The following is a 72,089-nucleotide window of genomic DNA, read 5'->3' as shown; positions in this document are numbered from 1 at the left end:
TAAAACCAAAACTTCTCCGTAAATATTGCTCCCAAGATTGGCCGACATACCCCCTAGACAATAACAACCAATGGCCGGCAGGGGGAACTCTTGATCCTAACATCACTCGCGATCTTTTTAACTACTGCCAGCGCCTGCAAAAATGGAAGGAGATTCCCTATATCGAAGCTTTCCGCCTCCTCCTCTCCCCACCCCCTCCCAAGTTCTCTTAGCTTGCAAGCCGCTGCCCCCCGCAGAAGCCTCCCGTTCACTCCCTTCCCCTTCTTCTCCTACAACAGCCCTTCTCCCTCCCTCCCCCACCATCTCCTCCCCATCTCACCTCCTCCGCCTTTGTCCCCCGCAGATTAAGCCTGAGCCTTTCAGCCCCCCCTTTAACTAGGTCCCAGGGGCCTCCTCCGTCTTTGCCCTCATCACCTGTTTCTCCCCTGTTAGGGACTGCCTCTGTCTTCTCACATGCTTGTAGGGAGAATGGGAAGGCACCTTCCCCCATGTCTGAATGCAGCATGGGAAAGCACAAGCTAGAGAACAACCAGTGCAGTCCTTAGAAGTTATCTGTCCACAAAAACATACCTTGCCAAGACTCCTCACTCTGAAAATAGGGAGACCTTGAAGATGTGTAGAAACACCGCCCCTGCTTCTAGCTATGCCCTTCCCCCACTTGCCGATGTGGCAAGAATAGAGAACAAAGAACATTCTGTTTATGCATTCCATAAGCAATTAACTAGAGCCCTGCTGTAGCTCAGTTAGTAGAGCATGGGACTCTTAACCTCACAGTTATGAGTTCAAGTCCAACTAAAGCAGCAGAGGCAAGCAGCTGGGCTGCAGGCTGGCAACACATGGGTCTGATTCTATCTTTATTTTCTTTGCCCCCCTTCCGCACTTCAGGACCTGCTTGAATAGGCGCAGCTAGACCACGTCACTCCCCCACAGACTGAGCCAGAACCCTTCAGTCCCCCTCAGACTTAGTTCCGAGAGCCTGCCAAAATTATTGCCCCCCTCCTGGAGGTAGCAGGATCCAAAGGCATTTAAGAGATTTAGCCCAACTAGAGAAATGCCTAGGTTCCTTTTCCACGATCCCATGACATACATCAGGGAGTTTCAATGGACCCTCCAGTCTTACAGCCTCACGCATCATGACATTTTCATGCTCCTGGCCAATACTCTCCTCCCTGAAGAGCGTAGACGAGTTTGAGACTTCGCCCAAACGCACACTACCAAAACCCACAGGACTGACCCCACCTATCCCCCTGGCCCCACTGCTGTCCCCAAACAAGACCCACACTGGGATTATAACACCGCCGTAAGTCTCTGCTCTCGAGATATTTTTGCCTCCTGCTTAATAGCAGGTCTGAAAAAGGCAGCTTGTAAAGTAGTCAATTTTCAAAAGCTCCAAGACATAATTCAAAAGAGAGATGAAACGCCCTCCGAGGTCTTAGACTCACTCAAGCCCTATTACAGTATACCAGCCTAGACCCAGAAACACCTGAAGGAAGACATGTCCTTATGACATACTTCCTAACTCAAAGCTACCCCGACATTAAAGCTAAACTCAAAAAGTTAGAACAGGGCCCCACTACCCCACAGACTGAGATCCTAACAGTGGCCTTTAAAGTCTTCCATAACCGGGAGGAGGAGAAAGAATGCTGTAAACAAAAGGCTGATCAGGCCAATTTCCAGATGTTGGCCCAGCTGATAAAACCACAACCTGGGTGCCCCAGGAGCTTGTTTCAAGTGCGGAAAAGAGGGACATTGGTCAAGGGCATGCCCCTCCCCCATATCTCCTACCACCCCATGCCCCAGATGCCACAAAAAGAGCCCCTGGGGGTCTGATTGCCCAACCACCTGAAGGGGAGGCTGGACGAACAACCCCCATCCTAAGCCTGCCGTAGTGGGGCTGGCAGAAGAAGATTGATGGGGCCCGGGGGCTTCTCGCCCGACCATTTCCATCACCAAACAGGAGCCCAGGGTTACTTTAACAGTAGACGGTCGCCCCATCTCCTTCCTCCTAGATACAAGAGCGACCTTCTCAGTCTTGCGAGAATACCGGGGCCCTACCATGCCAGCCATTACTCCTATAGTCAGGGTAGGAGGTAAACAGATTTTCCCATTAAACCCACCCCTTTTATGCACAATCCAAGACAATCCCATACCTTTCTCCCACTCCTTCCTAGTTATGCACCAGTGTCCCATCCCTTTACTAGGACGGGACATCCTTTCTCTCCTCCACGTTTCCATAACTGTATCCACTCCCACAGCCCCCAGTACTCCCTTTCTGATAGCCCTCATAGCCGACAAACCCCCTCTACCCAATGAAAGCTCTGGTTCAGCCCTCATACACCCTGTAAATCCCAAAGTTTGGGAAATTACAAGCCCCTCCGTAGCCCTATATCCCCCTGCCTCTATCAAATTATGTGACCCCTCTCAGTATATCTGTCAGGCCCAATACCCCCTAACCACTTCAGCCCTCATAGGCCTCCAACCCATCATTCAAGATCTCTTAAACAAAAATTACCTCAGACCCACTCACTCCCCATTTAATACCCCCATATTAGCTGTTAAAAAAACCAACGGATCTTTCCGCCTTGTCCAAGACCTTTGCCTCATCAACATAGCCGTTGTCCCTATCCATCCCTTAGTTCCAAATCCATACAGCCTTTTATCGCAGATCCCTGCCTCGGCTTCCCACTTCTCAGTCCCAGATCTCAAAGACCCATTTTTCTATCCCTCTAGACCCCTGCTCCCAAGATTTTTTCATCTTCACCTGGACGGACCCATACACAAGACATTCTGAACAACTCACTTAGACAGTTTTGCCACAAAGCTTCTGAGATAGTCCCCATATTTTTAGACAGGTCCTAGCTCAGGACCTCAAACAGTTTCATCATGATCACTCCAAGTCCACCTTATTACAATGCATGGACAATCTTCTACTCTGCAGTCCCTCATGGGAACAGTCTCAACTTGACACTGCCTCCCTACTTAACCTTCTAGCTTCCTGAAGTTACCGAGTATCCCCCGTCAAAGCTCAAATCTCTTCCCCTTCTGTCACTTACCTCAGATTCCTTCTATCTCAACAAAGAAAGTCCATTACCTTAGACAGAAAATACCTCCTCTCTGACATGCCCATTCCCAAAACCAAGACAGAAATCCTTTCCTTTCTAAGCCTAGCTAGATATTTTAGAGCATAGATCCCTAACTTCTCCCTGCTCCCTGTTGGCAAGACCCCTATACGACCTCAGCAAGAGCCCCCCTAAAAAACCATTATCCTCCTCACCCCGACACTCCTTCATTAAGCTCCATCAAGCCCTTGTAGAAGCCCCAGCTCTCCATCTTCCTGATTTGTCGAAGCTCTTCTCATTATACATTCATGAGAGGTCCAGTCAAGCTCTAGGAGTCCTAAGCCAATATTATGGCCCATCCTTTGCCCTAGTAGCTTATCTCTCCAAGCAATTAGACCCCACAGTTCAGGGATGGGCCCCCTGCCTACGAGCATTAGCCGCTAGACAGCTCTTGCAGAAAGAAGCTCATAAACTGACATTCAGGGCGCCCCTTACCATTCTGTCCCCACATCACCTAAAAGATCTCTTAACCTACAAAAGTTTACAGACTCTCCCTCCCTCCAGACTCCTCACCTTACTGTCCTCTTTCCTCCAAAATCCCATTCACCCCCTTTGCCATCCATATCCGAATCATGACTTTTTCCTCCTTTACTGCTCTCTCGCTTTTTTCCTCATTCCTATTGTCTTCCCCACCACCCCAGCCTCCTTTGTATGGCGATTCAAAGTCAGACAGACTTACACACAGCATCAAACAAAAGTTACTGCCCTCATTGCCACACCAGACTGCCCTCTGAAAAGCTGCTCTGAGCCTTTATACCTCCACTTTCCTCCCTCCCCGAAGTGTTCACTAGCAGCTACCCTTATTCTCCCTACCTCTGCTTCCTCTATGACCAAAAACAAGCCTATTGCAGGCAATGGCCAGACACCTACAGGAGATGTCCCTACTGGTCTTGCGCCATTCACTACATGAGTAACTTCCAGTACCCACAGTATTACTCCTCCAACCGTTTCATGAAATATCCCAACGGCTCATTCTCCTTATCAATCCCAGATCCCTGGGACTCTCGATGAGCTGCCAGAGTCACAGCCTCAGTTTACTATGGGGGGGTCCTCAACCCCCCACGGTACCCTTCATATTTCTCAAAAGTATGTTCCCTCTCATTCCCAGATCTCTCAAGTTGCATCAGATAGCAGACATTCCGAAAAAGTCATTATCCAAACTCTTGATGGCGCCTCTTCATCTTCTTATCCCCACCCCTCTTCCCATTTCTCCTACTCTTCATTACAGCTCATTCAGGACACCACCATCTTTCTCAACCACACCCTTAACACAGCCAATTGTTTCTTGTGCACATCACTACAGCGCCCACTGCTGGCCGCCGTGCCCCTTAATATTTCCAACTACTCCTTCCATGCAGAAAGACAACCCCTCTGCCCCCTGGCAGACATACCCCTATGGGAACCAGAATACGCAGATAATCTCACCATCCACCACTGTGTAGGCCCAACTCCACCCCCCTCCAGCGCACTTCACTGCCTAAGACTCCGGCTCTAAGACTTTTACACAACCGGGACACTTCTTTTAGTGTAATGGCAGTCTTTTCAACTCAGTGCCTCTCAACTCCGATACACCCTGCATTCTCGTCACCCTAATCCCACAGCTTACACTTTAAAGCATGGCAGAATTTCTTGAGCTCCAACCTCCCTTGCCCTCACGCACAAAAAGAGCTGCTTTCCTTCCCATCATGGTCAGTAGCTCTTTGATCACCTTAGCCATTGGGGCAGGGTTTTTGGGAGAAGCCTTGGGTCACTCTCTATAGGCAGTTAGAGATCTCAACGCCAAACTTGAGGGAGCCCTGACATCCACTGCCTATTCCCTAGCCTATCTCCAAAGACAGGTCACTTCGCTAGCTAAGGTCACCCTTCAAAACCGGCGGGCCCTAGATCTGCTTACAGCCAAGAAGGGCGGCACCTGCGTCTTCCTCTGAGAAGAGTGCTGCTATTCCGGCATTGTAGAAACTAACATTACCAAACTCACCGACCTTGCCTCCAGCCTCCACTCTGCTTCCAATTCCAACCCATTCTCTTCAATACTAACAAACCCCCTCCTCACCTGGCTCTGGCCCATTTGCAGGCCCCATAATAATCATTCTTCTCGCCTGTCTCTTCTTACCTTGTATAATAAAGTTCATCAAATCCCAAGTCAGAAAAATCTCTAATCAAGCTTTCAACCAGCTTTTACTCAGGAACTACCAGCTTCTGGCCACAGAAGATCCCTCACCCTCACGTGACCTCCTCACCACATGCTGAGATGGACCCCTCTCTCCACTGGAAACTGTTCCTGGAAACAATGGCCGCAGACGCCTGGCTCCTGACACCCATATCCTCTTAGCACCATTGGAATCAACAGGTCCTCGACCTATGGTTACAGGGAACCTTTATTGATTTCCAAACCTGAAGAAGTCCACATCTACTCATCCTTACTGTGGGGAGTCCTATCAACCCTTTCCTCCCAATCCTCAAGCCCTCACTCCCTTCTCCGCCCTTGTTCAGCAAGAAGCAGCCAGAGAGAAAGCAACGTCCACAACCCCATAGAGGAGAAAGGGGGGAATGAAGGGCCCCCACCAGTAAGATGACAAACTTTCGGCTTCTCTTCGGGGTCCTCAGTTCCCGCCAGCGCCACCTGAAGCCCAATCACCTCTCGCCCCCCTCCCAATCCCAGCACCTAGCCAACAGCCAACAGCCCCATAGAAGTGACACCTCAATCAATTCATGCCCCTTCCTATATAACCCAGCACCTTTCCCTAATAAAGCGGAACTCTCCGGTGAATTGCTGCTATGTGTCGCTCCTTTCCTTTCAAACCTAAGGAAAGCAAAAGGAAAGGAAGTAAAGATTAAAAAACAGAAAACAGTAATACTAAATACAAAAATACATCTAGAGCTGTTTAGAAAAAAATAAAATAGAGGTAGTGAATGGGGAAAAAATGGGAAGATGACTGAAAGGAAAGGAGCGACACATAGCAGCAATTCACCGGAGAGTTCCGCTTTATTAGGGAAAGGTGCTGGGTTATATAGGAAAGGGCATGAGTTGATTGAGGTGTCACTTCTATGGGGCTGGTGGCTGTTGGCTAGGTGCTGGGATTGGGAGGGGGGCGAGAGGTGATTGGGCTTCAGGTGGCGCTGGCGGGAACTGAGGACCCCGAAGAGAAGCCGTAAGTTTGCCATCTTACTGGTGGGGACCCTTCAACGACAAACAATGTTAGGAAGTCAGGAGAAAGTAACCACAAATGTAAAGGATATTATAAAAAATTATAGAAGGCTACTTTGTCTGAAACTATGTATATAAATTTGAGAACTTGAATTACTATATATTTTTTAGGAAATTGTAAATTACCAGAACTGTTTTGAGAGAGAGAGAGAGAGAGAATCTACTTAGACAACTTACTATATAAGAGATTACTTCCATTAGGTAGGAAGATATGAGCAGGGTGGAAAGAGAAAGGCTAGGAAAGTCCACTAAAAACACCCAAAATTAATCAATTAAAGTTCAAAAAGCCAGCAGCAACTTGGCCTGGAATGTTTGAATATTCCCCAGATAAAGGAGGGTACCTCAGCATAGCCCATGTCTTAATTGTGTTAATCATGCAGGCCCAGCTTATTTTCTTACCTTTACCTATATGCTGTTTTTTTTCTCCTTCCAGCCCTAATTAAGTAGTTTGTAACCTAGGCAACTAATTTAGCATGCAGGCCCAGCTGTAAACAAATGTAGTGAAAGGCAGGAAGGATTCCATCTTAAAGATTGTATTTTAATACCCAGGAAGTTAAAAATGTAAGATTCTTAACTTACCTTTTAGCAAACAGACAATAACTCAGCCCACCTTGGGGTCAGGGCAGGCAGCCTGTCTGATATGCTCCCAGACCAAGATGCCCGTATCCCAAGGAGAAATCAGTCAGAAGTTCCTTGTGTTAAGTTAATTCTAAGTATTCAGGGACCACTTAACAAGTCTGCACCCCAGCCTTTAGACACATTCCTAAAGAATCCTTAAAAGGGGGAACCCCCAGCCTTTCAGGGTGCTCCTCTCTAGGAGGTCACCCGCACTTTCTAAGTGCATAACCTGTTATCTTTAAACTCTCTCTTTTCAACCTTTCAGGGGGTGCTCCTCTCTCTGAGGTCACCCACATTTTTTAAGTAGGTAACCTTTTAATCTTAGACTTTCTCTCTCTAACCTTTCAGGGCACCTCTGCTTGCTGTGGTTGCCTGGGGCGCTTCTTCTCTCTTTAAGTAACTTTAAATAAAACTTTTACTCTGCTTCACTGCTGTGTCTCTGCCCTTCAATTATTTGTCACGGTAGGGACAAAGACAGAGGAAAATACACAGTGCTCCCCCCAACACTTCCAAGCCAAAATTGCACTGGACAAAGTTAAACAATCAAGACTTTATTTAAGGCTTATATTAAAGCAATAGAAGAAGCCAGAATTTAGTCTGAATTCAACTCCACTTAAACAAAGGGAGGAAGGAGGTGAGCTAGTGGAAAAGTACCAGAGGATGTTAGTTGGGAACTGGACCAGGGGGATGTGTCTTGCACACAGATACTCCTTAACTTGCGAACGTTTCCTCTGTGATCAGACCCTCCGTGTTCAGTCATTAGTGCCCTTTGAAGTTAGGCTCTGCCCTCCCAAAGAGTCAAAGAGAAAGAGGCACTGTCTTCCCCAAGGATTGTATTTCAAAGGGATGGCTCCCAGGTCCTTGAGAAAGACACTCTGGGGTTGTAAAACTGGCAAGAGACTTTTAAAAAAAAAGATTTACATCTCAAAGGGGCAGAGGTAGAATTTGTAAAGTTTTCTCAATGAAATGCTGTAAGAAAAGAGAGGTCAGGTCCTAGAGTTGGGAAGAAGCCTATCTAAAGCTTAGTCAAGCATGTTAAGGCCTCTTGCTTATCTTCAATCCAGCATTTTACACAACACCTTTTTAGGAGGAGTCAGATGGGTGTTAGGAAAGAGTATAAAACCTAAATGTGATTTATTCCCACTAGGCTGTTTAAACATTTTAACAGTAAGGTATTAACAAAGGGCCACGTGGTGGAAGCTGCTGGGGCTGAGAGTGGGGGTGGGGGAATTGATAAGGGCCTGGCATACCTGTTTGAGTTTTTTAAACCTACCAATAAGATTAAGACAAATGTAAAATAAAGACATAACTGGCTTAGGTCACTTCCAGGGAAGAATGTGAACCTTGTAGTACTAAGCCAATGAGGAACCAGGGGAGGGACTTGTGCCCTAGGAAATAAATTACTGGTGCCAAACTCCCCAGGTGTGCCTGCTCACCAGACACCTGATCTTGCAAGACTATTACTAAAGCCTTGCTCTGCTGTTCTCTTTGTCTCCACGTCCACTTATTGAATTTGGACCAGTGTGTTTCTCACATGGGGAACATAGGTTCCCTGACTTCTCAGCTGAACTAAATGAAACTGTAAATAGAGCTGGGACTTTCTAATTTTAATTTACTGTTTGAACACATTCAAGAGGCTTTTGCATCTTCTGAGTTGCACCTAGTACATAATTGGTGTTCAGTAATATGTGACTTAATTCTAAATCTAAAGTTAAAGTGATCTTTTAGACTGTTTCTCTTATGTGAATAGGAGAAACAGCTTCGATTGGAGATCAGGAAATCCGTTTTAATTTTAACCCTTTCAGTACTCCACTTTATGACTACATATTGGCAGTGGCATACTTAGTAAATCTGACCCCAGATGCAAATAATTTTTAACACCAAGAGAGAAAATAATATTCAGTTATAATCACAAAGTAAAGCAAATAATAACTTCAGTCCTGCTCAGTGAAATAAGCCAGGTGGAGAAAAACAAATGCCAAATGATTTCCCTTTTTTGTGGAGTATAACAATGAAGCAAAACTGAAGGAACAAAATGGCAGCAGACTGAGAGACTCCAAGAATGAACTAGTGATTACCAAAGGGGAGGGCTGTGGGAGGGCGAGTGCGGAGGGAGGGAGAAGGGGATTGAGGGGTATTATGTTTAGTACACATGGTGTGGGGGATCATGGGGAGAACAGTGTATCACAGAGAAGGGACATAGTGAATCTCTGGCAACTTGCTGCACTGATGGACAGTGACTGCACTGGGGTATGGGTGGGGACTTGATAATATGGGTAAGTACAGTAATCACATTGTTTTTTCATGTGAAACCTTCATAAGACTGTATATCAATCATACCTTAATAAAAATAAATAAAAATAAACATGGTGAGCTAACAAACAAAATAAATAAATAAATACTAAAGAGGAATGGACTTTGATACAAACAAATCTTGCTGAAGAAGAAGCCAGATATAAAACAGTAGCTCCAGTATGATTCCATTTATAAATTAGCTCAATACACAAGGACCAAAGGCTGATTCTCAGCCAGGCCCTTCAGGATGCAAGGCAAGGAAGGCCCAGTCCTCATCCCTGAGGAGTTTACAATCCTGCAGGGAACCAGATGCATAAGCAGACACCACTCATACACAAGGTTGGTACAAGTCACCACCCACACACAGGGCACTATGGGAGCCCAGAGGAAGGGAACTAGCCCTGGCTGAGGAGAGGAAAGTCAAGCCAACTGAAAATGGGTATTAAATAGGAGTCTGGGTTAGGAAGGGAAGTGAAGGAGGAAGAGACCATCACTCCAGGCAGAATGTTTGATCCACCGGGCAGGGGCATCTCTGTCTTGTTTACTGCTATATCCCCTCCCCCAGAAAGCACCTGACACCACAGTAGATGCTCATTATGGATTTATTGACAATATAGGCAAAGGCAGGGGTCTGTAAACTATGGCCTGCAGGCCACATCCAGCTGGCCACCTGTTTTTGTAAAGTCTTACTGATCTACAAAAAACATAAATAAATAAAAATAAAATAACTCCAGTCCTTTGGTTAGTCTGATATAATAATTTATGTGAATAGTTGTCAAGTAATTATCAACTAATAGGTAAACTTTAATAAAACTTAGATGTGTGCAAAAGAACCAAAACTAAATTATTTTTTTAAAAGAGAGAGAGAATACTATCAAAGAACCATTCCCCCAATTTCTCTTTATCCTGCTCCCTGCCACACTATATAAACAAGTAAAAACAAAGTACCACACCTTCAGGAAACCAGCTATCATGTGAATTAAAATAAAATATACCAAAGGATGAAAATAGGAAGGATTCAAATTTTTTGAAGAAATATTATAAAAGTAAACTGTGAAAATGGCATGAAAAAAATTAATAAACAATTTCTTTATGTATTGGTGCAAAACTTACATGAAAAATTAGCAAGTAGAATCATCTACTGGCATATTAACAGAATAATGTAATGTGCCATGACCAAGTGGGATCCCTCTAAGAATGCAAAGTCATGAAGATGATTGAGATAAAATATACCATATTAATAGATCAAAAGAGAAAGGACAGATATAATCTCCATATGTTGTAAAAGCATTTGTTAAGATTCAACATCCATGCTTAATTTATAAAAACCAAAAGTTCCTAACAAAAGAGGTGAGTTAAATACTTCCTTCACACAATAACATAAGTACCCCAACCCAATAACCAGCAAAACAGGATAAGCCTTGAAACAATCCCATTAAAGAAACAAAAAGACAAGCATATCCATCATTACTGTTCTTGTTAACAATACAAAAAACAGTCAATACAAAACAAAAACTTTAAAAAATACATGCTCAACTATACTCCTGATAAGAGAAATACAGATTACAATAAAATTAAAAAATTTAACTATCAGACTGGCAATGATGAAAAAGTTAAATATACTGTTGACAAGGTCATTGCACATCATCACTGAGACAGAGACCATAGGCTTAGACAGAATAGGGTGAGGGCCTCTGGAAAAAGCAAGGCAGGAGGATATTTGCAGTCAGAACAATGTAACTACATGCAAGGAAACCCCTACCAAAACTCTGTGTTAAAGATTAAGCTCTAGGGTGATTCTTCAGTGAGATCAGTTAATATTCCCCAGATAAAGAAGAGTGGCAAATGTTTTTATTATGCTAATCATTTGTAATCATGTGTAAGATTCATCTTAGCACGCTAAAGGCCCAGGCCTATGTGCTGTCTTTCCTCCTTCAGATCTGATGAAGTGATTTGCAAACTGGGCAACTAATTTAGCATGCAGACCCAGCTGTAAACAACATAGTAAAAGGCAGGAAGGATTCTACCTTAAAGAGAAGATTGCATTCTAACACTCAGGAAGTTTAAGAAGTAAGATTCTTAACTTACTCTTTAGCAAACAGACAATACTTCAGCCCACCTTGGAAGCTGAGCAGGTGGCCTTTTGATATGCTTCCAGACCAAGATTCTGGTATTCCAGAGAGAAATCAAGGCAGGAAATTCCTTATGTTGTTAATTCTAAATATTCAGGGACCACTTAACAAGTACACAATCCTAAGCTTTTTTTCACATTCCCAAATATCCTCAACTGCCTATGAAACCCCTAGACAATGCACCACCAGGGGCTCTCTTGTCCCCTCCTGACTTGAACCAGGACAGCCTCTCACTGTATCTCTCAATAAGTCTCCCTGGCTCTCCTACCTTGACTGTTTGCTAAATTCATTCTTCGATTCAGCAAACAAGAACCCTGGCATCATCATTAGGAATATAAGTGCATATAGTCTCTCATTACTGGTAATACCCACAAAATTTGAAAATGTTCTTACACTTTCACCTAGCAATTCTTCTAGGAGTCTGAGAGATTTACTTGTACTTGAGAGAAATGGTATGTGTATGAAGACATTCTCTGCAGCATTGTTCAGAGTTTTATGTCCATTAAGAGAGAACTGATAATATAAATTATAGTATACCCATAAAATGTAACACTATGCAGGCATCAAAAAGAAAAACAACGGCTCTAAATGATATAACTATATGAAATGATTTCCAATATATAAGTAACAAGAGCAAGATACAGAATAGTGTAGTAACACATACTTAAAATCAAAGAATGCATGTATATTCTAGCAAAGCATACATTTTACCTGTACATTTCCACAAGAAACCTATACAAGGATACCTCTTGGGAAGGGGACTGGGCTAGGAAAGGTACGTGAAGGAGGCTGCCTACCACTTGAAGGCATCTGAATTTCGTACAATATGCATTTCTAAAGACTAATAGAGGGAAATATGAAAAAAAGGGAGGAAAGCATGAAACACTGAATGGTTGTGAAATCTTTGTATAAATATTTATTAGGCTTCTAAATGGACAAAAGAAAGAGGGAACATTCCTGGTTTTTATTACATCTAAATTTTAAACATCTTATTTCAAACACAACCAAAATAAAAACAAAGAACAAAGAGTAAGGAAGACTGGGTTACAACTGTTAACTCTATGAAGAATCTATGTAAGAACTGAGGGGCAGAAATTAAACTTAGTAAGAATGAAAGGGATTACTGAAAATCATTTTTTAAAACAACCTATGTTAAGCAAGATAACATGTCATCAGTGTTTTCCATGAAATACAGTTATAAAAGTATCCCTGAAGATGATAATAGGCAAAACGAAAAAAAAATAATGGCAGCATTGTCGGCTCCCCCCTGCCTCCGACCTACAGATTGGGAGGGAACGCAAGGGAATGCTGAAGATCTGATAGGCCAGTCAGGGGACTCAAGGTGTCACAGCACAAGAGTAATGCCAAAAAGGCTCTCCTCATATTTATTGAGCAAATGAACCCAAACATCCAAAGAATTCTGAGTAGGGGGATCAGCACATGATCAACACACAATCATCATCTGACTTGAGTCCAGCCCTAAAGCATGCATCAAGGAAAAACAATCAGGTCATATGTATTCATACATTTGATTTCTATATTGCTTGATTTATCTATTAATCCCATAAATCCCACATTTCCCTATTTTCTTTTAAATAGTAGGTAGATGTAATAAAGAATATAGCAAGTAGACAGTTTCTAAAAGAAAGTTTTTAACACAGATTACTTCTCCAAATTCTGCAGTATGAAATAAAAGTCTGCTTGAATTTACGTGATGTGAAATAAAGACAGAAGATGGATTTAGTGCAAATACAAGGTAATTGCAGGTGATCAGGTCTATACTTATAGATGAAGTTTTGATCTGATTTGGGCAAGGGCAACAACACAGCCATGGGTGCAGAAGCTTTGTCTCAAAACTGGGGGGTGATGTTCTCAGCCTCACCTCTGTTGGCCCCCAATTTATCACCTGGTGGCCCCTCTGCAACTGTGCCAGTCTTTGGTTGTTCCTCCCTTGAGGAATACTACCCATCTCTGGCTAACCAGCCATCTTCCAGGGATACACAGGGAGATGTGAAGTTGGTAAGCGAGAGAGAAGTAGTATTCTTTGAAATGGTTAGCTTTCTGCCTTTTTAAAGATTTATGCTTCATGGATCCTATGTTCAGCACTTGTCTTGAGGTACCTTCATTAGCTAGAAAGGCTTGGAAGAACCACAATTCTATGTATGAAATACAAATTCTAGAAAAAGGGTTGTGTTCAGGAAGGGAGAAGAAAAGGCATAGAGGTAGCAAATGGAAGAGAAATGTGAGAAGATTGATTGCTTCTATAACATAGCTTCTTGTATAATAGCATAAGCCTCTATAGGTTTTAGCAGACTATTAATTAAACACACATATTAACAAAACAGGAATACAGATAACATAACAAAAGCAGACCTACAATTAAGGACCATATCCAGTGAAACCAGTTAAGGACCCCAGGCATTTGAGAAAACTTATTAACAATATTGTGAATATTGTCTGGTTGATTTTGAATGGTTTCAGAAAAGTCAGACAGATTAAAACAGCACATTCAAAGGCAGAGGATTAAAGATGGAGGTATGAGAAGTGAGACAGAGGCTTCCTCATAAAACCGTATATAATACGAAAATATAATTAATACAACTAATCCTGAAAAAGCAACAGGAAAGAGGGCTGTGCCAAATAGCATACACCTGGAGAAAAGAATAAACCTCATGGAACAGGGTAATGTACCAAAGCCTTAGCCCGGCGGGACCCAAGTCCTTCCCCCACCCCAGCTCACCAGCAGGAGGAAGAGAAATGGAGCAGGGAGGGAGTGGAGGCCTAGGGCTGCTGAATAACTCCGGAGGTCTGCTCTGGGAGCACAAACATATATTTCATGGTGCTTGCATGGTACTCTCATGATTAGGGGGTTGGAAAGCTAAGACAGGCAGAATTCCTGGAGACACTGAGATTCCAGTCGCATGTGGAAAGCAGGGATCCATATCTGGATGCTCTGGGACAAAAGAAAGGTAGGCAGTCTGAGAGACTTCCTAACAAGGAAGCTCTTAACAAGAGGGCTGCTAAAGGAGCAAGGATTGCATAGAGCTTACTGATCAGGAGAAAGGACAGGTAGACAAAATTGTCTGGGTGCACTATGCCCAGCAGTTTGGGAACCTTCTTGATCTTCAGGTGCTTCAGCTCCCTGGCTGGCTACACAGCTCCAAGGACCCTCAACGTGATACACAGCAGACTGTGCCTTTCTTCCGGCCAGCCCCACCTAGCTCACAAACTGGCAAACCCTACCCTGGGGTTAGGCCAGCCAGAGGGAAGCCCCATCTACAGCAACTAAAAAAGTAAAACATAGAGGCTTTTACCTGTGTGCTCAGCCCACAAGTTCTGGTAGTGGAGGCAGGCATAGCAGCTAAAAAGCAGGAAACAGCTCTTTCCTTCCCCCAGGCACCTATACCATTCCCCTGTGACCCCCAACATTGCTACAGGGGCTGAGCAGCTCCAGAGAGTAGAGCTTCTGGGCAGAGGGCACCATATACAAATGTGAAATGCCAAAGAAATGTGGTCCAAACTAAAATTATGAATACAACACCTAAGAAAGATTCAAATGAGATTGACCTCATGAATCTTCCTGAAAGGGATTTCAAAATGAAAATCATTAACATGCTCATGGAGGTACAGAAAAATATTCAAGGACTCAGGAATAAATTCCAGTAAGAGATCCAATAATTGAAGAGCACAATGCAGGGTACTAAAAGCAGATTAGATATGATGGAGGAGAGGATGAATGAAACAGAAATTCAAGAAGAGGAATACAAAGAAGCTGAGGCACAGAGAGAAAAAAGATCTCTAAGAATGAAAGAATATTCAGAGAACTGTGTGACCAATCCAAATGGAAAAATATTTGCATTATAGGGATAACAGAAGAAGAAGAGTGAGAGAAAAAGGGATAGAAACTGTCGTTGAGGAAGAAATTGCTGAAAACTTCCCCAATCTGGGGAAGGAGATAGTCTCTCAGACTATGAGGTGCACAGATCTGCTAAAACAAGGGACAGACCCAAAGAAGACAACACCAAGACATATAGTAATTAAAATGACAAAGGTCAAGGATAAGGACAGACTATTAAAAGCAGCCAGAGAGAGAAATAAGATCACATACAAAGAAAAGCCCATCAGGCTATCATCAGACTTCTCAGCAGAAATCTTACAGGCCAGAAGGGAGCAGCATGATGTATTTAATGCAATGAAATAGAAGAGCCTTCAACCAAAAATACTTTATCTGGCAAGATTATCATTTAACTTTGAAGGAGGGATTAAACAATTTCCAGATAAGCAAAAGCTGAGAGAATTTACCTCCCACAAACCATCTCCACAGTGTATTTTGGAGGGACTGCTATAGATGGAAGTGTTCCTAAAGTTTAGTAGCTGTCATCAGAGGTAATAAACCCACAGAAAAGAAAGGAGAACAGCTAATTACTAAGCAAATGCAAAATTAAACTAACTTTCCCCAAAGTCAATCAAAGGATAGACAAAGAGTACAGAATATGATACTAATATATAAAGAATGGAGGCAGAAGAAAAAGGAGGAGAAAAAAGAACCTTTAGATTGTGTTTGTAATAGCATATTCAGTGAGTCAAGTTAGGCTCTTAGACAGTAAGGAAGTTACCCTTGAACCTTTGGTTACCATGAATCTAAAGCCTGCAATGGCAATAAGTACATACCTATCGATAATCACCCTAAATGTAGATGGTCTGAATGCACCAATCAAAAGAAATAGACTCACTGAATGGATAAAAAAGCAAGACCCATCTATATGCTGCCTACAAGAGACTCGGTTCAAATCCAAAGACATACACAGACTGAAAGTGAAGGGATGGAAAAAGATATTTCATGCAAGTAATAGGGAGAAAAAAGCAGGAGTTGCAGTACTTGTTCCAGACAAAATAGACTTCAAAACAAAGAAAGACACAATAGACAAAGAAGGACATTACATAATGATAAAGTGATCAATCCAACAAGAAGATATAAAACCATTATAAATATCTATGCACCAAACACAGGAGCACCTACATATGTGAAACTAATACTAACACAGTTAAAAGGGGAAACAGAATGCAATGCATTCATTCTAGGAGACCTCAACACTCTACTCCTCTGAAGGACAGATCAACCAGACAGAAAATAAGTAAGGAGAAAGAGGCACTGAACAACACTTAGAACAGATTGACCTGACATCTACAGAACTCTACAACCAAAAGCAGCAGAATGTACATTCTTCTCAAGTGCACATTGAACATTTTCAAGAATAGATCATATACTAGACCAGGAAAAGAGGCTCGGCAAATTCAGTCAGTACAAGGAGGCACATAATAAATATTAGACCATAAATAAATAAAATCGTGAATAAAACAATGGAAAGAATCAATGAAAGCAAGAGCTGGTTCCTCGAGAAAATAAACAAAATTGATAAACCCCTAGCCAGAGTTATCATGAAAAAAAGAGAGTCTACTCAGATAAACAGAATTAGAAATAAGAAAGGAAAAAATCACTACAGACCCGACAGAAATACAAAGAATTATTAGAGATTGCTATGAAAAATTACGTGCTAACAAACTGGATAGCCTAGAAGAAATGGACAACTTTCTAGAAAAATACAACCTTCCAAGGCTGACCCAGAAAGAAACAGAAAATCTGAACAGACCAATTACCAGCAACAAAATAGAATTGGCAATAAAAAACCTACCTAAGAACAAAATCCCTGGAACAGACGGCTTCACTGCTGAATTTTGTTGTTGTTGTTGTTGTTGTTGTTATTATTATTATTGTTATTTGTTATCATTAATCTACAATTATATGAATAACATTATGTTTACTAGGCTCTGCCCTTCACCAAGTCCCCACACACACACCCCATTACAGTCACTGTCCATCAGCATAGTAAGATGCTGTAGAATCACTACTTGTCTTCACTGTGTTGCACAGCCCTCCACATGCTGCCTTACATGCTAATTATACATGCTAATTGTAATATGCCCTTTCTTTTACACTCTCTTATACCTCCCTTCCCATCCATCCTCCCTAGTCTCTTTCCCTTTGGTAACTGTTAGTCCATTCTTGGGTTCTGTGATTCTGCTGTTATTTGTTCCTTCAGTTTTTCTTTATTTTTATACTCCACATATGAGTGAAATTATTTGATACTTTTCTTTCTATGCCTGGCTCATTTCACTGAGCATAATACCCTCTAGATCCATCCATGTTGTTGCAAATGGTAGGATTTGTTTTCTTCTTATGGCTGAATAATATTCCATTGGGTATATGTACCACATCTTCTTTATCCCTTCATCTACTGATGGGCATTTAGGTTGCTTCCATTTCTTGGCTATTGTAAATAGTGCTGCGATAAACATAGGGGTGCATATGTCTTTTTCAAACTGGGCTGCTGCATTCTTATGGTAAATTCCTAGGAGTGGAATTCCTGGGTCAAATGGTATTTCTATTTTGAGTTTTTTGAGGAGCCACCATACTGATTTCCATAATGGTTGAACTAATTTACATTCCCACCAGCAGGGTAGGAGGGTTCCTCTTTCTCCACAATGTCGCCAACATGTGTTGCTGTTTGTCTTTTGGATGGTGGCAGTCCTTACTGCTGTGGGGTGATATCTCATTGTGGTTTTAATTTGCATTAGTCTGATGACTAGGGATGTGGAGCATCTTTTCACGTGTCTGTTGGCCAACTGAATTTCTTCTTTGGAGAACTGTCTGTTCAGCTCCTTTGCCCATTTTTTTTTTTGAGAGGGTATCTCTCATATTTATTGATCAAATGGTTGTTAACAACAATAAAATTCTGTATAGGGGACTCAATGCACAATCATTAATCAACCCCAAGCCTAATTCTCAACAGTCTCCAATCTTCTGAAGCATAATGAACAAGTTCTTACATGGTGAACAGTGCAAGGGCAGTCATATCACAGAAACTTTTGGTTTTGATCACACATCATGAACTATAAACAATCAAGTCAGATATGATTTTTCATTTGATTTTTATACTTGATTTATATGTGAATCCCACATTTCTCCTGTATTTTTTTTATAAAATTCTGAAGTGGTAGGTAGATGCAAGATAAAGGTAGAGAACACAATTTAGTGCTGTAAGAGGGCAAATGTAGATGATCAGGTGTGTGCCTATAGACTAAGTATTAATCCAAGCTAGACAAGGGCAACAAAACATCCATGGATGCAGAAGATTTCTCTTAAAACAGGGGAGGTGAGGTTCTAAGCCTCACCTCTGTTGATCCACAATTTCTCACCTGATGGTCCCCCTGTGACTGTGCCTGTCTTAGGTTGTGCCTCCCTTGAGGAATCTTACCCCTCTCTGGCTAACCAGCCATCTTCTGGGGCCATACAGGAAAATGTAAAGTTGGTAAGTGAGAGAGAACAATATTCTTTGAAAAGGTTAGCTTTTTACTTCTTTGCAGATTTATGCCCTGTGGCTTCTATGCCCAGCATTTGTCTTGGGGTATCTTTACCACTTGGAAGAATTATGATACTTGGTAATTTTTTATATGAGGAACAAATTCTATTAAAGGGTGGTAATTAGGAAGGAAGAAGTAAAGCTATAGAAGTAGCAGGTGGAAGAAAACATGGGAAGATTGATTATTTCTTTGACATGACTTCTTGTAGAGTAACATAAGCATGTATAGGTTTTAACAAACTACTAATTAAATTGCATACACACATTAACAGAATAGGAATACAGATACATAACAAAAGCAGACCTACAATTACCAGCCATATCCAGTGAAACCAAGAAAACCAGTTAGGTACTCTAGGCATTTGTGAAAACTTATCAATAATATGATTGATATTGTCTAACTGAATTTGAATAGTTTGAGAAAAATCAGACAAATTAAAACAACACATTCCTGGGAACTGTTCACATCCCATATGTTCTTTTAACAATAGATAGTCTACAGTCACACGATTTTGGAGCACTGCAACTTGCACTTCTCCTAATTCTTGGTTGAGTTCCAACAATATAGATCCAGTCAAATTTGTTGTTTTCCTGTATGCACAGGCCAGCTTAGTTATCTCCTTCATTCCAATGGCAAGTCCAGGAACCAGTGGGATGAATGCAGCTACAACTGCAACTGTGCCAGGATCTTTGTTGAAGTTTTTTGATGAGCATCTTCTGGAATGACTCTTACAGAGGATGTTGATATTGGAAGTTCTTCATATCGTATCTTAATTCGTTTTCTGGGTAGCCAAATTAGGCTTTGATCCGCTGTATAAACACAAACAAACCGTTTGCCCACACTTTGATATGGCCTTTATACCATTGTGAAGAACCTATTGGAGACCACCACACAGGAACTGCTTTTTTTTTAAGAGAAAGAAATATTATCAGAAAAATGTACTTCCATAGCTGATCATCTGACACCCTTTAAAATATCAAATTAAGGATACGTAAAGCATGCATTAATCGTCGATTTCCAGTTAATTTTATCCTATCAGGGAGTAATTCCCCTTTTTTGTTATCATTAATCTACAATTACATGAAGAATATTATGTTTACTAGGCTCTTCCCTACACCAAGTCTCCCCCACAAACCCCATTACAGTCACTGTCCATCAGTACAGCAAAATGTTGTACAATCACTACTTGTCTTCTCTGTATTGCACAGCCCTCCCCTTTCCCCCACCCCCCACATTCTAAATGCTAATCATAATACCCCGTTTCTTCTTCCCCTCCCTTATCCCTCCCTACCCTCCCATTCTCCCCAGTCTCTTTCCCTTTGGTAACTGTTAGTCCTTTCTTGGGTTCTGTGATTCTGCTGCTGTTTTGTTCCTTCAGTTTTTCCTTTGTTCTTATACTCCACAGATGAGTGAAATCATTTGGTATTTGTCTTTCTCCACTTGGCTTATTTCACTGAGCATAATACCCTCTAGCTCTATCCATGTTATTGCAAATGGTCAGATTTGTTTTCTTCTTATGGCTGAATAATATTCCATTGTGTATATGTACCACATCTTCTTTATCCATTAATCTACTGATGGACACTTAGGTTGCTTCCATTTCTTGGCTATTGTAAAAAATGATGCAATAAACATAGGGGTGCATCTGTTTTTTTCAAACGGGATTGCTGCATTCTTAGGGTAAATTCCTAGAGGTGGAATTCCTGGCTCAAATGGTAAGTCTATTTTGAGCATTTTGAGGAACCTCCATACTGCTTTCCACAATGGTTGAACTAATTTACATTCCCACCAGCAGTGTAGGAGGGTTCCCCTTTCTCCACAACCTCACCAACATTTGTTGTTGTTTGTCTTTTGGATGGTAGCCGTCCTTACTGGTGTGAGGTGATATCTCATTGTGGTTTTAATTTGCATTTCTCTGATAACTAGTGATGTGGAGCATTTTTTCAGGTGTCTGTTGGCCATCTGAATTTCTTTTTTGGAGAACTGTCTGTTCAGTTCCTCTGCCCATTTTTTAATTGGATTATTTGCTTTTTGTTTATTGAGGTGCGTGAGCTCTTTATATATTTTGGTTGTCATGCCTTTATCAGATCTGTCATTTACAAATATATTCTCCCATACTGTAGGGTATCTTTTTATTCTATTGATGGTGTCTTTTACTGTACAGAAGCTTTTCAGCTTGATATAGTCCCACTTGTTCATTTTTGCTTTTCTTTCCTTGCCCAGGGAGATATATTCATGAAGAAGTCACTCATGCTATGTCCAAGAGATTTTTGCCTATGTTTTTTTCTAGGAGTTTTATGGTTTCATGACTTACATTCAGGTCTTTGACCCATTTCGAATTTACTTTTGTGTATGGAGTTAGAAAGTGGTCCAGTTTCATTCTCTTACATATAGCTGTCCAGTTTTGCCAGAACCATCTGTTGAAGAGACTGTCATTTCACCATTGTATGTCCATGGCTCCTTTATCGTATATTAATTAACCATATATGTTTGGGTTAATGTCTGGAGTCTCCATTCTGTCCACTGGTCTGTGGCTCTGTTCTTGTGCCAGTACCAAATTGTCTTGATTACTGTGGCTTTGTAGTAGAGCTTGAACTTGGGAGCGAGATTCCCCCACCCCCACCCCACTTTATTCTTCCTTCTCAGGATTGTGTTGGCTATTCAGGGTCTTTGGTGTTTCCATATGAATTTTTGAACTATTTGATCCAGTTCATTGAAGAATGCTGTTGGTAATTTGATAGGGATTGCATCAAATCTGTATATTGCTCTGTGAGCATGGTTATGACCTTTATTTTGAATTCTTTTTCAGGGCAGATTGGTTAGGTCTATCTCCCCAGATTTTTTCTCAGGGGAGAATGTCTGTGTGATTCTGGTCTGGATCAAATTTTTTTGCCTTTTCATGGCAATAGAGATAGTTGCGGGAAGCTGGTGCATGTGTTGGCTGGGAGAACATCCTTTCTTGCTAGTTGTGGCCTTCCTCTCCTGGGAGAACAGCGACCCCTAGCAGCTTGTGATGGGCAGCTGCATGGAGACGGGGTTTCTAATTCTTGCCCAGCCGCTGTGAAATAAGCTCTGCCCTGCTGCCTCAGGCTGCTGCTCCACTATGGCAGATGGCGTTGGAGGGGAAATGGGCAGGATGCTGTGAGGGTCATCCGAGTTGCGCTGCTGCCCAGGAGGTAAGAGTGCCCAGAGTTCCTGAGGATGCTCAGCTGCAGGGCTAAGTGTTCCGGGACGTTTCCATCCAGCTGTGGCATCCCCCATTTAAGTCTTTCAAAAAGCACTTGCTTTTCTTTGTCCCAGGGGCACCAGCTGCAGGGACCCACTCGCAGGTTTTACTGTCCCGTTTCCCTAGTATCTAGCACCCCACACGCTGTGTGTCTGCGCTCCAAGTGCGGATTGCTGGCGCTGGGGGTTTAGCAGTCCTGGGATCCCTCTCCCTCCCCATTCTGACTCCTCTCTTCCTGCCAGGAGCTGGCGTGTGGGGCCTCGGGTCCCGCCAGGCCGCAGCTTGTATCTTACCACCTGCGTGAGGTGCTGGGTTCTCGCAGGTGTGGATGTAGCCTGGCTGTTGTCCTGTATCTTCTGGTCTTTCTTTTAGGGATAATTGTATTTGTTGAATTTTCAAAAATATATATGGTCTTAGGAGGAGATTTCTGCTGCTCTACTCATGCCACCATCTTGGCTCCGCCCCCTCTTCACTGCTGAATTTTATCAAACATTTAATGAAGACCTACTACCCATTCTCCTTACAGTTTTCCAAAGAGTAGAAGAAGGAATACTTCCAAATTCATTCTATGAGGCCAGCATCACTCCAATACTAAAACCAGGCAGAGACAGAACAAAAAAAGAAAATTAGAGACCAATATCCCTGATGAATATAGATGCAAAAATACTCAAGAAAATATTAGCAAACCAAATTCAAAAATACATCAAAAACATCATCCATCATGATCAAGTGGGATTCATCCCAGAGTTGCAAGGATCGTACAACATTCAAAAATCCATCAACATCATCCACCACATCAACAAAAAGAAGGACAAAAACCACATGATCATCTCCATAGATGCTGAAAAAGCATTTGACAAAATTCAACATCCATTCATGAAAAACACTCTCAACAAAATGGGTATAGAGGGCAAGTACCTCAACATAATAAAGGCCATATATGATAAACCCACAGCCAACATCATACTTAACAGTGAGAAGCTGAAAGCTTTTCCTCTAAGATCGGAAACAAGACAGGGATGCCCACTCTTTCCACTTCTATTCAACATAGTTCTGGAGGTCCTAGCCACGGTAATCAGACAGCACAAAGAAATAAAAGGCATCCAGACTGGCAAGGAAGAAGTTAAACTGTCCCTGTTTGCAGATGACATGATACTGTATATAAAAAACCCTAAAGGATCTACTCCAAAACTACTACATCTCATATCTGAATTCAGCAAAGTGGCAGGATACAAAATTAATATGCAGACATCTGTGGAATGCCTATATACTAAGAATGAACTAGCAGAAAGAGAAATCGGGAAAACAATTCCATTCACAGTTGCATCAAAAAGAATAAAATACCTGGAAACAAATTTAACTAAGAAAGTGAAAGAACTATACTCTGGAATCTACAAGACACTCATGAGAGAAATTAAAGAAGATACCAATAAATGGAAACACATCCCGTGTTCATGGATAGGAAGAATTAATATTGTCAAAATGGCATACTGCCTAAAGCAATCTATAGATTCAATGCAATTCCTATCAAAATGTCAAAAGCATTCTTCAACGAACTAGAGCAAATCATTCTAAAATTCATATGGAACTACAAAAGACCCCAAATAGCCAAAGCAATCCTGAGAAGGAAGAATAAAGCTGGGGGGATTACGCTCCCTGACTTCAAGCTCTACTACAAAGCCACAGTAATAAAGACAATTTGGTACTGCACAAGAACAGACCCATAAACCAATGGAACAAACCAGAGAACCCTGATATAAATCCAACCATATATAGTCAATTAATAATCATAAAGGAGCCATGGACATACAATGGGGAAATGACAGCCTCTTCAACAACTGGTGTTGTCAAAACTGGACAGCTACATGCAAGAGAATGAAACTGGATTATTGTTTAAGCCCCTACACCAAAGTAAACAGTAATAAAGACAATTTGGTACTGCACAAGAACAGACCCATAGACCAATGGAACAAACTAGAGAACCCTGACATAAACCCAACCATATATAGTGAATTAATATATCATAAAGGAGCCATGGACATACAATGGGGAAATGACAGCCTCTTCAACAACTGGTGTTGTCAAAACTGGACAGCTACATGCAAGAGAATGAAACTGGATTATTGTTTAAGCCCCTACACAAAAGTAAACTCAAAATAGATCAAAGACCTGAATGTATGTCATGAAACCGTAAGACTCTTAGAAGACAACATAGGCATAAATCTCCTGAATATAAGCATGAGCAACTTCTTCCTGAACACATCTCCTCGAGCAAGGGAAACAAAAGCAAAAATGAACTCATGGGACTACATCAAACTAAAAAGTTTCTGTATGGCAAAGGACATCATCAACAGAACAAAAAGGCATCCTACAGTATGGGAGAGTATATTTGTAAATGACATATCCAACAAGGTGTTGACATTTCAAAATATATAAAGAACTTACGTGCCTCAACACCCAAAAAGCAAATAACCCACTTAAAAAATGGGCATAGGATATGAAGAGACAATTCTCCAAAGAAGAAATTCAGATGGCCAACAGACACATCAAAATGTGCTCCACATCACTAATCATCAGGGAAATGCAAAATAAAACCACAATGAGATATCACCTCACACCAGTATGGATGGCCAACATCGAAAAGACTAAGAACAACAAATTCTGGCAAGGATGCTGAGAAAGGGGAACCCTCCTATAATGCTGGTGGGAATGTAAATTAGTTCAACCATTGTGGAAAGCAATATGGAGGTTCCTCAAAAAAACTCAAAATAGAAATAACATTGGACCCAGGAATCCCACTTCTAGGAATTTACCCTAAGCATGCAGCAGCCCAGTTTGAAAAAGACAGATGCACCCCTATGTTTATCGTAGCACTATTTACAATAATGGAAGCAACCTAAGTGTCCATCAGTAGATGGATAGATAAAGAAGATGTGGTACATATACACAATGGAATATTATTCAGCCATAAGAAGAAAACAAATCCTACCATTTGCAACACCATGGATGGAGCTAGAGGGTATTATGCTCAGTAAAATAAGCCAGGCAGAGAAAAACAAATACCAAATGATTTCACTCATACGTGGAGTATAGGAACAAAGAAAAAACTGAGGGAACAAAACAACAGCAGAATCACAGAACCCAAGAATGGACTAACAGTTACCAAAGGGAAAGGGACTGGGGAGGATGGGTGGGAGTGGAGGGATAAGGAGGGGGAAAAAGAAAGGGGGCATTACGATTAGCATGTATAATGTAGTGGGGTGGAGACGGGGAGGGCTATGCAACCCAGAGAAGACAAACAGTGATTCTACAGAATCTTACTACGCTGATGGACAGTGACTGTGATGGGCTATGTCGTGCGGGGGTTGGGGGGGGGGACGGACTTGGTGAGGGGAGTCTACTAAACATAATGTTCCACATGGAATTGTATATTAATGATACAAAAAAAAAAAAAGCTGTGAAACGTAAAATACGCGTTTGTAAATTTAAAATCTTGAAGATAATTCCAAAAGACCAGCTACGGACCACAGCCCCGGAACAGTCACGCTGAGCGAGCGTAAACGCTCGCTCAGCGTCGGGAAGCCGCTAGGCCGAGGGCGGAGGCCGGGGGCGGGGCCGGAAGAGGCGGGACCCGCCCGCCGCCTTCTGGGGCTCGTAGTTCGGAGCCCAGGGCGCGGGGCCGGGTCGTCCAAGAAATCCTGCACCCCGGTGCGGGTGCCGCATGGGTAGGTGAGACGGCGGGCGGCCGCAGCGGCAGCCGAGGGGGCGCCGAAGTTCGGAGGCAGGTGGTGTGAGGGCCGCGGGCGGCCCTGGGTCTCCGAGCCGGGAACCTGTCGGGCGCCCGTGGGAGGACGCGCGTTCGCGGAGGTGCGGTCCCGACCTCACGTGGGCCCCGGGCAGGGCCGCGGTCGCCTGAGGCGGGGCGTCCCTCCTGGGGATTTCGTAGCTGGGCACCCCCACCACCACCTCCCGGCCACTGCAGCTCCAGTGACTGGCCTTATCTCCAAGGTTTTCGGTGGTCGCGAGGCGACCGAGTAAGGCTTCCTATACCGCAGCACAGCCCTCGTCAAAAGGCTGCTCCTGAGCTGCCGCTCCCAGTAACAAGTCAGGCCGGGAAGGTGCCTAAGGCGGTTCAGATCCTGAGAGGCGATGCTTCCCGGCCGAGAGCAGCCGCCACTCCACCCAGAATCTCAAGGCAGAAATCGAAAGGCCTGGAAAAACGTCATGTCTTAGAGCTGCGGGGGGCGATGGGATTCACTTTCCTGTGTGCTGGGGCTGGGGCGTTGGCCTGGTTGATGCAAGCCCTCTGGGAAGCGGTGGGGGGTTGCACAGGGGAGACAGGGCACCCCGGAGGGGGCGCGTGAAGGGCTGACAGACGGATTCGGGACTAGAGCCGAGGAACTTTTCCTGCAGTGTTGATGGATCGGCTAGTCTGTGTGGTGCAAGGTGGACTTGATTTTCATGGCTTTTTCTCTTTCCCAACTGTCCAGGACTCTCTCCTTCCTGAGGGAAGTAACCAAGGTAAATTGGGGTATAGACTCTCCAAAAATGCTCTCTCTGAAAATGGGCATAACTTTTCTTGAGACAAAAGAAGGACATCAACCTACTTGTCTGTCCTCAGGTCCCATCTTCTGTGTTTTCACTTTATAATCAGACGTCAATGAGAGACGTAGAGTATTCTATAAATGTGTGTAGGAACAGTAATACACTAAGGGCATACATACAGCCATCAAATGATGCTGCCAGAGTCAGCGAGCATCAGCTGACTTTAAACTCTCCCTGAGTTTTCACTGAACCACCCTGCCTGGGTGAACTTGGCCCACTCCCCAAAGCACTGGGTTATTCTCTTACTGAAAGACTCCACACAGAATCTTTGCCTGGTCCTCTCTCAGAGCGTGCCTTTTCCTGCCAGACTTTTCTGAAGTCATCCAGAGCTCCCTGTATTCCCTTCGTCTTTCCTCCCTGTCCCTGAGGAAGATGATTTCTGATAAAGTCAGGGATTGCCAATATAGTACAATTTGAGATTCTGGCATATGTTAATGACTTTTTGAATTTAAAGAAAGAACTTCATTCCACCAGTACTTACGGAGTCTGCTGAAAGGCAAGAGTCCCAGTTTAATTCCTCCCGACCTTGAGTAAGGCACTTCACCATTACTTCACCATTATGAACCTTGTTTATCTCATCTGTAAAATTAGGGTGTTTAGTTTGGTGATCTCCAGATGCTCTTACTTATTTCATTATTCATTTAAGTTCAGTGTGAATTTATAAATATTTATTATTTAGATTCCAAGTCAGTTGTGCTAGGTGCTGGGAATTTAAAAATTAGTTAAACATAACCCCAGTCCTTTGGAATCTTACAGTCAATTTGAGAGACAAATTTAATAGCTACAGTAGAGGTATGTGAAAAATACTGTGAGATTTGGGAAGAGGCATTTAACTTATCCTCATGCTTCAGAAGGGAGGTTATTGAGTGTACTGAAACTGAAAGGAGTTCCAGAATGGATGGGAGAGTGTAAGGGCAGAAGCACAGTATAAAGGGCCATTCTAAACTAGAGCATGATGATTGATTAAGTTATCCAGTGTGACAACAGCTTCTGCATTATTGTTCCCTACCCCACAGTAAAGTGCTGGACCCAGCAGGGATGGGCTCTGGAAAGGAAATGGAAAGTCACATGATGAATATAGTTTCGAGGAGTTTGACACTTGCCAGGTGGGAATGGGAAGCTACTGGTCCCATGACCTTACCTGTGGTTGGCCTTGACAATACTAAGTCCACTTTCACACAGGAAGTGTGAGTTCTGCCTTGGGGTGACTCATTAGCACCACTGATATCCAGGGAAACTATTTATTATTCAGATTCTTTCATTCCCAACTTTGTCTTGCTTTAGCAGGACCACTCTTTTCCCCTCTCCTTCCCCTGTCACACTGATTCCTTTCATTTGCTCTACTGTCATGCCATTTCTCATCCTAGAATTTTCAACCTTCTACAAAGTTAGTGTATCATCAACATATCCTTTCCATTCTCAGCATGGAATTCTCCCTACCACTTTATCTGTGGGATCTTAACAAATTAACTTTTAATCTATGGACTGAAAGATGACAGAACTTGTATTTTCAAGACTTGGTAAGGAGTTACAAAGAGTGATTATTGGTCTAAGTAAGAAATGAGGACCTTACCTAAGATAGTGGCAGGAAATAAGGAAGAAGTAACACATTGGAGGGAGATTTAGGAGACAGAATTGACGAGATCTGAAGTGGTGAATATTGCTGAAGGGGAGGAGTATTAGACAATCCAGATGACTGAGGGGAAGCTAGATAAAATATAAAGGGAAAAAAGGTAACTGATGGACTTGAATCTCAGAAGGGAGAAAATGATTCACTCTAGAATGCATAAGGAGAGGTTAGTCTTGGACAGAAAGAAACCTTTTTTTCTCTGAGGTGGAGAAGTAAAAGTCTGGTTGAGAAAAGTGGCTAATCTGACTGCTTGATGTTCACCAGGCCCTGTTTTATAACATGTGGGTTTATGGCATTCCAAGGCAACCACATCCACCTTTACTCCTTTGTCCCACCTCTTTGCAGGCACTTACAGGCTTCTCTAGCCCAGTGTCATCCATCTTCCTCAGACTCAGTGGAGACCCATGACCTTGAGAAGACAATTTGGGAGGAAACTGCTGGTTTCCCTCATTGGTGACTGGCAAGGTAGTCATGTCACTCCTGCAGGTAACCCAGTTGTCCTCAGTCTCCTGAAAAGAGAGGAGGTAGTTTCCCTTCAGTCTCAGGCCAGTGTTGGAGCTTCTGAAGGCTGCTGGGTACTTCCCTGGCCCAGAGCTGAGCTGCTGTTTTGGCTTCACTTGGCTCTCAGCTGTTTGGCATGTATTTTGTCACTCTGCTTTTCAGGGTGTGGTCTTAGGCTGGTGCCAGCCCACAAACTGCTTACCATCAGTCTGCAAAGACATAAGGACAGAAAACTGAGAGTGTTTCAAAATTTTATGTCTGTTGAATCTAATAATTTTTAAGTTGTTATTAACATTTTAGACCTCTAGGTTTTTATTTTCTAGTAATTTTTCTTTATTGTATTTTACAAAAGCATCCATCTGTGACATATTAGAAACTTTAAAAGAAACTGGTCCTTCGCCAAAGGTAGTTTGAGAAGTATTGCTCCACTGACAGACCCTGGAGGGAATTAACTCACTGTGAAGTTAAATAAGTACTTGGCCTCCTCCTTAGTGCCAGGCTTTGCTTGAGGCCTTGGGGATGCAGCTGTGACCAGATCAGACAGCTCTCTGTTCTTAGGGAACTTAGATCTTAGTGGGGACAGACAGACAGTAAATAAGAAAGCAAATTACTAAGAAAATGAAATAAGGCATAAGTAGTGTGAAGAAATTAAAACAGGGAGAAGCGATATTTTCTCAGGCTATTGTGGATTAGACAGTCAAGGAAATGCCTCTCTGAGGAGTGGCACTGTGGCTGAGGCCTGAATGATAAGGAACCAGGGGTGTGGAGGTGCGGAAAAAGAACATTCTGGGCAGAGGGACAGGCAGTGCAAAGGCGCTGTGTTGGGATGAGTTTGATGTGGTCATGGGCCTGCAAGGTCAATGGGGCTTAGTGTGACGTAGGGAGGAGTGATGCAGGCTGAGGTTAGAAAGGTGCCAGGACCCCAATCTATAAAGCCCTGAGGGCCAGGACGAAGACTCCATTGAAGAGCCATTACAGGATTTCATGCCTGACATCGTGTCTTAAAAGATCACCCTGGCAGCAACATGAAGAACTCACCGTGTGGAGGAGCAAGTGTAGAAACAGAGACAAATTAGGTTGGTGCAGGTGAGAGCTAATGACAGCTAGGACTCATAATGATAACGGAGCAAGATGGGGAGAAGTGGGTAGAGTCAAATACCTTTTAGAGGTAGAGTTGATAGGACTTGGTGATGGGTAAAATATGAGGAACAGAGAAGATAAAGTGACTTCTAGGATGTTGGCTTGAACCAACTGAGTGAGTCGTGTGACTATTTACTAAAATGGGGACAGTTAGGGAAGAGCAGGTATTGACAGAGATTGTTGGAGCAGGAGTCCTGGTGCAGCCTGTTAAGTTTTCAGTGCCTTTTAGATTTCCAGGTGTAGTTAGGTGGAAAGTTAGAGCCTAGAGTTGAGGGGAAGTGGTTAGGGATGGAGGTAAATAGTTGGGAATACCTAAGGAGAGTTTTATATGCTATTTTATGTTTTTCCAGCAATGCTCAACTACATAGTTTAGAAGAAAGGACATGTGATTGATATGACTAGGGGAAAAATTAAGATCAGAAGTGTACTTTGGCTGAGAGGGAAAAACAAGGAAGAAGTAAAGAATGGTGAACTTGATAAAGCAGGAGCAATGGAAAAGGAAGAGAAGAAAAAACAGGAAGGTGTTTTTAAGGCATGGGTGTTAAGATACTCATATTTCAAAAGTAGAGTAGTCAAATACTGAAATGGCCTTGATTATGGTCATCAAGTTTGAAGAAATGAGAGAGATCGTTTGCATTAAAGAGATTAAGAAATGTAAGGTTGGAGTGTTAGATAAGCTGTTCTCCTGAGTATTGAGTTTGTCAGGAAAATGGGGGCATGGGTGTCTGGCCAATGGGTTTCAGCTCCAGGCAAGTTCACCTTGGATTCAATGAGACCAAAAACTGACAAAGGAAGGACTGAAAAATGATGTTCTTGGGGTGAATGAGTTTATACCCAACTTTATTCCCATGGTCGCAGGTCAATCACTAGAATCCCATCCACTCAGAGCGAGTCTGCATGCAGCAAGCCACTCTCTGCCTCTAGGCCTCTCTGCCCTCGCAGCGGTCTCAGTTTCCCTGGTGCTGCCACCACTCCAGTCTCTGCTCTCCTGCAGCCATTAAGCCATGCTACTGTGTCACCCAGAGCACTGGGCAGAGCTCTTTATACAGAGTCAATAACGTATTGCCCACACATGTGTAGTGAGCAAGCCAACCAGGGCCAGGTGAGAATCCTGGCCATAGGAATCTTCACTTTATCCACAATGGGGTATAAAGGTCAATTCAGCAATGACCATGAGATGACAGTGACGGGAAGATACAGCAGCTGGAAGCTTGAGTGTGGGTGAGTTTTGGGCAGAAGGGGAAAGAGGTGGTTGGAAGTAGAGTAGATGAGAAAAGAAAGCCTTTCCAACAAAACTGGACTGAGACTACCACTCATATCAAGGAAAGTCCCCCCACACACACATTTCCTATGTACCTTTCTATTCCCTCTCACGATTTCCAGTGCCATCAGCCTCATTTTCTTTCCAGGGCATTTGTGCAGATGTTTGTCGGTTCAGAAGGAATTGTGCTTAGTGTTTTAGGAACAATAACATTCAAAGGCGTCTCCATGGACATAACCAAGGAGGAGACAGATGCCTGGGCCCTCCTCTGAAGAACTGCACAGAGCTGTGGTGGGAGACCACTTGGTCTCAGTGGGTAAAAGCCTATTGCAGTCCCTGTTTCTTCAGTTTTAAATCGTGATGGGCCCCAGGAGTTGTTGCTCAGGCATCAAAGTTTCCTGATTTCTTTTTGGCACTAAAGGATAGTTCTGATTATTTTCGGCAGTGAAAGAACTTGACTTGGTAAGAATTGGAGACTGGTAGCTTTACTGAGTTGTCTCAGACACCATACTTGGCCCATCCTGCACAGTCACCCAATCCCTGTGTGTTTCCCCGGTGTGATCTGTCAGAGCAAGTCAATGTATATGAGCGACTCATCAAGAAATGGAGAAGGAAGCCCGAAGGAGTTAGCTGGGTGCTGTGGCAGGTTACAAGGCCAGGCTAATCCACATGAGAGGAGTCCATTTTTTTCATGTTCCAGGAATTTTCCTTAAAGTTCTCTGGTCTGGAGAAAGCTGAGGCCTCACCAATACTTTCACATTTTGATTCACCTTCATCTTCACTTCCTCCCCGTTTTGCCCTTTCAGAAGATTGTGGTCCCCACTCACACTGACCTTGTATCTTTACTCTCTTCCCACATCCCCCGCATTATTCTTGTATCATCTTTGGTTGGACTTACCTTTACTAAGTCCCCCTGTCCTGCAGTATCTAGTTTCCATTGCTGCATTTCAGGGATTTAACTATCTTCCCTTCTGAATGTAAGACAATACTTGTGGCAAGACAAAATCTCATACCCTATAGATATGGGATATAACTGATACAGTTTTTCTCCAAAACATTTTGACTGCTTGAAACCAAAGAACCTTAAACATTGTTGATATAATAATGAGTATCAATAACTCAGAAAATTATTAACAAGAATAAGCCATTATAGAATCATTTAAAATAGTGAAGAAATTACCAAATCTATCATAGGGGATTGATTATATACATTATAATAGATCATACAAGAGAAAAATATATGGCCATTTAAAAATATGCCAAAAAGGGTTTTTAATTAGATGGGAAGACCCAAGTGTGCCTGCTAGGTTGGCTATGTGAAATTGCCATTTTGTAGTAAAAACACACTGTACAAAAATGACTGAAAATAAGAATCCTGTAATGGTGGCTTTCAGGTTTTTTTCCTGCCTAGTTCTACATGGTACTCTCTACTCAGCAACTGGTTCTCAAACCATTATTTTCAACTAAACCTAGGGAGTGAGGCCCCAGAGGGAAGTGACCTCTGCAGGTGGTGAGTCATGCATTTCCAGTTTATGTAGACCTATGCCTGTGCTCTATCTTTGTACCAGAATTGTTCACTTGGAGGTTACTGTTGGGCTTTTGTCCTTTCAGGGATTTTCCTTTTTCAATTTTTCTTCTAGAATATTTACCATTACCAATTTTTTTATACTTTTGATACTGTTCACCTTAATCTTAAAACATTTTTACCTGTTGGTAAGTAGTTTTCCTGTTCCCTTTGGCTTCTCTCCTTTTCTCTGCATATCCACTAGCTTCTCTGTCTTTCCTCTAACTTTGGAAATCCCAAAAGGTTCTTTGCTTTTTGATCACTGTGTATCAATACTTCTCAGCCATTTTTGTCATTATCACTACCCCTCTCCCACCCTACACCACCCCCCACGAAAGAACCAGTTCTCACCCCCTTGGGTGCAGTAGTGCCCTGTTGAGAAAGCACACAGCATATGTACACTTGTCTTCCTCACTCAAGAGCTGTTACTTGTTTAAATGGCCTCCAATTATACTTTGTTTGGATAACTCTAATATTAGTTTCAATTTCCTATCCTCATGTAAAACTTTGTTCCCATGTATTTTCTTAGCTATAGACTATCTCCTCTTGACTAGCCATTGTCACTTCAGATTCAGTGAATTGAGAATTTTGTGAATTCTTTTCCTTTTTAATTTCCCTTCTCACATTCCCATTATCGTCAACATTAACATTCTTCCAGTTCCCTAGTCATAATGTATATGACTATATTACTTTGTTTAAAAGCTAAAAAGTAATGGACTTTATTAGAAATAGGCCATTATTAAGTTTCTCCCTCCCTGGCCTTAGTATCTGAAATTCCCTTAACAATTCCTTTTTTTTTTAATTCAAATATAGTTGATATACAATATTATATTGGTTATTGGTCTCAGGTGTACAAGATAGTGATTCTACATTTATATACATTACACAATGCTCACCAACATAGGTGACCTGTCACCATAAAAGTTAGCACAATATTATTAACCATATTGCCTGGGCTATACTTTTCATCCCTGTGACTTATTTTGTAAAGAAGTTTGTACTTCTTTATCCCCTTCACCTATTCTTTTTTGACTTTATAATCTCTTAAATTTATTTACACTCAAGTCCCACAGATACCACCTAAAATGGGTCCAGTTTATACCTGAATTATGGTAACCGTTAGCCAAATTGTTGACTTCATTCTTCAAGCTCAAGTTAGATGTTGCAAGTAGGCTTGTGTCCCCTAACATATCATTTATCATGTCACTCTTTGGATCAAATCCTGGAATGACCTTTAGTCGTTAGCGTAGTGCCTCTAGACTCCCCACATGGCTTTCAAGGCCCTTCTCACCCTGCTCTTGCCCTTAGAGCAGTGTTCCCCACTGCCCCAGGTTCACCCTTCTTTCCAGTTAAGCCTGTTTCCTGAGGTTCGCCATTCTTCCTTGCTCTGGAACCTTTGATTATCATGCTCTGGTTCATGATTTTGTCTTTTAAGATTTTATTTGAAGTCTGTTACCTGTGTGAAATCCCTTCCACTTGACCCACTTCTTCTCAGAACTTTCAGTTTATATCTCATACTCAGACTTGATTACATATTCTTTTGTTTGCTTTTATTTTGACCATTGGATCTGCTATTTGATTTGTTTTCCTCATTTACACCCAGGTTTTTGGAGGAAAAGCGATGTATCTAATACATTGTATATACATAATCAAGATTTAAAAATTGACTGCTTTGGAGTTTAGCAGAGAAGTATTTCTTATAGTCTTGTAAATTATTTTAAATGGTAAGTCCTGTGAAGGGGAGAGCAGTGTGCTCAGAACGAAGGCTTGGATGGGACAAGGGTGGTGTATGTATTGTTGAAAGTTTCAGGGAAAGCCGCTGAAGTGACATTTAAACTGAGATATGAAGTATTAATAGGCTTGTTTAATAGATTAAACAGGTGACTGGTTAGAGGAAGAATATTCCAGGCAGAGAGCATAGTGCAAGGGAAAGCCTGAAGACTTGGAAGGAGTATGGCTGGACTACAGACAACGGGGAAAAGGAGAGTGGAAGAACTAGTGGCCAGGGCCTGGCTCACTGGCATTGAAGGCATTTCTAAAAAGTGTGGACTCATGCTAAGTTCAGTGGGAAGCGGTGGACTAGGGGAGTGGTAAGACCTGATTTACCCAGTGTCACTGGGACTGCCTTGTAGAGTGGTTTGCAGTGGGGAAAAGTGAAGTAGAATATATATGTCCAGTTTTAAGCTTTGGTATAGGCTTTCATTTTTAATTGATATAAAATCTTATATAATTGTCCAACATTTTTTATGCAACATAAAAAGTCTCAATGATTCAAAGAACACAGAAGTATATGAAATGAAATCTCTAACAATAATATGAAATGAAAAAACTAATAGTTTTGAATATCCTGTTTTTTTCTATGTACCCCATACATATGTGTGTATATTACAAATATATGTGCTAAAATTTTATGAGATTATACTGTAGGTATTTCTCAACTGGCTGTTTTATACAGTAAGTCTTAGAGATTTTGTTATGTCATATTAACTCCCCGTAAAAGGAACCCTTTTCTCTTTATGTCAGCATTTTCTTCTAATATTATACACCCATTCATCGTATTTCATATACTGAAAAAACTAATATCACAAGGTTAATACTTAAAACATCATTAATTCATTTCCTCCCCCAGTGGTTTTCAAAGACCTGTCATTTCTGCAGCCATCTCCAAGTCTTGTACAGCAAGAATGTCCAAGCACTTTCTTTTGACCGTTTAACAACTTTGGCCCACTCCATGATTTAACTGCTCTAAATTGGACTTTTTTTTTTTATCATTTTTCCTTTTTCTCTTTGCCATTACTGTTAGCTTTTAAACAAAGTAATACAGTCACCTAGATAAAGCAGGTTGTATCAAAAGTCATAATAAAAACCAAACTCCCTGCTCTGCTGACCCTCCATGCCACAGTGTGGCTTCTCAGAATCACAGCTGTTCTCAATGTGTTTGCCTTCATATTTCCAAATAATACAGTTATGCAGCATTTTTTTTTAAAGAATAGATGCATTTACATGGTTTGAAATAGAACACAAAAATGTATGTAATGTTACTTGTCAGTTATACCTAAATTAAGCTGGGGGGAAAAATGTACAATGCAGATTTGGGACATGCTGGGGAAAGATGGGAAATAAATTATACATGAGTAGCAAAGAAAAGTGAGATTCACAAATGTACTAAATGGCTTATTATTTATTAAAGTTATACTGCAAAAATAAAAACAAAAAGGTGCATAGCAAAAACTTTCTTTCAAATCCATAATTCCCAGGTTCTGATCATGTGCTGTCACAAACCATAGGGAGTAAATCTCATCCAAATGTCACTTTGCTACAGTGCCTGGAAATGTGAATAATAAAACCCCCAAGCTGGAATACTGAGTGCATGCATTTGTGATTTTGCTGTCAGAATGTCCTTCTTGGGGGGTGATACCAATTTATATTCACAAGCAGTGTGTTGTCTTCAGGCTTTGGGTTTTTGCCAGTGTAACAGGTGGAAAATGGTACCTCAGTACAATTTTAATTTGAATCAGTTATGATATACTGCTCTTTTAAACTTGAATCTGTTTTGATTTACTGCTATTTTTCAATTCATCAGTAGTTGGTGTTTTCTGTTGACTTCTTTATATTATAGACAAGGAATTAGCTCTTTTATATTACTTCTCCCAACACGCTCATCCTCCCAAGAATTTATGTCAAAGAGTCACATCAGTGATTAATGCTTACATTGCTTTGACTTCATAATTCTTGTCCCCTGCAGGGTCAGAGTCCAGTAGTATACTATGATTACAGTTCCTACCTCCCCCCTCCCCCTTTCCTAAAACTAATACTTGCTTGTTAAAATATATTTTATTTGGGGAGATTTTCACTCTGTACTGTTTTGTAGGATTTGAGTTAATTACTGTTTTCTCTTATGCATCAACAGTTGATTCAACTTAATTGTCTATTGTGTTGACTTCTTTGTTCACTGCTATTTCTGGCAACTTTTTTTAAGGTACGTTAAAAAATTTTTGCTACAGTACATACCTAAATAATTGTTTGAGGAATTGTTTAAATCCTTTCTTGTCTGAAAAGTGTCTGTTTATTCCTCCCACTGAAATAGCTGACTGGCTGGGTATAGAATAGAATGCTAGTTTCATGATCACTTTTCCTCGAAAATTAGAAGATACTGTTCAACTCTCTTCAGGTATCTAGTATGGCTGATTGTCAATGTAACTCTCACTTATTTGCATATAACCTGGCATTTCTGTCCTGACGTATTTTGCATTTTTGCAGATTTTTTTTTCCTTGAAGTCCTGGGGTTTCACATACAACCTTCAATGGGCCCCAAATCTTGAATTCAGGAAATGTTTTTTTCCTGTTATATCTGGTCATTTCTCTCTTTATATTATCTTCACTATATTCATGGAACTCCTGCAAGTTGGGATTTTCTTTGTGTCTTTCTAGCTGTCTGTCCTGTTAACTCTGCATTCTAGGAGAACCCCTCAATCTTCCATCTCAGCTGTGTCCCTTTTGCTATTCCACCCATCCAAATTGCAGGCCTCGGAATCAGACTGCCTGACATTAGCTATGACACATTACTTAATCTTTTCAACCTTGATTTCCTGGTGTGTAGAATGGGTGTCCTAACAGTTCCTCTCACAAGACTGTGCAGCTGGAGCGTGAGTGCTTCAAATGTGCAGATTAGGTCTTAATTTATAAGACTGTCATCTTTTCAATCCTCATATTAATTTAGAATTCTAATTATTTTTCATAGGCATTTATATTAGTAGGTTGTCTTGTTCTAAATGTGTTATCCTATCATATTTCTCTAGGATTTTAATTATGTGCCTTTTAAAAATCTTCATTGTTCTTGAGTTTGTGCCACTCTTTACTAATGTTTTCTTATTTTTTTGTCTGATTATATTTTTTTATAGTCTCATTTTTTTCTCCAAAGGTCTCATGTTCACAGTAGGATACTGGAGTGTGTCTCCTTGGCTGATGCTTGGCCCTCTGATGCATGCATGTTCTACTTATAGGAAGTGCCTCTGTTCAGTTGGCTTGGGATGTATTTCATATGGATCCAGATAGTGGGTGATGTAGAACCATTTTTAAAGGTTGCTTTTTCCAGCCAGTAAGTTATCTGGGACATGCCCTGCTTCTCAATCTCCAGCTCTCCATTCTCAGAAATCCCACTCTGTGGGTTATCTTGTGGCTTTGTCCAGGGAATATGTGGAATCGACTTTCTTGTTATACCTTTATCAGCCTGTCATTGTGCAGGTTCAGCATTACCTCAACTTCTGCTTCTCTCTTCAGCCCAAATAATACTATTAGGAGTCTTTCTTTAAAAGGCAGGCCACTTGTTTTGTTCTTGAGGCTTCAGGTGGGCCACTGTCCTTTGCCACCTGTACTTAATTTTCTGGTGAAATAAAAATGGTGGCTGGGAGCATGGTGCTGCCAATGGCAATTAGTCCAGCCATTAGAGATGCCTCACGTGAAATAATTCATGTGTGTCTAGGAAATACCACTCTTATGTTATAATTGTTGGTTCTGAGTTTGGAATTTGAATTTATAGGAACTTCTTAAGAGGTTCTTTCTGTCCTACGGAAGTGTTTTGTACATGATCTGGGCTGTGGATTTGGGTTTCTTCTTTCTCCACCAGGCCTCATCCATCTGCTCTTTATCATGTAGGAGTTCCTCAGCATTTTTATTCTGGTGCTGGCAACCTTTGTTTTTTCCCAAGACTATTGTGGACTTTTTGTCATTTTAGTGTAACTAAGATATTTACTGTAATTGTTTTGACTAACATACATGCAACTAAGTCTAAAATCCATGTTCCTAGCACAGTTATCTCTCAGGAGTTCCAGACTTGTATGTCTTACTGCTTACTGACCAGGGCAGGTATATTACACCAGCACCACAAATTAAACAAGTCAGATTTTGAGTTTGTTACCTGTCCCTTGTGCCACTTCCAGCCTTGCAGCCTTATCTATAGCACCCCGATACCTGGTCACTCAAGCAAGGAACTTGGGGACTGTGCTTGGTGTATCCTATCCCTTCTGAGTTTGGTCAGTCATCACCTGATTTAGAATGAATCTCTCCCTCTCTCCGGTAACCATCCATACCTATGCTTTTCTTCAGCAGCTTTTTTCTCTACCTAAGTCTTACTTTTTTCTGGTGTTGTTTATAATCACAAAGTCAGTCATTTCTCTCCCAGCTGAAATCCATTCATTGTAAACCCCTGAGGGTTTTAGCCTGGAATCCTTAGTAGTGCATACCAGCCTCCTGCCTTCCTCTCCAGGGCACACTCTTTCCCGCTATCATGTTTTATATGCTTCACAAGAAGCTGTGTATAGTTTTCGTAAATATGTCATATTTTCTCTGCATTTCACTTTTTTTTCCCTTACGTTTGCTCCCAGAAATGTTCACCGAGGTTTGGTTTGAATGCCCCTACTCTGTGCCCCCATGACTAGTTGTGCATGCATCTGTTGCAACACTTACCTGTTGCTGTCATTGTTGATATGTTTGTCTTTCCAGTAGACTCTAGATTCATAAGCAAAAAGAGTTCTATTTTCTTCCTTGTATCCCCAGGACCTATTAAAAGTAGATTACTAATTAAATGCAAATTTAACTAAAATACAGTGATATGGAATGAAATGTTACTTGTGCAAGGATATGAGATTCATAGTCTTCTGCAGGGGTTAGGGGGGGATATTTTTATCATCTATGCTTAAAAGCAGAAATTTTAAGAGATTTCTGTCTTGTTTACCCAAGCTTTCTCTCTTGCTCACGTTAAACCAAAGAATATGACTTTAAGGACAAGACTGAACTTTTTCCTGGTTACTAAAGTTTCAGGCCGTAGCCACTCCAGTTCTTAAATCTTGCTGTCTACTCTTTAGTCTTTGTTTGTTCTTATCACTGAATTCTGTTTGTTTCTTAGGAGACTTGAGTGAAAATTCTATGGAGAATTTTCAAGAGAAAAGACTTAGGGATCTATTACATGAAGAGGTTTCCTGCTGGCTAATTTTGGAAGACATGGCCAGTACAGTAACTGAGGGTCAGGATTGTATTGTAGATCTTCAAGGGGAAGTGTGCAGGAAGCCTGAACTAAATCTCTCCCCTTATCAACAGTGGAGAGAAGCATCTTCTCATATTCCCAGAAACAAGACCAGTGTGGTGAGTCTTCCAAGTGATGATTTCAAAAACATCAAAAGTGAAGAATATTTGTCTTTGAAAGTCCCAAGCCAAATGGCCACACAGGACTCTTCAGTGACATTCTGTAAAAATAAGCCACAGGATCCTCAGGAAAGCAAAAATCTGTTACTATCTGAAGAAAGCACTACGAAAAAAGTGATAGGGGGAAAAAGTCCAACCATGAACCATTGTTTAGAGAACCTTCAAATTGAACTTGTGACTGATGAGACAGAACTGGCCTCTCCATTGTCCAGTGGTGAGGCATTTAGCCAGAATGGTCAGTCAAAACAGTCCTTGGATCCCTTTGACTGTAATCACAGAGACATTTCTGGTTGGAAATCACGGGTAGTCAGTCGTCATCTGAGAGCTTGTGCAGAGGAGAAACCCTGTAACTGTTACAACTGTGGGAGAATACATAACACCAACTCAGGTGGTCACCCACCTGAGAAAATGCACACAGAGAAACTTTACAGAGGTAGTCGGTGTGGTAAGGACTTCAGTGCAAGGTCAGAACTGCTTCATCAAAAGGACTACACTGAGGAGAAGCCCTACAGATGTGAGCAGTGTGGGAAGGGCTTCACGAGGAGCTCCAGTCTCCTCATCCACCAGGCAGTCCACATGGATGAGAAGCCTTATAAGTGTGACAAGTGTGGGAAGGGCTTCACAAGGAGTTCAAGTCTGCTCATTCATCATGCAGTCCATACAGGCGAGAAACCTTATAAATGTGACAAGTGTGGGAAGGGCTTCAGCCAGAGCTCCAAACTGCACATCCACCAGCGAGTGCACACGGGTGAGAAGCCCTACGAGTGTGGGGAGTGTGGCATGAGTTTCAGCCAGCGCTCCAACCTGCACATCCACCAGCGAGTGCACACAGGGGAGAGGCCCTACAAATGTGGGGAGTGTGGGAAGGGCTTCAGCCAGAGCTCCAACCTGCACATCCACCGATGCATACACACAGGGGAGAAGCCTTACCAGTGCTATGAGTGCGGGAAGGGCTTCAGCCAGAGCTCAGATCTCCGCATCCATCTCCGAGTCCACACTGGAGAGAAGCCATACCACTGTGGCAGATGTGGGAAGGGCTTCAGCCAGAGCTCCAAACTCCTCATCCACCAGCGAGTGCACACAGGAGAGAAGCCCTATGAGTGCAGCAAGTGTGGGAAGGGCTTCAGCCAGAGCTCCAACCTCCACATCCACCAGCGGGTGCACAGGAAAGAACCCCATTAGTCACATGCTCATACCCTAAAGAGTCACTATTCTTAACATCACTCTTAACTTTATAGTCCCAGGAGAGAGATAGTAAGAGTCATTAAGATATGTTCCCTCACTGAAATCATTCATTCATCTAAAGTATTTGAGTACCAGGCACTTTGTTATGCTCTACCGTGGACTGATTGTTCTAGGTCCTCAGGTGGATAGAGTGAAAACATGTACTTTGCAGTTCAGCCAGTGTTATTAGAACTACATGTTCTACCCAGCATTTTTAAATGCTAGAACTTTATATCCATCCAAGCAGAACATCTTTCCCATTATTTACATTCTTTGAGAAATTGGAGCTCTGCTTTCTCCAGATCATATGCCTTGTATTTTTCCTATTTCCTTCCAACCCTGAGTAGCCCTCTCTAAGCTACAATTTACAGTATGTTAGTTTTAGGTCTGGGGTGTGGTGTGGAAATCTGTGTTTATTGGAGAAATGTACAACAGTGTATGACCACACAAGGAGAAGAGCTGCTCATGTAGTACACCCATCTGTCAGTTTACAGAATGTTGAGCCCCCTCCACCTGTTTCCCCCAAGGCAGCTGCTCAGGAACATAAGTAGTTCTTTTTCTTGGATGTAGCTAGTCTATGGGGTGGTTCTAGATCTCACCACCTCAGATGACCCACCAAACTAAAGCCATGTAGGATATATACACTGTGTCAAAGTATGGCAGATGAAGTCAAAATATATTTTTAATGCATTTCATTCTTCTCAACACTTCCCTGTCATTTTCTTAATTTTGACACCACCTGTGTTTTCTACTAAGCAAAACAAAGGAGTTAGGAAGGTTTCTGATATTTTTCTCTTCAGATTTATCTCATTTTAATATTTTATGTATCCCAAAAGTCATTTGATTTTACAGCATCCCCAGCCCCTCTAGACTTTGCTATACACATCTAATTTATTTTTATATTTGGTTAAAAGTACTTCATATAAAAATAGCTCCATAAAAAATTTTTAAACCATATTTGGAGAGTATGCTTAGAGTGATCAAGCTTAAAATATGCGCTGTATCACATAATTCTCTAGGGGCACAAGCCTAGGGCATCTTAAAGAGGCATTCATTCCCTAGAAGTTAAGACAAGAAGCTTAAGCAGTAGAGAGTAGAAAAGTAAATGCAAATACATAACCAATTTGGAAGTTACTACACAATGAGTGTGAATTACAGCTTGATTTTCTGAACAATAGTTAATAGTTCCTCAGCAGTGCTCTGGGTGCTACCCTGTATTCCATATCCCAGTTTATCACCAATGGCTGGGATGCATGTATGAAAATGGTAGGGGAAACGTGGGTACTTTATTAGCTTAAGGTGAGGTTGCAACTCACCCTGAACAAATGTAACCCGAAGCAGTTAACTGGACATAAATAGCAAGGAAGGCATACATCAACTTGGCGGAAACAGCTAATCTCTAATAAGAAATGGAGGAAGGTGACTTCCTTCAAGAGATATCTGACTCCAAACTGCGCAGTCTGTGTGGGATGATTAGGGTGGTGACAGCATCCACTCTGTAGCATTGCATAATATCCTTCACTCATCCGGGTACTGTAGGCAACATCCTATTTCGGCAATCTCTAGAATGACAAATATCCCCTAGTTCCTCCTACTCTTAAGATTTTGCCTGAACATCTTTTTTTGTCACATGTCTTCCAGTTGACTGATGGACATAATCTGAGATTTAGAGCCAAGTAAGACTACAAGACTCATGTGCAGTGAGACCAGAGGGTACTTATTAAGTCCAAGTCTCAAATGGGAATAAAATAGCCTGATTTTCTGAATTTCCTTTTGCACATATGTTATCAATGTTTTTTATTATGTTTAGCTTTTACAGTTCTCTTTTAAGTGTTACATTCTTTAACAGTTGAAAGTAATCAGTCTTTGGGAATCATTTCCCTGATATGGGAATGGAGTTTGGTGAAAATAATAAATTAGAAAAAGAGGGACTAATGCACAAAAATGTAGAAAGAAAAATAGGGAGTATGTCAGATTTCATGATCTCAAGAAGCCTAGACTGTGAAAATGAAAAAAAAATTGACATATTTCAGGGTTGTGGAAAAATCGTTTCTTTTCAGAGTTCAAGTGTTACCCTAGACTTGATACTTTACCATTTAACTTGAACAAAGACCTTTGAATATTCTCAGTGATCATCAATTATAATAGGTTGATAATTTGATCACTAATTTAGCAAAGAATCCAAGTTACAGATTTATTGAGTACTTGAGATAAGCTTTTACAGTTTTTAAAATTATTACCTTCTCAACGAATACTATTTGCTTTCTGTGTGGATTGTTTAATGCCTTAAGGACAAAACACTGATAAATATGTGATAACTACTTTTTATCACAGTTCCAAATTATAATCTTTTTAATTCCTCCTTCCCCATTCCCCAACATGATAGCCAGAGTTAGGGATAGAAACAAATATGGAAGTTCACTTTCACAGTTCCCATGGCCTTTCTCATTGTACTTTCGTTGATGAGAAAGGTCATAACAGCATGGAGTGCAAGGCTGAACCCTAGATAATGAAAGGGAGCATGGGGCAACTGATCAGCAGGGGCTACAGAAATGTCGGGTTTGGACAGTTAAGCAAAATGGCAAGCAAAGAAAGGAGTAAAAATGCTTTTGTTGAGCAAAGAAAACAGGCAAAGACCATCAGCAAACAGGAGATCTCCATAAAAATTTGAAAGATGTTAGAAGGATAGCTATTGTATCAGAGCAGAAACAACCATTTATACTGCTTGTGTATGAGGATAAGGACAAGAAAGAACCATTTTGGCTCCAGGCTCCGAAATGATTAATACTGTGAAGGATGGGAGTGGGACATGAAAGGAAAGCAGTGAAATTAACGTCCAGTTGTAAATGGAACATTACCTTCATCCCATATGCACATACCCTCCTACCCAATCTCTGTGCACTATCAACCGGGGATTTACCCTCCGGTGAGAAACAGTTACTTAGTGGAACTTGAATGGCTCCAAGGGAGAGACTTCCGTGTTCTGACATCTGGGTTCCTGACAGTAAAGCAGTTATCTTCTACTCTAATACACTTAAAACAGCTAGAAAATCAGTAAAGATATATGACAATCAACTAACTTGACATTAATAGAACACCCAATGCAGCATAATACACACTCTTTAAAAGTGCACATACCATGGGCTATACATTTTAAATACTAAAAGAATGGAAATCATTAAAGATAGGTTCTATCATCAGAACTGAATTATATTAAAAATGACTGAGATCTGTAGAGTTCACAGATATTTGGAAATTAGACCACACTCCAAAATGAGCCATGGCTTAATGAGGAAGTAACAAGGAAAATTTGGGAATACTTTGAACTGAATAAATATATCAGAATTTGTGGTTTGCAGCTAAAGCAGTATGAAACTTTAACAACTTCATGTCAATAAATTCAACAACTTAGATGAAATGTAAAAAGTCCTTGAAAAACAAACTACCAAAGCTCACACAAGAAAAAATAGAATATTTGAATAGCTCTTTTAAATTAGTTGTATTTGTGGCTGACAACTTTCCTGCAAAAAAAATAAATAAGACACAGACCCAGATGGCACAAGTGAATTCTATCAAAATTTTAAGGAAGACGAAACAATTCTACACAAACCCTTCTAGGAAGGGTTACTTACCAACTCATTATATGATCAACATTACCCATATACCAAAGCCAGAGAAAGACATAAGAAAAGAAAATCATAAACTGGTATCCTAAAAATCAGTTTTAAAAAGAGCAAACTAAAACCGCTATCTGTACAGCTGGTAATACATTATGCTCAAGTTGAGTTATCCTAGAAATGCAGTGCTGCCTTAGCATTCAAAATCACTGTATTCCATTTTAACATACTAAACAAGAAAAACCATATCTTTTAAAAATGTAGAAGCAGCATTTGAAAAAATTAAGCAGATATGATTAAAAATTATCAGTTGATTAGGGATTAAAGGGGTCATTAATATATTGGGCACCTGTGGAAGAACCTACATCTGACATCATACTTAATGGTCAAATAAGGAGTATTTCCTCCTAAGATTGGAAATAAAGCAAAGATATCTACTCACTACTTGTAGTCAACATTGTCCCAGATGTTCTAGCCAGTCAACAAGGCATAAGAGGGGGATTGGGGAAGGGGGGACACCATGAGTCCCAGCATCCACCAAGCATCAACCTGCACTGGGTTTGAGGTGACCGGGCTGGGGCTGGGGACCAGAACAGAGTGGACAGCTAAAGGCCATGGCTAAGCCGGCTCTAAAGAGAACAGATAGACCCAGACACATGAAGGAAGGATACCCCATGACAGTGAAGACAGACGAGTTAAGTAGCTGCAAGCTAGGGAACACCAAGGTTGGACAGCCACTACCAAAAGCTAAGAGAGGCACAGAACAGATTCCTAGAACCATCAGAAACAGCATGGCCCTGCTGGCATCTTGATTTCAGACGTCTGGCTCCAGAACTAGAAGAATAAATTTCTACTGTTTTAAGCTACCCAGTTTGTGGTACTTTGTTACAACAGCCCTAGGAAACTAATACACAGATCATCAAAAGTGGTTTTAGGACACTTGGTTTTTCATTTGAAAAAAAAATTAAGGTAGATCACTATACCATAAAAAATTACATTCTTAATAGATTAAAAATCGAAACATGAAAAGCAAAACTTTACCCTTTTGGGGGAAAAAAGTAGGATATCTTTGTAACTTCAGTGTAGAAAAGAATTAGAAAGCCCTAAGAAAATATTGATACATTTGCATCAGAATTAAAAAGATTCTGTACAATATATGAGGGTACAAATCAAAGTAAAAGATAAGCCACAGACATCTTACTACAGTGATGGACAGTGACTGCAATGGGGTGGGGAGGGGGGCTTGATAATAAAGGTGAATGTAATAACCACATTGTTTTTCTTGTGAAACCTTCATAAGAGTGTATATCAATGATACCTTAATAAAAAAAGTAAGCCACAGACTGTAACCTAAATGTAGTTAATATATAAATATATAAATGATATGAGGAAATCCTACAAATGAAAGGACAAGTCACCCAATAAAAAATACAACGAATATGAACACGCAATTCACAGAATTGAAAATAAATGGTCATGGATAAAAGATTGGATTAAAAATTATGACACTGAGACAGTGGGACACTATTCAAAATTAAAATAAATCAGTTCTATATATATCAAGGGCATATCAAAATATTAAAAATGCAGGTTGCAACATAATTTGTGCATAAAAGACAAAGCAATACTATATGGATACATACACAAATTTAAACATGAACTGAAAAGTTGCCACATTAATGTTTGCCTCTAGAAAAGGGGAAAACATAAGAACAGGATTGAGGAGGGGAACAAGGGAACTTGGGTGTCAGCTCTCATATTCTGTTCATTTCATTGAAAGGATATCTGAAGAAAAAAATTTGCTAAATCAGTAGTGAATGCTAAGGTACTTGTTATAATGTTCTCTGTCATTTCCTGGATCTTTTATACTTCTGAAAAAGTAATAAACAGCAAAAAAAAAAGGAATACAGAATTTGAAAGAAGACAAAAACTTTGCTGTAATATTGTCTATGTAGAAAAATATAAGGAATCTACAGTTTTTGTAACTAATAAGTGATTTTGGAAAAGTCAGGAAATGAGCAATGTATTAGCAACAATTAAAAGTTGAAATTAAATATTTGCAGTAGCATCAAAAATGAAATATTTTTAGGGATAAATTATCAAAATATACATAGCCTATACACCTAAAATGACAAAACAATGCTGAGAAAAGTCCTAAATAAACAGAAATACACCATATTTATGCATTATAAAACTCAAAAACTTAAAAAGTCAAAACAATTATTAAGAAGTCAAGAAATTTTTCCTAAGCTAATGTAAAGCTACAGTAATCAAGATAGTATGGTATTGGAGTTAGGGCAGACGTACAGATAATTGGTACAATAAGGCCCACCCACATTTTCAGTTGCTTTCCAACAGACATAAAGATAATTCAATGGAGAAAGAATCGTGTCTTCAACACATGATGCTGGAACAATTAAATATCAGTATGGAAAAAATGAACAATGTAAATAAACGTAACCACAAAATACAAAGCACCTAGAAGAAAATCTTCTGTTAGAACATGAAAAACAAACTATAAAAGAAAAAATTGGTAAGCTGGACTTAATTTTTTTAATTCTGCTCTTTGAAACTTCATATGAAGAAAATAACAGTTTTATGAACTGGGAGAATATACTTGCACAACATATATCTGATACAGGAAGACTTGTAGCCAAAATAGATAAAGAACTCTTACAACTCAATAAAAAGACAATCTGATTCAAAAGTAGAAGATTTGAATGGGCATTTTATTAAGATAAGCAAATGGCTAGTGAGCACATGAAAGGATGCTCAATATCACTCATCACTAGAGAAGTGCACATTGAAACCACAATGAGATACCACTACATACCTAGAACAGCTAAATTTAAAAGACATAACAGTACCAAGTATTGGCAAGGACATGGAGCAAGTTGCTGGCAAAAATGCAAAATAGCCATTTGGAAAACAATTGAGCTCTTCTTAAGTGAGATACCTATCACACAGCCTCGCAATCCACTCCTAGGAGTTTACCAAAAAGTAGTCAAAATACATGTTCAACCAAAGCCTTTATGTGAATGTCCATAGCAGGCATAATATCCATAATGGAAACAACCTATGTGTCCATCAGCAGGTGAATGAGTAAACAATTATGGAATATCCATACAATAGAATAATTTTTCAGCAATAAAAAGAAACAAAGTCCTGATACAACATCAGGGATGAATAACAAAACATGCTCAGTGAAAGAAGTCCGTCTCTTTTCCTCCTTGCCTGCTTGAAGATCCACTGCCATCATGAATGACACAGTAACTATCCAGATCAAGAAATTCATGACCAATCGACTACTTCAGTGGAAACAATGATTATTGATGTCCTTCACCCTGGGAAGGCAACAGTACCTAAGAAAGAAATTCGGGGAAAAGTAGCCAAAATGTACAAGACCACACCAGACATCATATTTGGATTTGGATTCAGAACCCATTTTGGTGGTGGCAACAAGACAGTTGGCTTTGGCATGACTTACCATTGTTTGGATTATGCAAAGAAAAATGATCCCAAACACTAGACTGGCAAGACATGGACCGTATGAGAAGAAAAAGACCTCAAGGAAACAACAAAAGGAACACCAGAACAGTGAAGTAAGTCAGGGGGGCTGCAAAGGTCCAATGTTGGTGCTGGCAAAAAGGAGTGAAGATCCTGCCTGACTTTATCTGTGGTTATTGTGAGGATTTTTATGAGAGGATTAATAAACTAAGAACTTTTATATGGGGGGAAAAAAAAGAAACCAAAATGCTACATAATATATAGGAAATCTAGAAAAGGCCGATCTATGAGAGGAAGCAGTTCAGTTATTGTTAAGGGATGGGAGAGAGGTGATTGACCTCAAAGTGGCATGAGGGATGGAAATGTTCTCTTCGTTGTGGTGGCAGTTACATGACTGCATTCACTTTAAGTATTTACATAAAATAGACAACTGTAAATAAACTGTACATTGTATATAAATATAAATCAATAAAACTGATTGAAACACACATATATGGATACACACACCAGTGCACACCATTCTCTTATTGTGACAATACAACATGAGATCTACTCTTAAATTTTCAGTGTGCAATACAGTATTGCTAACGATGGGCACGTTACACAAGAGCTCTAAAGCTATTCATCTTGTGTGTGTCTGTGTGTGTGTGTAGCTTAATCTTTAGAAAAACATGTTGTCTACACTCTTTTCCTTTGAACAAACTATTTCCTGGGCCAGGTTTGGGTCTGCTCCTTCACACCCTGTGGTTTTGCATGTATGAGAAAGGGACAGGACAGATACTGAAGCTTTATATATGTTGAACCGCAGCTCCTCATTTCCTCCCCCACAGCCTCTGGCAACCACCATTCTACTTTTTGTTTCCATGAGTTTGACTATTATATTAGGTACTAGAGCACAACATTTTGGAATATTCAACACTGCTTTATTGTTTCATCGGATCTCTCAATTGGCAGTATTGGCTTTACTGTGGGAAATTAGGGTTATATATTCTTTGCTCTCATACAATGCTAACCATGGGTTTCTCTGAGCTCAAGGAATCATTCTCCCCACACAGTTGCAGGGAGTTTTCCTGGGCCACCAACTTATCCCTATTTTCCTCCAAACACTGTGACTCATTTACATCCGTTTTCTTCCCAAAGTTCTGAGGCTGAATGAGTCTCAGGACTTTGCAAAAGTTAAAAATCTCCATTTATGAAAGTCCTTTGGTGCTTCCTCCTCTTGAACATCTACCACTAGGTTCTCACTTTGGGGAATCTGATGAGATACTTGTCCTTTTCCTCAATAAACTCCTTTTCCTAGTTTTCTTAATTTTCTTCTAGTCTTATTACTATGGAAATTTTGAACAACAGAAACTAGATAGAATGAATTAAGGTTGCTCCATGAACTAATTACAGTTTCAAATGTTATCAGCTCATTTTCCTATGCAGTTTTCATCCCTATCTCCTGTAAGAATTGAGAGGATTAATACTTATGAAACTCATCAATTAACTTAGTATTTCTTAAAGTTACCTGTTCACAGGATACTGAACATCAAGAGCTCATGAGTCATAATACATGTTTGGGTTAAAATACCAATAAAAAATTCTCAAAAGTAAATTAATTATTTTAATCATGTTCCAGTGATGCAGCAAGCAGCATAGATGTTTACAATGGATCAACAACAGCTATCACAGATACATTATAAAACAATGCCCATCACACCAGCAGTTATCCAAGAGATTATATTTGTCAACAGTAAATGGGCAAATGCTACCTGTGTACCAGGGGACAGAGTGGAATATGCCACATATGCATGTACTTCTGGGGGTATGGCACAGTTTCTCAAGGAGCAGGTTGTTGCACAAAAGTGTGTGTGTGTGTGTGTGTGTCTGTGTGTGTGTGTAGCTTAATCTTTAGAAAAACATGTTGTCTACACTCTTTTCCTTTGAACAAACTATTTCCTGGGCCAGGTTTGGGTCTGCTCCTTCACACCCTGTGGTTTTGCATGTATGAGAAAGGGACAGGACAGATACTGATTCCCTATTCAGTGAGCTCCTACACATGTTGTGAACTAAGTTTTAAGTTTATATTTCCTGCCCTGTCCTCCCAAGTAAACTCCAGACTTAGTATCCCCAGACCCAAACCTCCTTCATTCCTCTTCCTCATCTGAGTAATGACACCACTTTTTTCAGTTGTTCAGGCTAAAACCAAGGACTCATTCTTTATTTATCCTTTTCCCTTCTGTCACACATTCAGTTACTCAGCAAGTCCTAGCATTTTTACCTTCGAGATATATCCTAAATCTAGCCCATTCTCACCACCTCCACCAGCACCATGCTGGTCAGGCCACCATCACTATTTACCTGGCTTTATTGCAATCATCTCTTAATTCCATTTTTCTACCCTACGACTAATCTCCACACAGCAGCCAGTTATCTTTTAAAACACATGAGTCTCATCACATCTTTCCCCTTCTCAAAAAACCTCCAATGTCTCATGCCTCATATTGAAAATTACTGAGTATCATAATTCTTCCAAGTGGTAAAGATACCTCAAGACAAATGCTGGGCATAGAAGCCACAGGGCATAAATCTGCAAAGAAATAAAAAGCCAACCTTTTCAAAGAATATTGCTTCTCTCTCACTTACCAACTTTACATTTCCCTGTATGGCCCCGGAAGATGGCTGGTTAGCCAGAGACAGGTAAGATTCCTCAAGGGAGGAACAACCTAAGACAGGCACAGTCACAGGGGGGCCATCAGGTGAGAAATTGGGGATCAACAGAGATGAGGCTTAGAACCTCAGCCCCCCCTGTTTTGAGAGAAATCTTCTGCATCCGTGGATGTTTTGTTGCCCTTGTCTAGCTTGGATTAATACTTAGTCTATACGCACAGACCTGATCATCTACATTTGCCCTCTTACAGCACTAAATTATGTTTTCTACCTTTATCTTGCATCTACCTACCACTTCAGCATTTTATAAAAAAAAATACAGGAGAAATGTGGGATTCACATATAAATCAAGTATAAAAATCAAATGAATAATCATATCTGACTTGATTGTTTATAGTTCATGATGTGTGATCAAAACCGAAAGTTTCTGTGATATGACTGCCCTTGCACTGTTCACCATGTAAGAACTTGTTCATTATGCTTCAGAAGATTGGAGACTGTTGAGAATTAGGCTTGGGGTTGATTAATGATTGTGCATTGAGTCCCCTATACAGAATTTTATTGTTGTTAACAACCATTTGATCAATAAATATGAGAGATGCTCTCTCAAAAAAAAAAAAAAAAACCTCCAATGTCTTGTGATGACACTCACTAACCTCCAAGTTCTTCAGTCTTCCTCTGGATCCTACCCCCCCTAAACTCATCTGGCACTATTGCTCTCTTTCCACTCCAACCACACTAGCCTTCTTACCACTGCATGAACAGCCTGGTTCATCCCTATCTCAGGCCTTTACACCACTTGTTTCCCTCAGACTGATTCACAGTTTTGCACCCCGTTTTTATACAGATCTTTGCTCAAATGACACCTCCTCAGGCATGTTCTTTCCAGACCACCTTATTTCTCTCCCCACTTTTAAATCATTATTTCATTAAATCATCCATTTGCTCATTCTATATTAGGCTTAAAACTTGAAGACACATCTGTGGATAAACTGATAGTGTCCACCATTTATTGGGTAGAAGGCTGGTGAGTAAACTCAAATGACAAAGAGGTGAAGGACCATTTTGATCAAAATTAGGGGCTCAGGGTTTCTCAGATAATGTCTTATTTGAGTTTGAATAAATCAGGGAAGGGGATGAGAAGGACTTTCCATAGAGAATTTTTCCAAGGAAAGCATGTCAAGTGAACAGAGGTGGGTATTCAGAATGGATGGAGCATAGTGTACAAGTGGGGAAGAAGTAAGTTATGTCTGGGATAGGGAGGATCCATACACAACATTGTGTATCACACAAGGAAGTAATTTTATCCCTATAAATTATGCGGGGTCACTGACAGCAGACCTCATTTAGACAGTTCACTTTGGCAGCAATATGGCTGAAGGCCTGGAGAAGGTAACAATAGGGGAGAATGACACAATGTACCAGACGCAAAAGCTTGGATCTATAGTTTGACAGTGGCAATGAAGATAGAAATGAACTCCTTAAAGAGATGTTGAGAGAAGAAACTTGGGTGTTCATGAATTTTTTTTCTTGGCTGTGGGAGTATTTGGTGATAAAAATCACTAAGAATGAGAATGCAGGTCAAGGAGCATGGTGAGGTGGTAGGTGAGTGGATGATTTCAGTTTGGACATATTGAGTATGTAGATGGTTATGGGACATCCATCCATTCAAAGAAGTCTAGATGATGATTTGCTCGGGGTAGAAATCTAGGAAAGGGGTACATATCTGAAAGTATCACAAAAAGATGATAATTGAAACTGTTGTAGTAAATGATACTCTTCAAGAGAAAAGAGTGTGAGGAGAACAGAATCCTGTGTAACAGCAACATTATGGGACAGAAGAGATGTGCCTCTGCTATAAAGAGAAAAAGATGGAATATGGCTCCAAGGAAGCCATGAGATGAGATAGCAGCAGCAGGAATATGGTCAATAGCATTGCATCTTGCGGAAAGCTGAGGGGCAAGATACAGATGAGGAGAAAGAGGTGGGTCATGCAATGTGTGACAAATCCCTACAGATGCTTCTGATAGTCCCCTTCCCTTCTCCCCTCCTAACATTAATCTAGGCAAACCCTAAACAGAACCATTGCCAGTGCTTCTTCTATACTGTATGGGTTAGAGAGATATCAGTACTGGGATTCCAGCTCAAGATGGCAACACAGGAGGGACCTGAGCTCCCCTCTTCCCGTGGACACACCAAATCTACAGCTACACATGGGACAATTCCCTCTGAAAATAAATAAGTAAAAATTAGCTGAGTGACTCCTATACACTGGGTGAACAAGAAAAAACCCACATCAAAGTAGGTAGAGGAGGCTAAGATAATATCCTGCCGTCAATCCCACCCCTGGTGCAATACCCACAATCCAGAGGAAATTCATAACCCCAAGCTTCTCCCTGAGGAACAAAGGGTTTGAACCGCACATCTGGCACCCCAACTTTTAAGACACGCACCTGAGAGATCAGCCCCCAAAACTTCTACCTTTGAAAGCCAACAAACCTTATGTCCAGGGTATCCACATGGCTATAGCAAACTATAGGCAATAGACACTTCTTAAAGGGCTCACATGGACTCACCCAACCTGGGACCCAGTGCAGAGGCAACCAACTAATACTGTCCCCAGTCTTTCTGTGAGAGGCCTGTTTGCTTCCTTGGAACCTCGGCCTCAGAGACAGCCTTCTGATTTGTCAGACAGCTAGGGGCCTACTGAGGTAGTCTCCAGGGATGCAAGCTAATGAATGCTGTTTCCCTCTACCTCACTCCAAGTCATGAGCATCTCCCAGAAAGGAGTGTGTACACTCACGTGGTACCCTGGTTTTTGTGGCTGCAGCCCAGGAGTCACCTCTAGATTGCCTGGTTCTCATGGCTTATGAGGCTTATGCTTCCAAGTCCCACAGGACTATAACAAACAGAGAAAGATTTCTTAACCAGCTACCCCCACCCCAGACAGTGCAGAGACAGCAGACAGTGCATACCCAGTTCTTATGTGAAAGCTGCCTATTTGCATATCTTCATAGCTGTGGCCTGAGAGACGGGCTTCTAATTAAACACACAGGAGCTGACTGCAGTCCTCTCTAGACACTTGGGAAGTCAGTGGTTACCATCTCTGTGTCCCCCTCTGCCCTGGCCCAGGTCATCAATGTCTCTGAGAAAGGAGCCCAAGTTCACATCTGGTACCCCAGCTTTTATGTCTGCCACCCTGAGAACACAACCCTTGATAGCAGGGCTCTCATGGCAAGTGGGGCTGGTGTTCACAGGTTCAGTGGGACAGGAGCAAAGAAATAGTCCTTAACTGGCTGTCACCTCAGGGCTCAGTGCAGAGGGAGCTGACAGAAATGCCATCTACCAGTCTTCCCCTGGAAGAGATATATTTGCATACTTTAAAAGCAGATGCCAGAGGGTCTGGCTTCCAATTAGCCTGCATTTGAGTGCTGATAGGATCCTACCCTTTGGGACACTGACAGATTTTGGCACACCCTTAACTACTGGGAGCCCCTAAAAATAAAGAAGATGCTTGGACAATCACAAAGGTTTGAAAGACAACCAAGATGTAGGACAAGGTTAAGTGATAAGGTACATCTCCCATACAAGGCCACATCCTCAATACTGGAGGAGGTGTCTGTTTTATCCAATGCATTGAAACCAACACAGAAAGTCAAGGAAAATGAAGAAACAGAGGAAAATGTTCCAAATGAAAACACAAGATAAAATCTCAGAAAAAGACCTTCATGAAATAAAAACAAGTGATTTACCTGATAAAGATTTCAAAATAATGGTTATAAAGATACTCACCAAGCTCAGGAGAAAATGCAGTGAGATTTTCAACAAAGAGAGAAAAAGTGGGCAAGAAATAGAAAAAAAATGAAAAAGAGTGCAGATAGATTAAGAAACAATATCAAGTGGACCAATATTTACATTATAGGGATTCCATAAAGAGAAGACAGAAAGGAGCAGAAATTTTATTTGAAGAAATAATGGCTGAAAACTTCCTTAATCTGGGGAAGGAAACAGAAAGCTGATGATACAGACAGCTGAAAGAATTCCAAAGAAGAATTTTCTCCCGCTGTCTTCTCTGGCTAGACTTCTGGCTCTGGGGCTGCTATTGAACCTGGAATGTGGACAGATAGGCCCGCATAATCTGCCCCTGCTGTTCTGTCTCCCTAGGATTACTAGGGACAGTAAGCTTTTCATCAAAGCCCTTGAGAACAGGCTCTTGTTGTCTAGGGGCCTGATTCTGGTCCCAGGAGGCCATTGTTTCTCTCTTTGCTGTGTCCAGCTTTTCAATCTGAGGCCAAAATGAAAAGGGAGAACAGAAAGTTAAGTCACCCACTTCAGTGTCATCAATGTCTTAACATGAAATAAAAACTATTTTCTTAACCAAGCTCAGTCTTAGCACTGTGGTCACATAGCCAATCACCTGTACTCCTCAGGGTACAGACATAGCTCAGATCCTTATACCAATACTCCAGGATCTTTGTGGTCAGGCCCCATTTCAGCTTTCTATGATCTTTTCTTGGTTTTTCCTTCCTTACAGACTCCTGGAAACCTATTCTGCTTACCATGCTCTCACAATACATGCCTTGAACAAGCCCTTCCATGGCATACACAGCCCTTCCTGTACTATCTTCCCTATCTTGAAAATCCTTGTCATCTCCCAGGACACATGGGAAGGGAAGTCTTGTGCTTGTTGACATAACTTCTCTGACATGACTACCTTCATGCAGACTGTCTGTGGGTGCCAACAGACAAGGCTGCAGGCAGAGTCTAAAGAGATGCCTCTTAAAGCTGGCTTTCCAACAGAGTCCCCAGCAATCTACCAAAGCCCACACAGGCCTGGGATCACTACCACTGGATGCAACAGGGGCTCTGCATTTTTACCAAGTTCCCCAAGTGATGCCAATGAAAACCAAAGTTTGAGAACAGCCCACTGAAAAGCTGAAGACATAGCTTAAGGTTCTTCACTAACACTCATTTGCTGTGTGGCCCAGGAGATGTGTAGAAACTCCCTGAACTGCACTCACCTTGTGGAAAAAGTTGGGTAGCAAAGCCTGTACTGCTTTTCTTGCAGGCTTTCAAAGGTGAATGGAGGGGGCTTTGCAGCCCCAACAACATCGTGCAAATGAATCTTTATCTCTTAGAACTTGTCAAGTATGACAGTTGCAAGCAAGCCTGGTGACACTGCTCTGGCTCCATATCAGCCATGTCCCCCTCCCAATAGGCAATGTTCAGAAGGGCTTTGCTGGGGCAGCATTAAGGGCCAGAAAGATTCTGATCCACACACATTGGTAAAGTTCTCTAAAATGGCACTTAAGCCAGAGGTACAATATGCCAGACAATTTCATACAAGTTCTTATACAAATCCTGAGAAGGCTGGAAAACCTAGAAGAAATAGACAACTTCCTAGAAAAATACAACCTTCCAACACTGACCAAGGAAGAAACAGGAAATCTAAACAGACTAATTACCAGCAACGAAACTGAACCACTAATCAAAAAACTACCCAAGAACAAAACCCCCAGGCCAGATGGATTCACTGCTGAATTTTATCAGACATATAGAAATGACATAATACCCATTCTCCTTAAAGTTTTCCAAAAAATAGAAGAGGAAAGAATACTCCCAAACTCATTCAATGAAGCCAGCATCACTCTAATACCAAAACCAGGCAAAGACCCCACCAAAAGAGAAAATTACAGACCAATATCCCTGATGAACATAGATGCAAAAATACTCCACAAAATATTAGCAAACCGAAATCAAAAACACATCAAGAGGATCATACACCATGATCAAGAGGTATGCATCTCAGGGATGCAAGGATGGGACAACATTCGAAAATCCATCATCATCATCCACCACATCAAAAAAAAAAAAAAGGACAAAAACCACATGATCATCTCCATAGATGTTGAAAAAGCATTCAACAAAAAGCAACATCCATTCATAACAAAAATTCTCAACAAACTGGGTATAGCAGGCAAGTACCTTAACATAATAAAGGCCATATATGACAAACCCACAGCCAACATCATGCTTAACAGCGAGAAGCTGAAAGCTTTACACCTAAGATCAGGAACAAGACGGATGCCCACTCTCTCCACTGTAATTCAACACAGTACTGGAGGTCCTAGCCACAGCAATCAGACCACACAAAGAAATAAAAGTCATCCAGATTGGTAAAGAAGAAGTCAAACTGTCCCTATTTGCAGATGATATGATATTGTACATTAAAAAACCCTGAAGATTCCACTCCAAAACTACTAGAAGTAATATCAGAATTCAGCAAAGTTGCAGGATACACAATTAATACACAGAAATCTGTTGCATTCCTTTACACTAAAGATGAACTAACAGAAAGAGAAATCAGGAAAACAATTTCATTCACAATTGCATCAAAAAGAATAAAATACCCAGGAATAAACCTAACCAAGGAAGTGAAAGACCTATACACTGAAAACGACAAGACATTCTTAAGAGAAATTAAAGAGGACACTAACAAATGGAAACTCATCCCATGCTCATGCTCTTGGCTAGGAAGAACTAATATTGTCAAAATGGCCATCCTTCCTAAAGCAATTGACAGATTCAATGCAATTCCTATCAAAATACCAACACCATTCTTCAATAAACTGGAACAAATAGTTCTAAAATTCATATGGAACCACAAAAGACCCCGAATAGCCAAAGCAATCCTGAGAAGGAAGAGTAAAGCAGGGGGGATCTCACTTCCCAACTTCAAACTCTACTACAGAGCCACAGTAATCAGGACAATTTGGTACTGGCACAAGAATAGACCACAGACCAGTGGAAAAGAATAGAGAGTCCAGATATTAACCCAAACATATACGGTCAATTAATATATGATAAAGGAGCCATGGATATACAATGGGGAAATGACAGCCTCTTCAACAGCTAGTACTGACAAAGCTGGACAGCTACATGTAAGAGAATGAAACTGGATCACTGTCTAACCCCATACACAAAAGTAAATTCAAAATGGATCAAAGACCTGAATGTAAGTCATGAAACCATAAAACTCTTAGAAAAAACATAGGTAAAAATCTCTTGGACATAAACATGAGCGACTTCTTCATGAAAATATCTCCCTGGGCAAGGGAAACAAAAGCAAAAATGAACAAGTGGGACTATATCAAGGTGAAAAACTTCTGTACAGCAAAGGACACCATCAATAGAACCAAAAGGCATCCTACAGTATGGGAGAATATACTCATAAATGACATATCCAATAAAGGATTGACATCCAAAATATATAAAGAGCTCATGCACCTCAACAAACAAAAAGCAAATAATCCAATTAAAAAATGGGCAGGGGGGCTGAACAAACACTTCTCCAAAGAAGAAATTCAGATGGCCAAGAGGCACATGAAAAGATGCTCCTCATCACTAATCATCAGGGAAAATGCACATCAAATCCACAATGAGATATCACCTCACACCAGTCAGAATGGCCACTATCCAAAAGACAAGAAATAACAAATGTTGGCAAGGATGTGGAGGAAGGGGAACCCTCCACTGTTGGTGGAAATGTCAATTGGTGCAACTGCTGTGGAAAGCAGTATGTAGGTTCCTCAAAACAGAAATACCATATGACCCAGCAATTCCACTTTCAGGAATTTACCTGAAGAAGCGAAAAGCACTAATTCAAAAAGATATAATCACCCCTATATTTATGACAGCATTATTTACAATAGCCAAGATATGGAAGGAACCTAAATGTCTATCAATAGATAAATAGGTAAAGAAGATGTAATACATATACACAAAGGAATCGTACTCAACCGCAAAAAAGAATGAAATCTTGCCACTTGCAACAACATGGATGGAACTAGAAGGTATTATACTAAGTGAAATAAATCAGAGGAAAACAAATACCATATGATTTCACTTATATGTGGAATCTAAAAAACAAAAACAAAACAGAAATACATTCATAAACACAGAGAACAGACTAGTGGTTGCTACAGATGAGGTGGACTGGGAAATGGGAGAAATAAATGAAGGGGGAAAAATTAGTGAGATTGTTTGACATCTTGATTTGGGTGATGGTTACATGAGTGTATATACATGTAAAAATTCATCAAGCTGAATACTAAGATTTCAATATTTTATTATATAGGTACCTCAATAAAACAAATAATTTAAAAAGTAATCCAATCATTAAAAAATGGGGGGAAGGTTATGAACAGACACTTCTCCAAAGAAGAAATTCAGATGGCCAACAGACACATGAAAAGATGCTCCACATCACTAATTATCAGGGAAATGCAAACTAAAACCACAATGAGCTATCACCTCACACCAGTTAGGATGACCAGCATAGAAAAGAATAGGAATAAGTGCTAGCGAGGACGTGGAGAAAGGGAAACCCTCCTACACTGCTGGTGGGAATGTAAATTCGTTCAACCATTGTGGAAAGCAATATGGAGGTTCCTCAAAAAACTAAAAATAGAAATACCACTTGACCCAGGAATTCCACCCCTAGGAATTTACCCAAAGAAAACAACTTCTCAGATTCAAAAAGACATGTGCACCCCTATGTTTATTGCAGCACTATTTGCAATAGCCAAGATATGGAAGCAACCTAAGTGTCCATCAGCAGATGAATGGATAAAGAAGATGTGGTACATATACACAACGGAAAATTATTCAGCCATAAGAAAGAAACAAATCCTACCATTTGCAACAACATGGATGGAGCTAGAGGGTATTATGCTCAGTAAAATAACTCAGGCAGAGAAAGACAAATACCAAATGATTTCCCTCATTTGTGGAGTAAAACAATGAAGCAAAACTGAAAGAACAAAATAGCAGACTCACAGACTCCAGGAAGGGACTAGCAGTTAGCAAAGGGGAAGGGTGAGGGAGGGTGGGTGGGTGGGCAGGGAGGGAGAAGGGGACTGTGGGTACCATGATTAGTGCACATGGTGTGTGTGGGATCACAGGAAAGACAGTGTAGCACAGAAAAGATAAGTAGGGACTCTGTGGTAACTTATACACTGATGAACAGTTACTACTATGAGGTATGGGGGAGGTACTCAATAATAAGGTGAATGTAGTAACCACATTGTTTTTCTTGTGAAACCTTCATAAGAGTATATATCAATGATACCTTAATAAAAAAAAAGTAATCCAATAAATAAATCCATTACAATCCTTAGTGCTGTTTTGTTTTGCTTTACGAAGTGAGGAAAATGTGGATGTGACCTAAACGTTCATATTTTTAAAGTCCATGTATATCCATTCAAAATGGAAATAACAAAGACTACATATTTTAAAAAGAAAAATTTTGGGGATGGAATTTATATATCAAATAATTATGCATATGAAAAAGTTGAGTATTACCTATAAGGGGAGAAGAAACAAAAGAAATTCATAAAAATGTTAAATGTATTTGTGTGTTGTAAACAAATTTTTTCATATTAATCTGTATTTTTCAAATGCATTTAAATGCAAGTATTTCTTATATAAGATCATTTTATTATTTTTTTGTTCCTCCCCCCATTATTTTTTAAGTAATACTTTTTTTTAAAAGTACTTGATAATATCAGTTTTTTGTTGAAATAACATGCCCTAAAATATAAGCAGTAAATGAATAAGCAAAGAGATTTAAGGACACTGAAACTCTATCAAGTTTTTTAGATATTTTTCAAGGGAGTAAAATGATATCAATATATCATAACACACAAATTAATGAAGCCTTTTCCTAATTGGGTATATTAATCACAATGAACAGAAACCTATATAATAGTATTACTTCTCAAAGAGAAGAGATTATCTGATTGATAAGAAAATATAATCAACAACAATTTGAGAAAGTAAGAAACCCTGAATCAAGACGGAATCTTTCAGATCCAGAAGGGTGAGGGAGAAAAGAGGGAGTAATGAGGGACAGAGAGAGAGAAAAATGAGATTTTTTTATTTGTTTAACCTTTTGGAAAACTTCTATTGACCATTCTGTTCCAAATACTTACAAAGAAGCACAAACTGACTTTAAGCTGTGTCTTGATACCTCTCACCCTTCTTACAGAATATGATCAAAACAAGCAACTTCTTGAACAAGCATTCAAAGAATAAACTAACAGGCAGATAGGTAGAATCCAATTAAAAGTATATTTTGAACATAAAAGGATTATGTCAGCAGAAGCACATAACAACTTTGAGACAGAAGACTCAGTTATATGGGAGGAAATTTCATTTCTCCAACCATTTCAGAGCCTAATGGTGTGGTAACACATGAAGTTATTTTACTTTATTTGAAAAATAATTTATATCAGTGTTTGTAATTCTCTTTAATAAAATTTGCTTGGTTACCTCAAAATGCTAGGAACTCTCATATTTCTGGCAATCTGAACTCAGGCTTTCTTTGTTCCCACTACTGTAGGATCAGTTTCAGCAAGTTGACAGAACCTCTGCTCAGGCAGTCTTATGTCAGAATTCTCTCCAAATATTCAGATTTATGATATTTTGATGAGTGTGTATAAATATTTTAACCAGTTCAAGCTTGATGAACATTTATGTTTCCAATGTTCCTTAATTTCAGAAAGGGCTGTACATCCTTATACACGTCTCTATTTGCATATGATGGACAGTTTCTACAGCACATTTGGTAATGGAATAGCTAGATTGCAGGATAATGCCAAAATGCTTTCTGCAGAGGCTGTACAAATTGTAGATTTTTACCAGCAGTATATGAATTCTTGTTTTCCTGCAGCATGTCCCAAACCTGAAATTAATAGGCTTATGATTCTTTGTAACCCAATGTTTCTGAAACAAAATCTCATTTTTGCTGTTTGAATTTGCATTATTTTAACTAGCACTGATGTTGTGCATCTTTTCATATGTTCATAGACCACTCTGTTTTCTTCTTCCATGAACTGCTTTATCTTTAAGAGTTGTGGGAGTTCTTCACACATCTTCTGGGTGAAAATCTTTTGTTCACTATATGTTTTGCAATTATGCTTTTCAAAATATGTGATTAATCTATTTAATTAATTTAATTATGGGTTATTTTGTCATTGAGAAATTTTAATTGTAAAGTATTAAGATTTATATTTTTAGAGTATTTGCCTCTTAGATCTTTTTAAAAAAACAAAATTCCTTCAATCCTCATCATAAACAATTCCATAGTTTCCCTTAAAAGTATATTTTGCATTTCATATTTAGGTCTTAAATACATGATAAAACTTATTTTTCTCTTTTACCTGTGGTAGGAAATGTTATTTTTCTTCTAAATGGAGAGCCAGTTGCCCCATAATCATTTATGAAATTACTTATCCTTTTGTAGTTACTTTAATGCCATCTTTGTTATATTCCAAATTCCCATTAATTTGACGGTCAGCTTTTGGTCTCTGTATTTTCTTCTGCTGGTTTATTCATCTATCTCTATCCCTGTGCTAAAACCAAACCATTTTATGACTATAATTTAAAAATAAATCTCAGTATAACACAGCTATCTTTAATCCTCATTTTTCAGATTAAACTAACTACTCTTGACCCTTTTCTCTTATACATGAATTTTAGAATTGGCTTGTAAAATTTCACAAAAATCTCCCATAGGCATGGACGTTGGACAAGGTTCTAGGCCTATGCCTGCTCTGGAATACTATTAGTGCTGAAGAATATTCCACTGTCTGGATGTACCACATTTTATTTATCCTACCAAAAAATATTGTGGAAGCTTCCAAATTTTCACAATTATGGATAAAGCTGCTATAAACGTCTATATGCAGATTTTTTTGTAGACCTAAGGTTTCAATTCCTTTGGGTAAATACCAAGGAATATGATTGCTGCATTGTGTTATAAGGGTAGTTGTTTTTTTCCCCAGTATTATTGAGATAAAATTGACATACATAAGTGTATGAGTTGCAGGTGTATAGCATAAATATTTGGCTCACATACTGTGAAATGATCACCACAATAACCTTAGTTAACATCCACTATTTAATAGAGATACGATAAAAAGAAATGGTGGGAAAAAAAGAAAAAAATCTGCTTGTAATGGGAACTCTTAGAATTTCTGTATTACCAATGTTCTTATATACAGCAATGGTAACTACAGGTACATCATGCTGTACACTACACCCCTAGTGCTTATTTATCATATAACTGTAACTTTGTATCTTTTGCCCATCTTCCAATTCCCCCTACCCCTACCCTCCACCTCTGATAACCACAAATCTGATCTCTTTTCCTGTGAGTTTGGGTTTTTTTTGTTTAGATTCCACACATATATGAGAGATTATACAGTGTTTGTCTTTCTCTGCCTTATTTCACTTAGCATAAGTTCCTCAAGGTCCATCCATGTTGTCAAAAATGGCAAGATTTCCTCATTTTTTATTAGTATGTTTAGTTTCATAAGAAACTGCCAAACTGTCTTCAAAACTGGCTGTACCACTCTGCAATCCTACCAGCCCCACATCCTCACCAGCATTTGGTGTTGTCAGTGTTTTTGAATTCACCAATCTAATGACACTATTTTTTAATGACAATTTTCCAAGATACAGAATTCTTAGTTTACAGGGTGTATTTTTCCCCGGCTTTTGGATCTTTATATTTTCTTTTTCTTCCTTAGATATAATTGGCATACATTCTTTCTTCTGCTCTGACTGGATTATTTCAAAATTTCTGTCCTTTAGCTCACTTATTTTGTCTCCCATTGCTCTACTCTGATGCAAATGCTTTTATTGTATCTTTCATTTCATTCTTTGAATTTTTCAGCTCCCAAATTTTTTTGTTATAATTTCCATCTCTCTAATAAATGTCTCATTTTCTTCATGTAGTTTTTTTCCTGATTTCATTGAACTGAGTTCCCTTGTAGCTCCTTAAGTTTCTTCAAAACAGCTATTGTGAGTTCTACACCAGCTAAATTATTAAATTCTGTGCCTTTCAGCCCAGTTATTGGAGGACTATTGTTATTTGGGATGATGACATGTTTTCTTGATTCTTTATGTCCCTTGTAGCTTTGCATTGCTACTTTCACATCTGCAGAAGCAGATGCCTCTTCCGATTATTACTAGTTGTCTTCAGATGGGGTGCGCTAGTCATTGGTCCTGTTACAGCTGGGGTTTTCTCCGCCTTTCTATGGAAACATCTGGCCCTCACTTCTTGCTTGCTCCCTCTTGTGGCAGAATTCTTAAGCTTTTCTGTCTTGTTCTTAACGATTCAAGTTGTGTGCTGGAAACCTCTCTTTTGTTTTCCAGAAGGTGGTGCTGTAGCTCAAGTTTGAGGATTCTCCCAGACCCACAGATCCTGGTCTGATTTTGTGATAGCGCTCCACTTAACAGTTCACTGGACTGGCTCCTGCTGTCCTCAGGAGGGCGCCTACAGAGCCATCTACAGAGTGGCATGAGGTATGGCTTTAGCACCTGGGGCATTAGGAGTGTTCACAGCCCCAGTGGGAGATCTCTGGGTGCAGGTCTCCACAGGCTGAAGGGCAGACTCCCTGCTGAAGTCTGAGGGTAGTCAGCAGGAACTGTGTCCCTTAATGCCCTTTGATTATTATTTGCCTTTTCCATTCTGCTCCCTTTCCCCAATCCTGGAGGTCACACCTCAGTACTCTGGGTACTGCTGGACAGAAACAGGTTCTCAGCTGGCGTAGCAAGGCATTCATTCATTCACGCTCTCTTTTTCCCATGGGAGTAGTTCAGCCCTGCTGTGTCACCTGAGGGGGTGGGCAGCACTGGTAAAGTTCCCCTTACTTCTCCAGTGCATTCAATCTCACAGTTTGTTTCCCGGGGGCATGAAGAATCTCCCCTCAGGGAGACTGTCTCTCCCCTGCAGATATCTACCCAGGTTAGCACTCTCTCCATTTTCCCCAAGCATAGCCAAGAGACCTTTGGGGCAGGTTTGCAGGTTCTGCTGGTTCCCCAGCCCCTAGTGAGGTCTGCCTGCCTGTTACTGGACACACAGGAGGGTGAGACTCCTCCTAGGTTCCTTGGCATATGGTGCTGGATCCCACAACTCCCAGAGGCACTTTTATTCATGGATGGATGCCTAATTAAGTATTTTTAAAAGGTGGACAAAAAGGAAAAGTGTCTTACAGTGCCATGATGCAGATTCTCCTTTGGGCACTTTTAGTGTGTCATTCTACTGCCTTGGGCCTCCATTGTTTCTGATGAGAAATCAGCAGCTAATATTATTGTATATTATGAATTGTTTTTCTTTCCTATTTTTAAAAAGGTTGTTTCTGGCTTGACTGTGATGTAACAGTAAAGTGTGAAACTATTTGCACTTATACGATTTAGAGTTTTTTTGAGTTTCATGAATGCATAGATTAACATTTTTTCGCCAAATCTGGGTAATTTTTAGACATTACTTATTATATTTTCTGTGCTGTTCTCTCTCTCCTCTCATCCTGGGCTCCCATTATTATTTTGTTGGTATGTCTGGTGGTATGCATAGGTCTGTAAGACTCTGTTCACTTTTCTTCATTCTTTTTGTTCTTTCTGTTCTCTAGATCAGAAAATCCCAGTATCTATTTTCAAGTTCACTGTTTCTTTCCCTCACCAGCTTAAATCTGATGTTAAAAATCCTTCTACTGATTTCTTGTTTTACTCATTGTCCTTTTCAAGTCCATAATTTCCACTTGGCTCTTTTAATAACTTCTACCTCTGCACTGATAGTCTCTATTTGATAAGCCAGTGTCATCATACTTTTCTTCAAATCTTTAAGCATTGTTGCCTTTAGTTCTTTGAACATATTTATAATAACTGCTTTGAATATTTTTCCTGTTAAATCCAGAATATGGACTGCCTGGGAGATCATTTCTGCTGACTTTATTTAGAAAATCTTCGTTGATCTCTCTTCAGATTCACTGGTTCTTACTTACGCTAGATCAATCTTTCTAAATATACTGCGACCTGCTTTATGACCCAGGATATGGTCTATCTTGGTGACTATGCCAGGTGTACAGATTCAATTTTCTTAGCAGATATAGAGCTCTTCTGCCTTTTCTATTCATTTTTGTGTTGGATTTAGTGCATTATGTTGTTCGATATGTTTGTCCACTTCTATATTATGGAATTTACTAGCACGAATTTTTTCATAATATACTCTCCTTTGTAATATCTTTAGAGTTTGTAGTGACAGCTCTTTTCTGTACCTAACATTGGTTATTTGTGTATGTCTTTTTATTCCTTTATTGGTCTTCAAAACAACTTCCAGCCTTGGTTTTATTTTTTTTATACACCTTTCGTATTTAACTGATTTCAATTCTTATGTTCATTTTCTTCCTTCTGTAATACTGTAACCACAATATTTTTAAAACTGTATCTAAAATGGCAGTTTAGGCTGCCCTCTCTCTCTTTGTCTCTGTCTCTCTGTCCCCCTGCTCTCCCTGTTCTCTCTCCCTCTCCTTCTCTCTCTCTCTCCCCCACTCCCTCTGGGGCAGCCACTTTCTCTTTCAGATAATAAAATCTCTTGCGTGGGAAAAAAATAAATAAAATAAAATAAAATAAAATGGCAGTTTATAAAAACCATTTTAGTCTCTTTTCTAACATTTAAAGTTATAAATATCTCTATAAGCACCCATTTAAGTGCATTTCACAAATTTTAACATATCAATTTCATTATCATTTAGTCAAAATGTCTCAATTTTAATTGTGATTAACTCCTTGAACCATCAGTTAATTAGAATTTTTTAGATCAATTTGCAAACATTTGGTCATTTTTTACTTAACTTGGTTTATTTTTTTAGGTCAATTTTACCTTGGTTTGATAATATACTCTATGTATTTGTTCATTCCTTTGTAATTTATTAGGATTTGTATGGCACAGCCTGTGGCCTATATTTGTAAATGTTAAACGTTCACCTAAGAAGACTCTGTATTCTTCAGTTGATGGGTATACTGTTTTATTTTTATCAATTTGATCAATCTTGCTTATTATTGTTCACCCTTACTAAATTTCTGCTACTGTTCTTTCAGTTACTGAGTGACCTATATTTGTAAATTTACCTTTAATTTTCCTCTCAGATCAATTTTTGCTTTATAATAATTTGAGGCTATGTTTTCCTAAATGTCACACTATTTTTTTAAATTGTTTTAGTCTGGATCAAAATAAAGTCCATATATTTTATATCTATATATCTATACATTCCCCACTAAAACCTGTCATTATGTTTTAAATAGTCAATACTCATTTGTATTTATGCACATATTTACCATATTGATAGCACTTCATTCCTTCTTTAATGTGGGTCATTCCACCTGGGATTGCTTTACTTTTTTTTTCCCCTTAAGGTTTTTGTTTATGTGTATTCTTAAAGTAACAGTGCAGTTTTCCCAGTAAGAATGAAGCAAGAAGCTTGTGGGTAGTTCTCTTAAGCTGTATGAAACCCTAATTGTGACTGGCTTAAAAGAATCAAATAAACAAATACTTTTAACCCCAAAGTTCAACACTAAACAAAATGGGGATGCCTGTATTGGTAGAAATATGGACAACAGAGGCAATTCTGGTGAGGACTCAGAAAAGAGAAGAGCTATAGGAGAAAGCCTCTATTATATTGGAGAATACATATATCATCATAAACAGATGTTGGTAGACATACAGGTGTTAAAGGCCATCCTGGTGAGGTCTCACATGGAAAGGAACATGTTATTGGAAAATGGAAGAAAGGAGACCCCTGTTAAAAAGCAGCAAAGAGAGAGAGGATTAAAGATGGCGGCATGAGAGGTGAGACAGAGGCTTCCTCCTAAAACCGCATATAATATGAAAATATAATTAATACAATTAATCCTGAAAGAGCAACAGGAAAGAGGACTGCACCAGACTGCATACACCTGGAGAAAAGAGCACACCTTATGGAACAGGGTAACATACCAAAGCAGTGGCCCCAGCGGACCCAAGCCCTTACTCCTCCCCAGCTCACAGGTGAGAGGAAGAGAAATGGAGTGGGGAGGGAATGGAGGCCTATGACTGCTGAATACCTAACTCTGGAGCTCTGCTCTGGAAGCACAAACCTACATTTCATGGTGCTTGCATGACACTCTTGTGATTAGGGGGTTAGAAAGCTGAGACAGGCAGAATTCCTGGAGACACTGAGATTCCAGCCACTTGTGGAAAGCAGAGATCCATATCTGGCTGCTCTGGGACAAAAGAAAGGTGGGCAGTCTGAGAGACTTCCTAACAAGAAAGCCCTTAGCGAGAGGGCTGCTAAAGGAGCAAGGATTGCACAGAGCTTATTGCTCATGAGAAAGGACAGGTAGACAAAATAGTTCAGGTGCACTCTACCCAGCTGGTTGGGAGCTTTCATGATCTTCAGGTGCTCCACTTTCCTGGCTGGCTACACAGCTCCAAGGAACCCCTCCATGATACGTAGCCTATTGCGCCTTTCTCCCAGCCAGTGCCACCTGGCTCACAAACCGGCAAACACTACCCTGGTGATAGGCCACCCAGAGGGAAGATCTGTCTACAGCAACTACAACCCAAAGCATAGAGGCTTATACCTGTGTACTAGGTGCACTGGTTCAGGCAGTGGAGGCAAGCAAAGCAGCCAAACAGCAGGAAACAGCTCTTTCCTCCACCCAGGCACCAATACCACTCCCCTGCAACCCCCGACATTGCTTCAGGGGCTGAGCAAACCCAGAGAGTAGGCATTCTGGACACTAGAGGGCGCCACATACAAATATGAAATGCCAAAGGAACCTGGTTCAAATAAAATTATTAATACAGCTCCTGAGAAAGATTTAAATAACATCAACCTCATGATTCTTCCTGAAAGGGAGTTCAAAATAAAAATCATTAACATGGCTCATGGAGGTACAGAAAGATATTCAAGAACTTGGGAATGAATTCTGGTAGGAGATCCAATCATTGAAGAGCACAATGGAGGGTACTAAAAGCAGATTAAATATGGTGGAGGAGATGATAAATGAAATAGAGACTACAGAAGAGGAATACAAAGAAGCTGAGACACAGAGAAAAAAGGATCTCTACGAATGAAAGAATATTGAGAGAACTGTGTGAACAATGCAAATGGAACAATATTCGCATTATAGGACTACCAGAAGAAGAGAGTAAAAGGGATAGAAAGAGTCTTTGAGGAGGTAATTATTGAAAACTTCCCCAATCTGGGGAAAGACATAGTCTCCCAGGCCATGGAGATGCACAGATCCCCCAATACAAGGGACACAAGGAAGACAACACCAAGACATATAGTAATTAAAATGGCAAAGATAAAGGATAAAGACAGACTATTAAAAGCAGCCAGAGAGAGAAATAAGATCACATACAAAGGAAAGCCCATCAGGCTATCATCAGACTTCTCATCAGAAATATTACAGGCCAGAAGGGAGAGAAATGATGTATTTAATGAAATGAAGCAAAAGGGCTTTGAACGAAGATTACTTTACTGGAAAGATTATCATTTAAACTTGAAGGAGGGATTAAACAATTTCCAGATAAGTGAAAGCTGAGAGAATTTACCTCTCACAAACTGTCTCTACAGTGTATTTTGGAGGGACTGCTATAGACAGAAGTTTTCCTAAGGTTTAATAGCTGTCACCGGAGGTAATAAAACCACAGTAAACTAAGTAGGACAGCCAATTACCAAGCAAATGCAAAATTAAATTAACTATCCCCAAAGTCAATCAAGGGATAGACAAAAAGTACAGAATATGATACCTACAATATAAACAATGGAGGAGTAAGAAAGAGGAGGAGAAAAAAAAAGAACCTTTAGATTGTGTTTGTAATAGCATATTAAGAGAGTTAAGTTAGACTCTTAAAAAGTAAGGAACTTGAACCCTTGGTAACCAGGAATACAAAAGCTGCAATGGCAATAAGTACATACATATCGATAATCACCCTAAATGTAAATGGACTGAATGTACCAATCAAAAGGCATGGAGTCACTGAATGGATTAAAAAACAAGACCAATCTACATGCTGCCTACAAGAAACATACACAGACTAAAAGTCAAGGGATGGAAAAAGATATTTCATGCAACTAACAGAGAGAAAAAAGCAGGACTTGTAGTACTTGTACCAGACAAAATAGACTTTGAAACAAAGAAAGTCACAAGAGAAAAACAAGGACATTACATAATGACAAAGGGGTCAATCCAACAAGAAGACATAACCATTATAAATATCTATGCACCCAACACAGGAGCACCTATGTATGTGAAACAAATACTAACAGAATTAAAAGGGGAAATAGAATACAATGCATTCATTTTAGGAGACTTCAACACTCCCCTCACTCCAAAGGACAGATCAACCAGACAGAAAATAAGTATGGACACAGAGGCACTGAACAACACATGAGAACAGATGGACCTATCAGACATCTACAGAACTCTACACCCAAAAGCAGCAGAACACACATTATTCTCAAGTGCACATGGAACATGTTTCAGAATAGACCACATTCTAGGCCACAAAAAGAGCCTCAGTAAATTCAAAAAGATTGAAATTGTACCAACCAGTTTCACAGACCACAAAGCTATGAAACTAGAAATAAATTACACAAAGGAAATGAAAAATACCACAAACACATGGAGGCTTCACAACATGCTCCTAAATAATCAATGATCAATGACCAAATTAAAAACAGAGATCCAGCAATATATGGAGACAAATGACAACAATAATGCAATACTACAAAAGCTGTGGGACACAGCGAAAGCCATGCTAAGAGGAAAGTATATTGCAATACAGGAGTACCTCAGGAAAGAAGAACAATCTCATATGAACAGTCTAAACTCACAATTAACGAAATTAGAAAAAGAAGAACAAAGGAGGCTGAAAGTCAGTAGAAGGAGGGACATAATAAAGATTAGAGCAGAAATAAATAAAATTGAAAAGAATAAAACAATGGAAAGAATCAATGAAAGCAAGAGCTAGTTCCTCAAGAAAATAAACAAAATTGATAAACCCGTAGCCAGACTTATCAAGAAAAAAAAGAGACTCAACTCACATAAACAGAATCACAAATGAGAAAGGAAAAATCACGATGGACACCACAGAAATACAAAGAATTATTAGAGAATACTATGAAAAATTATATGCTAACAAACTGGATAACCTAGAAGAAATGGACAATTTTCTAGAAAAATACAACCTTCCAAGGATGACCCAGAAAGAAACAAAATCTGAAGAGACCAATTACCAGTAACAAAATTAAATAAGTAATCAAAAACCTACTTAAGAACAAAACCCCAGGAAAAGGATGGCTTCACTGTGGAATTTTATCATTTAGTGAAGACCTAATACTCATCCTCCTTAAACTTTTCCAAACAGTAGAAGAAGAGAGAATACTTCCAAACTCATTCTATGAGGCTAGGATCACTCTAATACCAAAAACAGGCAAAGACACCACAAAAAAAGAAAATTACAGACCAATACACCTGATGAACATAGATGAAAAAATACTCAACAAAATCTTAGCAAAACGAATTCAAAAATACATCAAAAAGATCATCCATCATGATCAAGTTGGATTTATTCCAGGGAAGCAAGGATAGTACAACATTTGAAAATCCATCAACATCATCCACCACATCAACAAAAAGAAAGACAAGAACCACATGATTTTCTCCATAGATGCTGAAAAAGCATCCAATGAAATTCAACATCCATTCATGATAAAAACTCTCAACAAAATGGTTATAGAGGGCAAGAACCTCAACATAATAAAGTCCATACATGACAAACCCACAGCCAACATCATACTTAACAGCAAGAAGCTGAAAGCTTTTCCTTTAACATCCAAACAAGACAAGGATGACCTCTCTCCCCACTTCTATTCAACATACTAGTGGAGGTCCTAGCCACGTCAATCAGACAACACAAAGAAATAAAAGGCATCCATATTGGCAAGGAAAGAGTTAAACTGTCCCTGTTTGCAGATTTCATGACATTGTACATTAAAAAATCCTAAAGACTCCACTCCAAAGCTACTAGATCTAATATCTGAATTCAGCAAAGTTGATGGATACAAAATTAATATGCAGAAATCTGTAGCATTCCTATGAACTAGCAGAGAGAGAAATCAGGAAAACAATTCCATTCACAGTTGCATCAAAAAGAATAAAATACCCAGGAATAAACCTAACCAAGGAAGTGAAAGACCTATACTCTGAAAACTACAAGACAGTCATGAGAGAAATTAAAGAACATACCAATAAATGAAACACGTCCAGTGC

The 72,089-nt window shown here is 40.2% G+C and overlaps 1 protein-coding gene and 1 pseudogene across 4 annotated transcripts; both read left to right on the top strand.

Annotated features, from left to right (window-relative positions):
- The first annotated feature begins 25,645 nt into the window (after positions 1–25,645).
- Positions 25,646–42,911, top strand: ZNF239 (zinc finger protein 239). Of its 4 annotated transcripts, XM_037002996.2 has the most exons (3): positions 25,678–25,745; positions 36,632–36,700; positions 39,626–42,911. In XM_037002996.2, exon 3 carries the CDS (start codon positions 39,646–39,648, stop codon positions 41,101–41,103), a length of 1,458 nt encoding a protein of 485 aa, XP_036858891.2. In that variant the 5' UTR covers positions 25,678–25,745; positions 36,632–36,700; positions 39,626–39,645; the 3' UTR covers positions 41,104–42,911. The 4 variants fall into 4 exon arrangements, with proteins under 4 accessions (XP_017533261.3, XP_036858891.2, XP_073097237.1 ...); XM_017677772.3 differs by lacking the exon at positions 36,632–36,700 and having other exon boundaries at positions 25,646–25,745; XM_073241136.1 differs by lacking the exon at positions 36,632–36,700 and having other exon boundaries at positions 25,691–25,745; positions 39,817–42,911.
- Positions 42,912–43,043: 132 nt separating this feature from the next.
- Positions 43,044–51,973, top strand: LOC140850420 (small ribosomal subunit protein eS24 pseudogene; annotated as a pseudogene).
- Positions 51,974–72,089: the final 20,116 nt, after the last annotated feature.

Source organism: Manis javanica, chromosome 7, assembly GCF_040802235.1.
Source record: "Manis javanica isolate MJ-LG chromosome 7, MJ_LKY, whole genome shotgun sequence".
In the NCBI taxonomy this organism is placed as follows: domain Eukaryota; kingdom Metazoa; phylum Chordata; class Mammalia; order Pholidota; family Manidae; genus Manis; species Manis javanica.
The sequence above is the reverse complement of the archived record's forward strand: the minus strand, read 5'-3'. Positions and strand labels throughout refer to the sequence as shown.